General features: G+C 39.8%; 3 protein-coding genes, 1 long non-coding RNA gene and 2 other non-coding genes across 6 annotated transcripts; 2 read left to right on the top strand and 4 right to left on the bottom strand.

Moving 5' to 3' along the window:
- Nucleotides 1-8,405: 8,405 nt before the first annotated feature.
- LOC110912809 lies at nucleotides 8,406-11,325 on the top strand. Its single transcript, XM_022157624.2, has 2 exons — nucleotides 8,406-8,539; nucleotides 10,357-11,325. Exon 2 carries the CDS (start codon nucleotides 10,686-10,688, stop codon nucleotides 11,187-11,189), a length of 504 nt encoding a protein of 167 aa, XP_022013316.1. The 5' UTR covers nucleotides 8,406-8,539; nucleotides 10,357-10,685; the 3' UTR covers nucleotides 11,190-11,325.
- Nucleotides 11,326-12,852: 1,527 nt separating this feature from the next.
- Nucleotides 12,853-15,974, bottom strand: LOC110912806 (rRNA 2'-O-methyltransferase fibrillarin 1). Its single transcript, XM_022157622.2, has 6 exons — nucleotides 15,527-15,974; nucleotides 14,901-14,996; nucleotides 14,733-14,810; nucleotides 14,465-14,641; nucleotides 13,282-13,350; nucleotides 12,853-13,187 (listed from the first exon to the last, which is right to left on the bottom strand). The coding sequence occupies exons 1-6, from the start codon at nucleotides 15,899-15,901 to the stop codon at nucleotides 13,011-13,013; spliced, it is 972 nt and encodes a 323-aa protein (XP_022013314.1). The 5' UTR covers nucleotides 15,902-15,974; the 3' UTR covers nucleotides 12,853-13,010.
- Nucleotides 13,473-13,546, bottom strand: LOC118487894. Its single transcript, XR_004882831.1, has one exon. It is a non-coding gene; the product is annotated as a small nucleolar RNA snoR60 (small nucleolar RNA).
- LOC118487893 lies at nucleotides 13,699-13,769 on the bottom strand. The gene has a single exon (XR_004882830.1). It is a non-coding gene; the product is annotated as a small nucleolar RNA snoR60 (small nucleolar RNA).
- An 8,569-nt stretch (nucleotides 15,975-24,543) lies between the features above and the next one.
- LOC110914422 lies at nucleotides 24,544-27,138 on the bottom strand. The gene has a single exon (XM_022159215.1). The coding sequence runs from the start codon at nucleotides 27,136-27,138 to the stop codon at nucleotides 24,544-24,546; it is 2,595 nt and encodes an 864-aa protein (XP_022014907.1).
- A 6,356-nt stretch (nucleotides 27,139-33,494) lies between these two features.
- LOC110912805 lies at nucleotides 33,495-35,533 on the top strand. Its single transcript, XR_002578165.2, has 3 exons — nucleotides 33,495-34,353; nucleotides 34,446-34,972; nucleotides 35,072-35,533. It is a non-coding gene; the product is annotated as an uncharacterized LOC110912805 (long non-coding RNA).
- Nucleotides 35,534-64,102: the final 28,569 nt, after the last annotated feature.

The raw sequence follows: 64,102 nt of genomic DNA, 5'->3' as shown, positions 1-64,102 counted from the left end.
ACAAAACATCGCATCGACTTCTCCGGAACTTTCGAGAGGATTCACAGAAGCATTTCATCCGAAAGCAGAGAGGTGTAATCGTGAGATCCAATTTGGGGAAATCAGAAATTAGGGTTTATTTTTCTAGGGTTTCGTTGAGATTTTGTTGGATAGGTGGATAAGTGGAGAGAGAGGCGACGGTGGAGGTGAGGAGGACTACTAAAACCATCAGCATACAATCTTTTTCTACAACTTAACGACTCCAAAACAAACTTGTTATCTGATCCGGTTTACTGTAATTGCCTCCTTTTTAAGCTTGACCCTCACATGGTCCCATCTGAACGGTGCATATTCCCCTACCGCAAGTGGAGACCTGCTTGTGTGTCCATGGTGAATGACTTCTTCTTCGGGGCTTACAAGTGACTCTATTTCAACTGATTTCTTGATACCACATCTCGAGGTCAGGGAGGAGGTTGTTTAGGTCAGTCAGGTCAGGGTGGCAGGTGGATGGTGGTGTTGGTGGTTGTAGGTGGGGTGTGGTGGCAGGTGGGTGTTGGAGATGATTATTTATTTTAATATTTAAGGTAAAATGACTAAAGTACCCTAGGTGGGGTCCACTTGGTCATATTTAACCATAAAAACTAACTGGGTTAGGGCTAAAGGACATTATGTGCAAGAGTTTGCAAACATCGAGTACGGTTTTGTACTTATTAAAGACAAAGGACACAGTTTGCAATAAGTAGCATACACAAAGGACGATTTTTGTAATTTACTCTAACAATAATAATTATTGTTATTCCGTTAAGAAAATATGCTAATGCACGTATCGATATGGCAACCATCAATTAGAAACACGTGACTGACAATATCTTTTAGACATGTCGTTTACTTATTTTTTACTTACACGAGATACCTTCTGTGTAATTAAAACTAATACGCATGTAAATACAATTTGTATACATGTTCCTCGTTGCAATGCGTAGAGCAACCTACCTAGTTTTGATAATTGCCTTCGTTATGTTTTACTTGGGTTAAAATATAGTACTTGTTTTAAAATAAATTCCAAATATATGGCATCAATATGAACTTAATTGAAACTATTACCCAATTTATGAGATTGACATGATACTTTCTAATCATGTTAAATACGGTTTACTTTTTATAGATACAATATAACAATAACAATCTATCAAGGTTTATTTTTTATGGATACAATATCATATACGACTATATTCATGGGCGAAGCTTTTAAGGGGCGGGAGGGGGCGGCCGACTCCCAATCTTTTCGCTTAGTAGTGGAGAGTAGGTAGTTTTTGTATAGAAATTTTTGGTATATACGTTTTCGACCTCCGGTTTTATATAAATATTTAAATCCGGTGACTTACACCCCCTGATCGGAAATCTCAAGCTTCGCCACTCTGAGATAAATTACAGTTTAATACGGACGTGTGACAATTACTAAGGATTATGTTGGGCGGCAGTCAAGTCTGGTCTTATTTTTATCATGATTGTTTTACAAATAATTGACTTATCTTTTTTTTCTTTAATCTTTTTTTACAAATGATTGACCTATCTTTTTTTCTTTAATCTTTACACATGTCATGTTTCTAAAAACACTTTGTGGTCTAGTTATCTAAAGTCACATGTTTATCATAATACAACTGATACTTTTAAAACCAAAAAGTTATCTTTATTGCTATTGCATTATAATATATTTATATAATATTTAAAAGCTCTTTTACTAAATATTTCACTTCAACTATTATCACACACATTGTGTGATGCATTTCTCCTTGAAGCTACAAACAAAATCACGTAGCTTAATCTATTTACAATGTCTTATGTCATGGTTATTAATGTGATTGTAATTGGGAAAACAATTCCCACCAACAACCAAGTTTAAGATTTACCAATGTCAATGCTATGTTGATAATTCATTGGTGATGATATCAACATCCTAGGTTATGGTAACCATAAATGATCTGTCATTGATTACTGAGGGGTATTTTATTTTTCAATTGTCTATTTTTTATTATTAGACTGTTAGTGGCACTGTTGGTAGTTGCTGACGGAATATGTTGAGCGATGATAAGTAGTTGAAGATACTAGTTTTTTTTTTTTTTTTTTTTTCTAATAGTGACTCTAATTTTATTGACTTCAAACATGTTTATTGTGATATTGATCTAATGAAAAAGAGGCGTAAGGGACAAGAAGAATTGTTTGTTTGTTGTGAGGTAGAGAGATATTTAAATTTCTGTCGTGTTCTTAATTTTTGAGATATTTTTTGTGTTTTTAAGGAAAATAAATTGAAGTGTCGTGTCAATTTTTTTTAATTGGCTCGGAAAATCCAATAAAAGAATAAGGGTAGTTTGGTAATTAAATAAAATCATTAAACTTTTATTTTATAAATCTTCCTAGAGTTGCTAGAAAAGTTTTAATAAAAAACAAGATTATAGTTTCATGACATCCTACCCTAACTTTATTGGATTCCTTATTTCCTTTAGTGCTTAACAAGGTTTTTTAATTTGAAGGTTTTAGATCAAAGAATGATAATGTAAAAAGAGTTTTTGTTTAACAAAATAACTTTTATAATTAAAAAAAACACCAACTAATGCGAGAACTTAATGTTTGTCAAAGAGAATGTAACGTTTGAAATGCTTCATAATTTGCGTGAAACAATCCATATGGATCATATGTTACGTTTTGTGTTCTTTTCTTAAACTATTACGATGATACGTTTAAAACCCTAATTTCTAACCAGCAAAGACAAGAGAGATGATTCCAACAATTGTTTAAGTATAAAATGAGATTATCTCGCAAGACAATTCCAACAATTGTTTCAGTATAAAATGAGATTATCTCGCAACAAAAGTCTTTTCAAAGGACCACATACACTTGCAATGTTTCATGTACTTTTGTAAGTTTCATGTACTGTAGACGTTGAAAGTTATCTAAAAGGTTTTGATATCGTTTTTAAATCCTCTTTTAAGGTACCAAGCAATATTATCCGTTTTATTTACGACTAGATCATATATCAGTTTCAATTATCAAGCTCAAAACTTTTGCTTTCACTCAAACACACTTAACCATGTATTTATTCTCCTATCTACAATCAACATGCTTACAACACGTTGTTGACATTTAAATCCGAGGTTGCTTATGAGTTTGTATCCTTCACATACCCCATACATGGGCAGGGGCGGACCCAATACTTTAGCATCCATAGCACAGGCTACGGCTCAAGTGTGTATTCATAGTGTTTTTTTCCGGTTTTATACCAAATATACCCTTAAAATAATATAAGGATACCCATAACCAACCTAAACTTGTAGAATAAGGGAGCCCAGTTGAAACATAGCCCAATTACCCAAATTATTAATAATATGATTGAAATTGTGGCCCAATTAGTTAGGTATTTGTTTTACTTGATTTATTTATTGTCGTTTTTTTTATATTGTAAGATTGCACGTTAAAAAAAGATTTAGAATACCCCTAATTTTGTGGGCTAGTTCCACCACTAAACATGGGTACGTCATGTTAGGCTTTTTTTTGGATAGAAGTTTAAGAGATATTTTTATTTAATCCACGAATATAAACAACAAAAAGTTTCATTGTTGACTCTTTTTTATATTCTATAGATAGATTATGAATTTATGATTCATTGAATAGAATGAAACGTGTAGCATATGTATACACTTATTTCATTCCCACAAATCATGCATTAGGGTTCTTACACGTAACAATTTCATCAATTATTGGATTATAAAAGTCACAAAAAAGAAAGCATAAATAAATAAATAATTCAAAGTAGATGTTTTTAACAGAAACCCCACCATTTCTTCACTAGCAAACGTCTCATTCATATACTTTTATAGTTTTATTCCAACAAAAACAAACACAACAAATCCCAATACGTTTGGTGCTACATTCACTTATTCACGATAAAACTATGTTGTTTGTTTGTTTCTATATATATACACGTTATCTTGGATTAATTATCATTTCATGTAGGGCAGGCAGGAAATTCATTTTTTAATTGCATTCATCCAGTTGGGGTTTGATTGTTCTTTCTTGGGTATAATTAGTTGGTAATGGAGAGATGGGTGAGGAAGATGTGGTGTGTAGATACACACATTAACATATGAGGGTAAAACGGTCAAAAAAGGTTAAAAAAAGATCAAAATACGTATATACGGGTGTATATGCATCAAATAACAGCTAGTTCAAATTCTCGATTTCTTAAAAAACCATCAAGACCATACTATAACTGATAGTTCGGTTCGGTCTCTAACCGGTTTGACACAGATAGGTTTATGAAGCGTTTTCGGTTCAGTTTTGAAACCGGTTTCATTCGTTAATCCGTTTTTTTTTTTCAATGTCTATCTAACATCAAGTGTAAAGATATTAACATTTGGTTGTATCTGTATTTAGGCCTAAGCTTTTTTATATTTTGCATAAACCCATTAAAAAACCCAACATGATATGTGTGAGAAAATATTTAAATTGCACATGTCTTTTAAAAGCCGAAATAGATGGTTTATTAAAAAAATGAACTTTACAATAATTTATTTAATTTATTTTAAGATTGGTAATAAATATATATTTAAATAAAATGATGTGGCCCAGGAATTGATAGACGATATTTCTTAATTATGTTGGCTCGTAGCAGGAGTAATATAGACATTTCACTGCCACTAAGACCACCCGTAGTGGTAAAGATTTTGGATGTTTTTTGCCCCAATAACGCCCCAAAACGGCGCTGCCACCGCCCCATTGGGCATTGTTTTCAGAAAAATTAGGGGGGGGGGGGGGAGGCGTTGTGTAAAGAACGCCGGTGAATGTTCTCCATTATTGTTTGACCAATCAGAAGCTTCCAAGTATTATTTTTTGTTTTATTTTTTTTAAAGATAATAATTGGGTAATCATTTATGGGCATTATCCCACTACACCCATATATGAAAACGCCCCATAATGCCCCTTTGCTGACCGAGCTATCACATGGCGCAAAATGCCCAAAATTGAAACATTACCACTACACATGGTCTAACGAAAGGTTTAAACGTTCATCCATGGTAAAGACTATCATAATTATAACTCCTATAAATTAAAATATGGACGAAAAATACTATCTAGTGGGATTATTGCGTGTTGCGACGACGGTTGTAGAACCGACGAAAACTATGTAACGATCGGCTTCGACAGTATATACATTAGTATTTAAAAAACACCATTTGAAACGACGGTAAAAAACTAAAAATAAAAGTTTAAAGTTATATTTTAGGTTCAATTGTAATAAGTTATATAAAAAAGAATTAGAAAAAAGCAATTAAACGTATAGATAAAGAAAGATAAAAAATTATTTGTTAAAAAAAATAAAAACAATGTTATTAAACTCAAATGACGTATGACAACTCTATTAAATTTCAGAAGCAGAAAGTAAATTAGATATAGAAAAAGAAATAATAAGTTTCAGGACCGTATAATAACTTCGTTAAAGTTTAGTGGTAGAAACGTAAGTTACTTAATCTAAAATGAAACAACATGAATAAGGTAGAGGAGGTAGAGTGTGAAAAACAATAAAAGGACAAACAAAACACTATTCACAGCTTATTAAAACACTTTTATTGTTTCAAATCCAACTCTCTATATTAATATATCCAACATACTCATCTCCAAAAATAACTTTAATGCAAACAAAGTGAAAGAGGAAAGTGTCATTTTAGTCACCAAAAGTGTCATATATTAGTCTAAATAGTTTTTTTTTTTTTTTTTTTGTTATTTCATTCAATATAATTTTGAAATTTAATCGATAAGAGACTTACTATGTATTTCAGATGTATTATATTATACCAGTGAATTAAACACAGTTAATGGTGATTGATTCAAATGATATTTTTAAAGGCTATCAAAGAGTCTCTTAGCATGAAATCCATTAAGAAAACCACAAAAGCCGAGATTATAGACGTGTAAAAAAAACATTTAAATTGCGTATGTCTTGTAAAAGCCGAGATAGAAAGTTTATTAAAAAAATGGTAACTTTACAATAATTTAATTTATTGTAAGATTGACAAAATCATAACCACCTTTTATTATGCATCACACTTCATATTTTAATAATTAGGGTCTGTTTGGTATAGGGTAATGGAATGGACGAAGGAATGGAATGAACGAGGTAATGGAATGGACGAGGGAATGGAATGGATCATTACCATTCCATGTCTTGTTTGGTTACCATGTGTGAATGGAATAAATTATTATTGTGTATTGTTCGGTAGGCAAGAAAAACGGAGTAATAAAATCAACGGTGAGTGGTGGTGGTGGTCGGTGGTAGTGATTGTGGGTGGTTGGTTATAGGTGTCGGTGGTGGCTGTCGGCAGCGATGGGTGGTGGTGGTGGTGGCGGCGAGTGGCGATGCGGCGGTGACGACGAGTGGTGGTGGTGGCAAGGTGGTCGTTGGTGGTGGGTAGCAGCAGAGGTGGAGGTTGGTGGTGGTGGTGGTGGTGTCGACGATGGTAGTGGGCGGCAGCGGCGAGTGGCGTTGGCGGTTGGTCGCAGCTGTGGGTGATAACGGTGACGAGTGGGTGGAGGCGGTGGCTGTCGGGGTAAGGTCGTGGCGGGTGGCGGCGGTGGCTGTGGCTGTCGGGGTGAGGTGGTGGCGGGTGGCGGCAATGGTGTCGGTGGTGGGTGGTGGTGGTGGGTTGTGGCGAAGGTGGTGGGTTGTGATGTTGTTGATGAATGGTGCAAAAGGAGATGGAATGGAAAAAAAACATGGGGTGTGGAAGGAATGATTTTGAGGGAATGGAATGCCTTTTGGAATGAGTGATTCCATTCCATTGACCAACCAAACACCGTTTTCTTCATTCCCCCGTAATCATCCATTCCATTCCACCTCTCATTCCTGCATACCAAACACTACCTTAGTTGTTACGTTTTTTAACGGAAAGGAATGACGTGTCAATCACCGTGACACCGGACGTTGTGGCTAAAGTCGACTACTCGACCGCCGCCAGCCCCTTCGCTCTCCCAAATGTGCGGAAACTCAACCTCTACCCGCCCACGCATCTCATCCAAGACGAACCGGTATAGTTATGAAATGCACGAATAATATTTGCGCATCTACTTTATTTTAAGCAAAATGAAAGATACCAACCGAGACTACAACATATATCACTATTTAGTACTTACTTTTGTTTATACGTGAACTTTTAGTCACGCAAGCAAAATATTTTTGAAGAATATAACTTTTTTTAAATACAAAGTGGGTAAGTTTGTACATGCACTTTTTACTATTCACAAATTAAGGGATACATGACATATATTTGTGTTTTTACGACTATAGAGGTAAAATATGGCATGGCGTTTACGGTGCTGTATAAATACCAAAAAAATGATATTTATAACCCTAGCCAAAACGACTATGATGTATAGTTGTTTTAGATTACATAACATTGTTAACATATTCAATCTTGGTTAAAAGTGCAAGGAGCTATGAGGCTTTTAGGTCTCAAATGCGGAGGTAAGTGAACATGCATGCGCCGTTACTTTATGCACAACCAAAAAGCTTTATTACAGTGAAAGTTGCATCTCTCTCAAAACATAACCTTTGTATCAAGCAAGGCCTCATAATTACCTCATCCATTTGGTTGTTTTTGCATACAAGTCTCCTACAAACCCTAATTTTGACAAATTGACCTAGAAGTACAAGAAGCGCCTCTTCAAGGCCCAAGGCACTCCTTGAACACCTTGCGTGCCTCGTGCATCAGCCTTTTAAAACCAAGTATGAAATATTATCATACTGTCGACATAGACTAGCATATTACAAGGAAAACATAAGCACAAGCAAATCCCAAACACTCCTACCACTAAACAAAGTCATAAAGTTGAAATGAAGCTACATAAAGGTTGCATTAAGGGATACTTGAAGACACTCTAATGACTCATTGTCACACCCTAGCCTAAGGCGGAAACGTCAGGGCACGACGAATTGCAAACACTTGGAATAAACAAAGGGTTAACTTTGTAGAATAGTAAACAAGTTTTAAAAGTGTTCTAATTAGGTCACTCAAGTTTCAAAGATGTTCTGATCAGGTCACTCAACTATTATTTTTCATTAAAATTAAGGGTTTTTCATCCATATCATAGGTAACCGTGCTAATGTAGATTTTTGTTTCTTTTTTCCCCTTTATTTGATGCTAACGTCGAGTGATGATTGTGATGAACGTAAAACACCGTCGTAAGCTGTTGGTGTAGGTTTATATGTGGTGGTGTGACTAGTGTTGCGCTTGCAAGTGTTTTTGTGAGGGTGTGATGAAATATGATAAAAATGAGATGTCAGATTATAATTGGATTTGTAGCGGTCACTTCCACGTGTCATTCAGCAAGACGTCTAATCAGAAACCATCTGTCTATCCAACTCCAACAACCAAAACTCGTCGCATCTTTCGCCACGTGTCCTTACTTTTCAAAAATGACCAGCATGCCCTTACTTCAGCACCCACTTATCATGTTTCTTCTTATTCAGATCCAACACAAACCCTAGTTTTGTTTCTTCTCACACAAGGTACCATCAATTCTTCATTTATTATGTTCAATTTCAATGCGACTGTAGATTCTGTGTTAGATTGAATAAGTTTAATTCGTTTGGTTGATTGATTTCTTTTAATCTAGGGTTTATATGTGTTCGTACGTCTTTAGTTCGAATTAATTGATAAGAATTGATTGAAAATTAGTTATATAAACCCTAATTCGTTGAAAAATCGGTTGATTGATAATTGTAACAGTTTACAATTATCAATTTGAATATTTGAAGCACTTCATTGAGCATTGGTGTTTTGAATTTGTATTTGTTTTGGATCTAATTGAGTTTGTTTTTTAACAGTTTACAGTTTAGGTTATGATTCTGTTTTATATATGGTGCTTTGTTGATGTAATATCTTTGGACTTTTGAAAACTGGATGCTTGAAATTATGCAACAAGAGTGTTTTTTTTTTTTTTTTTTTTTTGTGCCAAAGTTTTATTTCAAAAAACGAAAACCCGACTAGCAAGAAGCTATGCAGTTTATATCGGTGGGATACCTAGGGTCCCTCTACAAAATATCGGTCTGGACGGCTCCGATATTATCGGCGATATTGACTAATATTTGACCATTGGTAGTAATTTTGGATGCCTTGGTTGATGTAAACGGAGGAAGATTCCATGGCTTACGATTAGATCATGTTTCAAATATTGGTACTTTTGAGTTTTGACATTTGATATTACTATTAAGAGTTAATTACTGTTTCGTCCCTGTGGTTTGTCAAAAATCACTATTTCAGTCCATTAGTTTAAAAATTGTGATTTCAGTCCCTGTGGTTTCTCTTTCGTAACCATTTCAGTCCATCTCGTAACCATTTCAGTCCCTGTACCAACAGAATAAATGGATTGAAATGGTTACGAAAGTGAAACCACAGGGACTGAAATGGTTACGAAAGTGAAACCGCAGGACTGAAATCGCAATTTTTAAACTAATGGACTGAAATAGTGATTTTTGACAAACCACAGGGACGAAAACAGTAATTAACTCTACTATTAATATTATATATGTTTTACGTTTTATATATGTGTATATATAAATTATGCATGATATTGAAAGTACCGATATCCCACCGCGATAACCTGTATCTCAAATATCTGCCCTTGACCAATATATCATTTTAGACCGCTATAAGTGCATAGGCAAGAAGCGAGACAAAACAACACCACGACCCCGAACCACATACCTAAGAGAGTAAGAGCAACAGGAGTGTTAAGAAGATCTTGTTTGCTCTAAAATTCATCATCATCATACTCAGTAAATCCCACCAATAGCAAAGCTAAGGTAGGGTCTGAGGAGGGTAAGATGTAGACAGTGTTACCTCTACCCCGTAGGAATAGAGAGACTGCTTCCAGTGAGACCCACGGCTCGATAGTAGTTTTGCATCAAGCCTTGAACATAAGGCACATAACACTCAGCAATTAAGACAAAGGCCGATTAGTGCATGTACTCCCTTGTCTTTCGGCTATCAACGCCACCACATGATGCATGATTAACCATCCCCCTCTTTTAACATTATTTTCACGAAATTAGTAAAATAACGTTAAAATTAGTGCACTTTCACTTTTGCGGCTTTGCCCCACGAGCGCCCACACATTATGAATATACGCATTTGGATTGTGATTTATACTTTTTTGCAGCTTTCTTCTTCATTATCCTCTATACTTTGTTGGTGATGAATATTGAATTGTGAACTAAATATTTGAATGTGATTCTGTATGAGACACTTCAGCCATGTGATACACTTGATTGGTTTACTAGTTACTTTGTGTTCTTACTAAGGCGTTTGTTGACTTCGTCTTCAGGTGGGAATGCCATCTTGAGCAAGATTGTTACTTTTTGGCTACTTGATAAGTTATTCACTTATTCGGGCATTGTTACACGAGATGAGCAAATGCATGGGCTGTGGAAATTTACGAAGAATGCTGGTACCGAAAGATAGTTTCATGAGTATTTATCAATGTTCTCTTATGCTAGATCCTGCTATATCGGTTTGGGATTGTACTGTTCGTAAGATTCGATATTCTTTTACTTCCGAGTGGGTGTAGGAACAACCGAACAAGAAGCGACCTTTAGCTTTTGTTAGTATTAGTTTTTCGAGTTTTTAGTAGTAGAAACAATCAAGAACTTAGGCATGGATTGTGGTAAAACGCCATCCGGTGTTAAAAAGATGAAGAAAAAGCAAGTGAAAGATGAGTTAGATCGAATCAAACAAGCGGAGAAGAAAAAAAGGCGATTGGAGAAAGCGCTCGCCACGTCAGCAGCCATTATTTCGGAGCTGGAGAAGAAGAAACAGCGGGAGAAAGGAGAGCAACGGAGGCTGGATGAAGAGGGTGCTGCGATAGCTGAAGCGGTTGCGTTGCAAGTGTTGAACGGTGAGGACTCGAATGACGCGTGCGGTCAAGTCGTTAATGGTAAACGAATTTACAGGAATGCCCATGGAGGATCCATATGTCGATGGAATGCACACAGGTTCGGTGAAAACGGGTCTTTTGTAAGGGGTGTCGAAGGATCGGGATCGTTTGTTGATGAGATGTCTGCGGCGGGACTAGTTACTGCACGGGCTGTTTCGACGCTTCAGATTGCGGATGATGAAGATATTAATGCTTTTGTGTTTAAAAGAATGGTGAAAGGGTGAGGGATTGAAATCGAATTTTTAATAATGGTTGTGTATATAATTTAAGTCTGGATTGTATTTACCATTTTGGTGTTCTTTCGCTACAACAGCTAGTCTTATGTTATATTTCAGTATTTTCGACTTGGGTGAGAAAAAAGCAGATTAACTGAATCAGAACCAATATTGATCAAACCAAACCGATATAACCTACTCGGACTAATAACCAACGTTTTCCGTTTTGTTTTTCTTCGACCGAAAATTATGTTTTGGTTTTGGTTGTACCTTGTTCCAAGAACGATCCGCACTCTGTATTGGAACGAAACCGCACGGAACTTGTTTGAATATCTGTTAATGGATTTATGGTTCAAATTCATTTCTTTGTGCCAAAAATATTGGGCCAGAATGCACAAGTAGTCAGCAGAAAATTCAGACCAAAAGCTTAAATGTAAAATCGAAAAGGGACTCATAACCAAACCGAGCCAATACGTAAGATCTAAAATCGGAAAAACAAAGCCGATTGGTTTATAGAATCGGAAAACCGAAATTTCTGTTTTTGTTTGGTTTGAGCCCAAAACCGACTCATGCTGTGTCATGCACACCCTTATTACCTGCCTTCTTGCAATTTATGGTTTTTTTTTGTTCAACAAGGATTTTGATAAAATTGGCTTCCAAAGTTTGATAGGACTGGATACTAATAAAGAGTTAGCGTCGTTAACTCATATCGGTTTGCTTTGGGATCCTAGTCATTTGTTCGACTGTACCTGCATCTTGTGCAGAAGGTATCACCTCTTTTAACGCAACTAAACTACCTCTCTTACCCGCTTGACATATTCGTAATGCATTACCAGGTCCATTAATACCAGTCCATGCATTGTTAATTTGTTAGGAATACATCCGTATTTAACCATGAAAGCCCAGGGGAGACGATGGTCACTCGACAACGGCATCTAATTCTTGGTGGTCCTTGTCTTCTTCAGACGAAGAGGAGATCTTTTTCGCAAACGTTGTGGTAAAGGCGGCACAGATTCTTATGGAGAAGGAAGAGGAAGACGTCTCGTCTGTAAGCGTTATTACCAGACGAATACGGATTAACAGAGACCGCCAAGGTTTGTCATTAATAAATTTTATTATCCTTATTCCTTATTACCCCGTATTTATATATTTTTTACGACAGTAGCGCACGACAAATTGGTGAACAATTATTTTTCGGATGCACCCCTTTACAATGCCGACATTTTCATACTAAGGTTCCGAACGAGTCGCCGGTTATTCACACGGTAGAACATATATGGAACAACGCAAACGACGGGGACGGTGACGAAGACGAGTAGTGTAATTTTTATAAATTTTTAAATGTCGTCTTTTTTTATAAATTTTAGGTCGTCTTTTTAAATGACTTTTATTATCTTCTTTGTCTTATTTTTATAAAGTTAAACAAATAAAAAGTTAAACAATAAAAACTAAACATTAAACAATAAAAGTTAAACAAATAAATAAAATAAACAATAAAAAATTATGTGGGGTAGCCCCATCCTCCACCCTACATGGGGGATGAGCCTCCCCATACCCACTAGTCTGTGGTCTTGTGTATCAAAAAAGATACTAGGGGTCATCTGGGAAAGTTGCACCGACTTTGAATATTTAAACGAGAACATGTTAGCGGAATGTAAAAAAGTTATAGACAGATCACAAACTACCAACTTATATAGTAATAGCAAAAGCCCAGAAATCCAAGTTCACCCCAAAATTTTAACTTTATAGCCGGTATCCCGTTACATAAACAAATCCTAAAACAACATGAAAAACAAACTAAATAGGTTTACTTGTAACCAGAAGCGGCATCTATGATGCAGGTTTCTGTTTCTTTGGCACGCGGTAGGCACCAACAACACAAGCATGATCTCGCTCAAAGGGCTCGAGGGTCACCTGTTCCATTGGTTTGAACTGCTCCGCCTGAAGCTTTTTAACTTCAGAAGCAAATACAGCCTCAGCAGGAACAGTCGAGTCAATACAGTTTGCCTGCAAAGTTTCAACAAAAAGAAATATGATGAGTTCAACTTAAAATTATATACAATGATCAAAAACATTAACAATTATAAATAAACTAACGAACCTTGATAGATATAACAAAATAGCCTCCTGATTTCAAGAAATAAGATGCATTGAGCGCTAAAATTCTTGCCTGCATAACGACAGAAAACAAAGGATGTTGATTTTAGTGGTGATACATGAATAACCGAGAAAAGTTGATATATATGAATTTACCGACTCAGATTTAAACCCGAAAGAAAAACGACATCTAATAGCATCAGAAACTCGATTTGTGCATCATCCAATGACGTCTTGAAGGGGAATCCGAGTTAATTCATCATATGTACTTGAAGTTATGTCATACACAGCTGACTATAAAATACTAAAACTCGAAACAAATTGGAAAACAATACACTATAAAACTTAAAACAGAAAACAATACACTATAAAACTTAAAACAGAAAAAATAACCCGATAAAACAGAATTAAAGTATATAGATACATCAGAAACTCGGTTTTGCATCATCCAAGATGTCCTGAAGGGGAATCCGAGTAATTCATCATATGTAAGTGTTATTTAACCAAACAAAGGCAAAAAAACATCAAAAATCAAAAAAATACAAAAAAAAATAATTGTAAAAACTTTTGTCAACTAAAAAAATTAACAAAAAAAGATAAAAAATTTTGATTACCAATATCGACCAACCATTAAAAACTATAATGCAGACAAAGAGTAAAATGCACGGATAGTCCCTGTGGTTTAGTGAAATTTCACCTTTAGTCCCCAAGTTTTCAAAATTACACTCTTAGTCCTTGTGGTTTGATAAGTTGTTACTCGGATAGTCCTCAAAGAGGATGGAGGTTAGTTTTTTCTGGTTAAGTGGGTGTGAAATGACAAGGACTATCCGAGTAACAACTTGTCAAACCACAGGGACTATCCGAGTAACCTTCATCCGCTTTAGGGACTATCCGAGTAACAACTTGTCAAACCACAGGGACTAAGAGTGTAATTTTGAAAACTTGTCAAATTAGCAGAATCAAACAATCATAAAATACAAACAAAAATAAAAAAATTTGTGATTTCAAATATCAAACTATCATGAAAAACAACCGAAAGCCAAAAACAAAAATGCAAGTGCAAATAAAAACAATAGTCTTGCTACATTTTAAAAGAGAAATTTATAAATGTAAAGCTTAAGAAACTGAAAGGAAGTAAATTAGGATAAACACAGTTAACAAAAGGTAAAATAAATTACAAATCAAACCTGATCAGGTTGAGCAACATCAGAAAAGATAACATCAACCATGCCAACAAGCATCCTGTACTTAGCTGGATGTCTAGCATCCTCAATAATAGGGATAACATTTGTTCGCTTTTTCGCCATGTTAACCAAATCTCTACCACTTCTGTGAGAGAACTCAACAGCATACACAACTCCAGTCTAACATAAATATTAAGAGAAAAACTACAACTTAATAGCTGTCTCAAAATTCAATTAAATGAACTCAAAAGGTTTGTAGACTAATACTTACTGGGCCAACAAGATCAGAAACATGAGAGACAGTGGTTCCGGATGCAGCTCCTAAGTACAGTACCTTGGAACCAGGTTTCTAGAAAAACATCAATAAGCAAATATTAATGAATATCATAATAATTTATATTTAAGAAGATATTTGCTATGATGTGAATATAGTATTTACCATCCATATGTTGTCAACTCCACCAAGAACAGCAGCAGCAAGCTTTGATCTGAAAGGGTTCCATACTCTGTATTCAACCTTTGTTCCATCTTCATTCTAATCACAAGAAATTAACCAAAAATACATCTTCATTAATCATTAAAATTAAAAGTATACATGTATACAAATTTAAAAAAATGATAAAATCATCTAAAACTTACATATTAATATTTGACAAAAAAAATACCTTTTTTATATTACATTTTAAATGTACAAAATTTTTAGTTATTTAAAAATTACTAATGTATAGCAAATTGTGACAAAAATAGCTAAAAAATACAAATATAAAATATATACAGAAAATGTAAAGGACTAAATAAACGATATAAAAACCCATGCTATAACTCAAATCAAGATAAGCTTAAGCAAGCTCTAGACTTTCCTATTTATCACAAATATATTATAGTATAGCTTAATTAAAAAAAATATTCTATGTTATAATAACAATAATTTAAATAAATAATCAAATAATAAAACAAAGAAATGCTCAAACTTGTAATTAAACCTAATTAAAATTAAATATTAGCTTCAAATTTGTATGCACACCAAGTGTTCGACAAAATGTCAAAATGAAAAAACAACAATACCTGAACAGAGATTCTCTTCTCATTATAAACAGCTTCTCCAGGCACCATATTCTTAGTACACAGAGCATCTTCTTTCCCTTTAGCAATAAACACACCATCATGTCTATGTGGCTCAACAATCACCTTACTTCCACCCTTCATTCCACCGCCTCTGCCACCACGACCACCGCGGCCACCACGACCACCCCTGCCGCCGCTTCTTCCACCACCGCGGGTCATCTCGCCGCCACCACGGCCTCTACCGCCGCTGAAACCTCCTCTTCCCCTTCCTCCACCTCTGCCGCCACCGTCTCCGCGGCCGCCGCTGAAACCACCGCTACGGCCGCCACTGAAACCGCCGCCACGTCCTCCTCCGCCTCTCATTGGTGCCCTCATTTTAGGGTTTGTGTAGGTGAAAGGGTATTAGGGTTTATGGGGTGGAGTGGGAATATAGAACGGCGAATTGGGGGTTTTTATAAGGTTAGGGTTTAGGGTTTTTGTTTCTGGTTGATGAATATTTTAATTTGTTTTGGTTTTGCTTACTGGGCTTGGCCCGAACAAAAGAGTTGTGTGAGTGTGACCCAAATACTTTGGTTTAAGCCCAACTTAGTCTCAAAACTTTATATAAAACTTCTTTTTTTTAACTCAGGGGTTGAGATCCTATACAAACAGTGCTAACTGTAAGAACCGTAAGAACAGATCTGAACCATTGATAGTTTAAATCAAGGGTTATGGTTGATTATAAATAAAACCCTTATAATTAAAAATTAGTACTAACAAGTTATGGGTAATTATGTAAAATTGCTAGTCATTTGACATTTTCAATTAAATACAAATTTCACCAAGGTTTTTTAAACTAAAATAACTTTTATATACTTCATTATTTAAAAAAAAAAAACATACCATAAAATCAAGTATTTTTTTATCTTTAATATGAGTACCATATTGCTATACTTTTTTTTTATTTATAAAAGTAACTTTTAAAAAAGTTACCAAAAGTTGTTTTATAATTGTGCTGATAATGTGCTGATTATGTGTTAATTACAATATAATTGTCCATCGAGATATTTCATAAAATTTGTTAAATATTCTTCCCATAAGATTTTATCCTGCTTAAAGGTGATTTCAATCAGCACTTTGAAAACTAACCAACATGTGTATTAACAACACTTTAAAAACATACCAGCACATATGCTAACAACACTTTAAAAACATATCAGCACATGTGCTAACAGAACTTTAGAAACATACCAGCACATGTGTAAACAACACATTAAAAACATACTGAAAAAAATAAGTAGCACATGTTTTAGCAGCACTTGAAAAACAAGCACAACATGGAATTAAATTTGTTTTTTGCTGCACTTGAAAAACAAGCACAACAGAAAACTAAATTTATGTAAATACATATGCTAACTGCGTAATGGAAAATTAATTTCAAGTTTTTATTTTAATTTTTCTGTTTATTTCTTTATTTGAATTCTTGGTACTTATCTTTATTGACTTTTATCTTAGTTTAAAACAATCATATAGTTGTAATAATTTGTTACAATGTGCTGATTAACAAATTGCCTGTTGTTGGCGGAGATTGTGTTGATTAACAAAGTGCTGATTAACAAAGTGTCTATTGTTGCGATTTGTGAAGATTATGCTGATTTACAAAGTGCCTGTTGTTGGAAATTTTCAAATTTTGATTTGAAATAGTGCATGAATATAGGGGATAATTAAAATTTGGAATTAATTAAATTCAAAAAATAGAGTGATAAAGTCTAAAATACCCTTGTCTAGTTTTTTTTAATGAAGGACACATGTCTAATAGTGGTTGGTTCTTATAGTTCTTACACATATTGAGGTTTGTATTTGATCCCATCTCTTTAACTCAGTGTGAGTGTGACCCAAATACTTTGGTTTAAGCCCAATTTAGTCTCAAAACTTTATATAAAACTTCTTTTTGTTAACTCAATTATTGTTTTTAGGGAAATTGGATTGAAATAACCCTAAGTTTCATCATTTGACCGATAACACTTTCAATTTATGAATTGTATCATGTAACTCCCAACTTTCAACCTATTTTCCTCTTACACTCACTCCCAAACTAACTGAACCTTAACCCAGTTAGTTTTTTTTGTTGATGTGGCTTCTAACATGACATTTTTTTCCTGATGTGGTACTTTTGCTGACGTGATATCTGATGTGGTGAAGTGCCATCTGACGTCAGCTAACTTGGTTAGGGTTCAATTAGTTTGAGAGTGTCAGAAGAAAATAAGTTGAAAGTTGGGAGTGGTGTGGTATGATTCATAAGTTGGGAGTGTTATCGGCCAAATGATAAAAGTTGAGGTTATTTAAATTCAATGCCCCTTATTTTTATAATAACTAATTTATAATATATTATAATGCATGAGGGATGGGCATTTTAAGATACAAAAAAACTAAGAATTTTTTCCCTCTTAATTTATAAATATACCCCTAGAATAAGGTTACATTGGTCTTTTAAACAATATATATATTTTTAGCCCCCCATCTTATCACACTTAAATCCCTAAATTTTAACAAAATCATGTATAATTAAGGGGTTGTTTGGCTGAGCTTTTCAAAACAGCTTATTTGCTTATTTGCTTTTCTGAAAAGCAAATAAGTCAATAAGCTCTTTTGAAAAGCTTTAAAATGGAGCTTTTCAAAACAGCTTATTGACTTATTTGCTTTTCAGAAAGCAAATAAGCAAATAAGCTCTTTTAAAAAGCTCAGACAAACAGCCCCTAATTACACTTCCCCCATCCACAACAAACTTATAATTCTTTTATGTATTCTTGTCGTATCTTTTAAACTATAATGCTTTAAAAAAATCCAAAGGTACCATTACGACCTACTCATTTTTATCGACGTTTTGATAGTTGTTTTGGTCAGTATTGACGTGTGGATTAAAAGGTACAAGTAGATAATTATTTAGTGCACAAGTGATTAAAGTCCAACGTCCTTGGTCAGTATCACTGAATGTTTAATAGATATAGAACGTCAAGTGATTAAATATCGTCAATGCTATAGAATGTTTAATAGCTAATATGTATAATTTTGATTAAAATTACAAGTGGGTAGAAATTTAATAATACAAATGACATAAATAAAACTAAATAGAGTAACGTAAATTAAACCAAACCACAATAAATCATTAAAAGTTTAAACCATACGATAGATAATAAAACACAACCGCAACTAAAATAAATTTAATCACACATAAACATGTACATTTACTACACCCAGAACCGAACAAACATTAGAACGATTGTACTTTAAGATACACCCACACGATTCCCAATATTCACACCTTCGAACCTGAACCAGTCTGCATAAGTTAACTCGCCCAACTTTGAGCTTTTTGTGACCAACCTGAATGTGTACAAAATCAAAATGTCAACACATTACACAAGATTAAACAACCCATACCTAGGAGATTAAATTCATATCATTATAGAGAAGAATATAGGGAACGATGAATCTCTGAGCTAACATGATACCACCTATATGATTGTGCTTCTTTGTGCTAACAGGACACAAAAATGAGCACTAAATGTAAGCAAATGCAAGATTAAATTGTAACATGGCCTTGTCCATGTAGTTGGTTTGTGATGTTTACTGATGTGTGCTAAACAGACTATAAAATTAACTAAGTTAGACTCTCTAAACTAGACACTACAAAGCTTTAAATTTATAAAACAGACTCTCTAAACCTAAACCACACAACCGGCAAGTGTACCGGTCAATGTAGTACAGTCTAAGCAAGTCCGAGTATCGAACCACAGGACTCTATGTATCACGCAAACTAGACTCTGACAGACGCTGACAGACACGACTAAGACTTGTTTTAATTGTTTGGGGGGGGGGGGTTACGGAAAACTAGGAAATCTATTTTAAACTACTAAATTAAACTAAAATTAACTAATACGAAATAAGACCGAGGACTTTTCTTTATGCGAGAACGAGACCACCTAGACAAGAATCCTGGATTGTTTTTAAGAGATTACCGATTAAGTTAAGTGCACGAGTTATGGAACCGGGATCGTAAAGTACTAAACCTATTAAGAACCAACGAGGCCCCTCGACCCTTCTCAAGGAGAAACCTGTGGCACTACCTAGGCCGTTAATTCTACCGGTTATTAGACGCCTTTCCAGTTGTCTAATTATTGTGTAAGTACCCTAATGTTGACCTATTCTTTTCCAATCCTAGGTCTAAGGTAGTTTGAAGTAATTAATTTGACTTGATAGACTAATAAGACCGACAGGTAAACCAAGACATAACCTTTCCCAAGGCCTATCTAAAGCAATTCGCCGGGTAAGACCTACCAATAGCCCCTCACTTCCCAGGTATTAGGACTAGTAGAACACTAAGACTTAGCAAATTATTATCAGTTACTTCTAGGGGTTATTGGCCAATTCTCCCTAAAGAGTTAAGGTTTTCTTACGTGATATAGACACTCACCGAAATCCTAAACCCTAATATGACTCTATGTTGTGATACAGACCGTCACTAAGAATCATACGAAGCAAATAATAACAATAAACCAACTCAAAGCATGCATATACATCAAATCATTAAATCAAACCGCTTACAAAACACAATTAATCCATAACAATCATGCAAATAACATTAACGGTAAAAACTTTATATCAATCCATTCATCAAGTCTAGGCGGTTAATAAATCTAGCCGAGCATGTTCATAAACGAAAACAAATCAAAGATGTTCAACAAAGAATTCATCATAACAAGTTTCGTAAGAAAAGACAAGAACAAGGAACTAGAAAACCCGATTAGATCTTCAAGTCTTCTTCCCCGAACTCGTACCAATGATTCCTAGGCTTCAAGATCTCTGAAAACGCTCCAAAAAAACTTAACAATTGCCCAAGATGTCCCCAAAGTCGAATTAGGGTTTTTCCACACGTTTTGGATGTTTTTATATAACTTTCCAAAATAACCCTTTACTAAATTCGTAATAATTACCAATCAGAACGTTCTGGCTGGCCGCCAGAAACTCAGGGACTTGGTGGTGGGGTGCCACCTTGTTTTTCAGCTCATTTACTAACTCCAGACTCTCGCCAGTTGCCAGAAACTTGCTCAGTGGGTGATGGGGTGCCAGAAAGTGACTTTTCAGCTTTTAAACTCTATTTCAACTCTTCAACCTTTCCAACATGCTTCAAGCCTTGACACTTCTAACATTTTAACTCGTTTTACTCGGTTTCTCGCATATTTGAGCATCAAGACCTACAAAACACGATTTGATCAATAATATACATATTCTAACGAAAATCAAAACTAAATATAACGAAAACTATACAAACTTTACACGAATAAATGATGTATTTTGCAATACATCAAACATCCCCACACTTACTCTTTTTTCGTCCTCGAAAAAGAATTATGCAACGGAATCATAAACAAACAATTACCCGGGCCAAAAGTATAGGTATAATTAATTAAAACCAAGATTTGCGTTAGCTGCAATTGCGAATATACTTATCCCTTTAAACCCGAATCCAGTCCTAAACCCTTATCATGTAAATTTAGTTTAAGTGCGGTCAGTCTACCTAGGGTCTCACGCTAGAATCTACAGTCAACATACTCCCAACTCAAGCTTATAGGACTAAAAGAACGATCATTTGACCAATTCCTAACCGTTTTATACCAAGATAAAGAGAGTTTGAAATCAAATCTAATTTTATTTCTTTTCTCTTTTTTTTTCTAGCTTGCTTTGTTTTTTTTTTTTTCATTCGTGAGACTAGACGATGTTTTCCCTAACCCAGCGGTATTCCGACTGTAGAGTCGCTATCCCCAATCACAGATTACATAGGTTTCGGTACTTTTATTCGGCAAGTCGATTTCACACATCCTAGAGGCATTCCGGCTGTAGAGTCGCTATCCCCAACTCGGATTACATAGGCCTGTGTTACTTTCATTTAGTTTCTAGCTCACTTTTATTCTATTTTTTTTTCTTTTTCAGCGAGATATGATAAAAAACTCTAACTATCTTAGCTTATAACGGCATCCTTTATACTATTTTTGCCGGTTTTAGTTTCCCATATTTCCCAGGCGAGAACCCACTAGCAGACCGACAATTAAGGTATATTAACTCAAAGGGACTTAGAACCAAAACCCGGGCCTATCCACATATCCCAAACTAGAGCAAACTCAGTTTATTATAATCTCATATTATTATTATTTGAACCCGAGCAAAAATTTGTTTTTTCTATCATTTTCCGCTTAAAAATGCAAACTTCTTTTATTTCAAAGACATTTTCTATTTTTTCAATTTTTTTTGGATTTTTCAATTTTTAGTTTTTTTTTTAATAAGTTAGACTCGATATTTACATGTATCCCATCCCCACACTTAGAGATTGCATTGTCCCTAATGCAAGAACGAAAATACGACTCGACAACTACCTAAAAAAACAAAACTACAAACGAAATAAATAAAAAAAAATACAACAACAACAAAAAGGGAAACGACTTAGCTGAGTATGTGAGACTGTCAAAGTGCCAGTCGTTTCCACATAAGCCCTCCAATTCGATACGCGCTCAGCAAACAACTCTAATCTCGGACACGCGAACGAAAGCAGCTACAAATACCAACCTAATCACGCAAACACTAGCAAAAGATAATATCATATATCACGTTCAACAACCATCCACAAGTGTATTAACCAACCCCAAAATCCTAACCAACCTGTTTAACGTATTAATACAGACCAATAAACGAGGATTAAAAACAGCATAAAGATAAAAATAAACAAAAGTTATAAGCTGTCATCCTCGCTTCATCCTCGCATTCTACTCCGCATTATCCAACACCTCACCACCCGCCTGTATCCCACTCTTGGGCGAGTATCTGGGCCTCGTTTCCTGTTGGGCCGACTGCATGATCCTGCACCTGACATTCTGCAAAAACAATTCACGTATGACAAGACAACGAAAAGCAGAGTGTTAGTCACGAACTATTTTTTTTGTACTTTTGAATTTTTTTCATTTTTTTTCTTCTTTTAACCTTTTTAATTTAATTTTTTTTTAATATATACAAAAACAACGGCCGTATAGCATTACGTTCGCGACCGTAGTTTAAAACAAAGTGATGTTAAAGCGGCATTTTGCAAATCCCTTTTTAAGCATAAACCGAACCTCGCCCGAATGGAGATTGAGTACGGGCGAGTGGTATCAATAATAAGATTAGCAGAAGACGCAATAAGACACTACGATGACTCAAACACAAAAAAAAACGACACCAAAGACCCTAAACTAACCATTTGACTAGACTCGATCTAACTTAGACGCAAAGTACACCGAGTACAAACTATACCTTCTCCCAGCACGTTACTTGCCCTCAAGTAAACCCAAGTGCCTCCCCAAATCGACATCGACATCCAAACTTGCGTAAAATCAGCCATGTAGTAGTTGAAAACAAATTTTAGCATCGAAAATTTCCGCCTAGCTGAAGGAGGTTTCATCCTTTGCAAAAAGTTCGATTCAAAATGCAAGTTTCGCGCTTTAGACGCCAATGTACTACCAAACCAAACCAAATTCAGCAATTAAAGTCCCAATCCAACCCGACAATCACTAATATCCCGAAACCGAACCACAATCCGAAGCAACATTGAGTGTAAACCGGTGAAAGTTGAAAAACTTATATTATGCATTAGCGAAACGGGTCAAAACAGTGACTAAATCTGATTTTTTATGTCAACAATTCACCCAACTGAATCCCCACACTCAATGTTAGCGCACCCGAAATCAAGTTTTGATGAACATGGCAATCTAACTCCAAACCGAACCACCCGCACACAATATTCTGCCTAAACACCCCAAACCGAACTCAACCGCAACCGTATACATCTTTAAAAACCTTGCAAGACTCAACATTCAACCAAAAACGAACTCTAACTAGGACTAACTAAGCAAAAACGGACAAGATACGACTCATAATACAAGTAACAACAAGAAGCATACCTGAGATTCGAGAGATTTAAGAAAAATCAGAAGTATTTTCGGTTAGACTTGAACTCCACAGTGGAACTCGAATTGATGGTTTTAAATTGTGGAATGTGGGTTAAAACCTGAATTCATTAAGGGGTAGAAGGAATGGGGATGATGAAGGGGTTATCGGCAGTGAGTGCAGGGAAGTGAAGAGGGAAGAGTGGTGAGTCAGCGGTGGTGGGTGATAAGTTTGGGGGTGATTGAAGGGTAATGGGGAGGGGGTTTACGGTTGGGTGTGAGAGGAGAGTGAAGAAGATGGGGAAGTATCGGCGGTGACTGGTGGAATGGAGGGTGGCGGTGATGAACAGGTTAGGTGAATGGCGATAGGGAGGAGGTTGATCGGTGAATGATGGAGGAGAATTACCGGTGTGGGGGGAAATTGTTTGGCAGTTTGATGTAGAGGAGAAGGGGTTACGGCAGTGTTGGGGAAGAAGGAGGGCAAAAAGAGTGGAGGCTAGCAGGAGGATTTGTTTTAGGTTTTAATTTAACTCTATATTTTTTTTAAAACTTGTTCTCAGCTGCAGATAACATGTTTGGCGGCCCGCCAAAAATATGTGAAGTTGGTGGCGGCCGCCACCACGTTACTTCCGAGAAGAAAACAAAGTTACGTGTTTTTATTTTATTTAAGTTGTGGGCTGCAGATATGGTTTCTGGCGGCCGCCAAAAATATCATATGTGGGTGGCGGCCCGCCACCACGTTATATATATTCCCGATTTTTTTTTTTAAATCCTTCCTTTTCATGCCTTAGAAAAATTTTGCTTTATTTCCCAAACCATCCAATCAACCCCAACAAAAAATTTCTAACACTTAGAGCTTACTTGGAACGTTGTTTCTCTCCTAGATTCCTGCAAATCTTCGGTAATGCACTCCTGCAAACGACTCAACACACAAACAAGGACCCGACAAAACTAACAAAACACACGCTAGCTACTAAAAATTACGGAAAAAAAAATATAAAGAAATAAATAACTAGGATACAACCGGTACAAACTCTACACTTGGGGTTTCAACTTTTTACATACTTATGGAGGATCATAGAGATGCAGCTCACCTCCAAACACACACTCGCGGGCTGTAGCACCACTATATGTATCGCCCAAATCAACCCGAAAACCCTTATCTCTTTCAAGACCTCTCAATTCTTCATCTAGCGTTTTGAATCTACATTCCCCATATTGAAATCTATCCCCACACTGAGGTTTGCTCAGTGTCTTAATCTGAGATTCTAAACGCTCCACTCTCTCCTCCAATTCCTCTAACTTTCTATCCGGTGGGTCCCCACACTTAAATCCTGTCCCTTTCTCTAAACTCGCATCACTAACATCCCTCTTCTCATCTCTCTCATCTTTCTCACACTCCCCCACTAACGAAACCGAGCGCACTCTGTCAGTATGCCCTTTCGAACTCATAACCTCAAAAACTACTGATTCCTCGCCCGCTCTAAGTGTGATGGTGCCTAAAGAGACATCTATTAGAGCTTTAGCGGTGTTTAAGAATGGGCGACCTAAAATTAACGGTATGTTTTCATCGGCTTCCATGTCTAGAATAACGAAATCGGCCGGAAAAACAAACTTGTCCACCTTAACAAGCAGATTCTCCACTATTCCCCTCGGGTGTTTCACGGACCTATCAGCTAAGGACAATGTCATTCGAGTAGGTGAAAGCTCGCCTAAATCTAGCTTCTCGTAAAGCGAAAAGGGCATTAAATTAATGCTAGCACCTAGGTCAGCTAAGGCTCTAGTGTTCGTGTTACTACCGAATAGACAAGGAATAGTGAACACACCGGGATCGGTAAGCTTTTCGGGCAACTTATTTGAAACGACGGCCGAACACCCTCCATGCAATGGGACATTAGACAACTCACCTAATTTCTCCTTATTCCTAAGAAGGTCCTTCAAAAATTTTGCATATTTTGGCATGGACTGGAGTGTCTCTATAAACGGAAGATTAATCTTCAATTGCTTGAAGATATCTAAGAACTGCCCGTATTCCCTTGAGTATTTTTGATTCTTAAGACGCGAGGGATACGGAACATACGCATGATTCACATAGGGTGAAGGTCTCACGTCTATGGGCTTTTTCTCAACGTTCTTCTCACTTTGAGATTCATCGGGCTGTGCGGTACTTGCTGGGCTTAGCCTCTTTTGCACTTTGCCGGGAGCCTCCATCTCTATCACTTCATCTATAATGTCTCCATCCTCATCAACCTCTCTCTCTTCTACGCTCGGGTTCCCTACGGTTTTGCCACTACGAGTGGTAATGGCTTTTACATGAGCATTCGGGTTAGGTTGGGTGTTAGCTGCAAACTGACCGGGTAATCTTTCATCTAACTTCCTAGACATATCACTTACAACCCTAGAAAGATCTTGGACCGCAGCTTGGTGATTCTTAAGCATAAGATCATGTTCACTAAGTTTCTTTTGGGTATTTTGATCCCTAACAATTAGTTGACTCATCATGGACTCCATTCTTTCCATGCTACCCCCCAAATCGAAACTTGAGCCTTGACCTGTTTGAACCTGATTATTTGACCCCCCATCCTTGACTTGCCTATTTAGACCCCCACTGAAAAGCGAACCTAGACCTCTATTTGAATTTTGAGCTATTTGAAAACCAGGAGGTCCATTTGAGCGAAAATTGTTATTATTATTAAAATTATTATTATTATTTCGCCAACCTGACCCAAAATTATTATTATTATTATTATTAGACTGACCTCTACCAAACCCTCCTCCTAAATAATCACATTGCTCCTCAACAACTAGTAAAGGACATGCACTCGTGTCGTGACCACCTCGACAAAACTCACACTTATCAACCTTAGCTCTAATCTCCTTAAGCTCTCGAGTGATGTTTTCCAAAACAGAGGCTAAACTAGGGTCCATGGTGACATGGTTCACCCCTTGGGCGGGTGCACTAGTAGTGGTGTGGGAATTACCACTTTGATACCTCTGATCGGATCGTGATTGGGATTGAGACTGAGCAAATGCCTCAAAACGCTCTCGACACTCAGCTACTGTAAGAATACCCATCATGTGCCCCCCCCCCCCCGCATTAGTGTCGAACCTCTCACGAGTCTCTTGGGTGAGACCGTTATAAAATTTCTCGCACAAAGCCCAATCAGAAAGACCATGCTGGGAGCAACGAGCACAAAGGTTTTGGAAACGCTCCCAAGCAAGGTAGTAAGGCTCGTCGGGCTCCATGCGAAAAGAGTGGATTTGGTCCCTAAGACGTGCGGCTTTGGCGGGCGGGAAATACTTGTTCAAAAAGGCTTGACGAAGCCCCGCCCAAGTGGTAAAGGTACCGGTTGGTTGAGAGTCCAACCAAGTAGCCGCACGGCCGGCTAATGAAAACGGGAAAAGCTGTAAGTAGGTGGCATCGTTGGGTGCACCGCTAAGGCTAAAGGTAGCTAGCATCCTAGAGAAACGGTTAATGTGGGCCGGAGCGTCCTCATCATCTCGGCCATGGAATTGGATACTATTGGTGATGGCCTGCATGGCATAAGATGGAATTTGCCATGAATTTTCATTAACTATGGGTGGAACGGTTATGGGTGAGGCAAGGCCGGTGAAATTTTGGGTGGCTTGCTGATGGACGGTTTGCCTAGGGTTGGCCATTGGTTCTAAGTTTTCTGAATTACTAGAGGTACTAGAAGTAGGACTATTGGGTGGGGAAACCTTGGGTGAAGTTTTAGGTGAACGGTTTGGCGAAGGTGGTGGTGTGGGAGGCGGGGTGGGTAACGGGGTGGAATCGAAATTGGGAAAATGAGGCGGGGTGGGTAACGGGGTGGTTCGGTGTTTTTCAGCTCATTTACTAACTCCAGACTCTCGCCAGCTGCCAGAAACTTGCTCAGTGGGTGATGGGGTGCCAGAAAGTGACTTTTCAGCTTTTAAACTCTGTTTCAACTCTTCAACCTTTCCAACATGCTTCAAGCCTTGACACTTCAACATTTTAACTCGTTTTACTCGGTTTCTCGCATATTTGAGCATCAAGACCTACAAAACACGATTTGATCAATAATATACATATTCTAACGAAAATCAAAACTAAATATAACGAAAACTATACAAACTTTACACGAATAAATGATGTATTTTGCAATACATCATGTACCCTGTGGTTCGTTTATTATTTCCTCAATCGTTTTAATTATGTAGCCATCGAGCCCTTAAAGAGTTTACCGGTAACAAAATTAGGAGAATGAGAATGTGAAGAGCTTGTTGTTGACATACATATGATGTGTTAATTGTTTTTGCTTTCCTCAAAACGATGTTTGTTAACACACATCACATGTATGTTAACAACCAGCTTACCCGGTAACATTAAATCTTACGCTAACTCAAATATTAACCTAAAAGAACATAACAAACACCGAACTTTAATAAGAGTATACATACCTTAACATAGCTGACACCAAGGCCCTTTCAAATTGTGCATCACATATTTGTTGTAATCTTTGATGATTCTCATGATTAAATCGGATGTTCATTATGTTCGTTTTGTCTCCTTAAACCACCTAATAGATTTGACCTAATCAAATATTATTTAAAAATGTTAAGCTAACCCATGAACGCATCATTCATAATCTGCTTATAAACATCCATATTGGATAATGAGTGAATTTACAAATTCGTACACATCTTTTGTCGCTTCGCTTGCATCAGCATAAGCGTAACTAAACGTTCAAGAAATCAAAAGCAATTAACTGCTCACATGTATGTTTACAACCAGTTTGGGGGTTAGATACCGTATGCACATTTTTAACATACTATAAAATGTGCATGCGTATGTGACTGATGAAAAAATATAGAACATAATAAAACCTTTAAAAACAGAATATTAAACACATAAAAATATAAAACATAATATTAAGCACAATAAACAGAACATTAAACACCAAAGTTTTTAAATTTTAAAACTACTGCACTACTAATGTTTATCCTATAAATACATAGTACTGCACACCTGTTTCAATTGCTAAAAAAAGTTAGGCATGGATCTGATTCTGAGTTTTCAACCATTAAGTTTAAGACTTATCATTCCTTATTCGTGTACTACTTTCTTTAACTTTTATGTTTAAGACTTATTTTTTTGCTTTTTCATGTGTTACTTTATTGCATCAATGGTTTCTTTAAGTACTTGATAATTTAAGTGCTAATTTTATTACTTACTAGACATGTGTAACACTTATGAATAAAAAAACTATCGGAAATAAGTGTCGTAATGCAAAGTGTCGCCCCAGCCGCATTGCGCGAGCACCCTACTAGTACATGTAAAATGGGCAATTCCGACTGTGGCATTAACCGTTTACTTCAATACATTTGAACCCTTATATAAAAAAACTAAAACATTTATGTAAACTTCAAGAGCAATCTATCATTTCTCAAAACCTGATCCGATAAGGCCACCTCTTCAAATCACTTTGTTTTTTAAAACTCCAAACACCTATCATTTCTAGCTATTCGATCAAGCTTGTTTTCATCTAACATTATTATGATGTATGATACTTACTTTTTGATGCTAAAAAATCTAATATCATTTTTCCTTTTTTCCCCCAATTTCTTTCACCCGATGTTAACTTCTAAACAAATAATTCATGATCCTTTTTCTCAGTTAGTCAAGCCTTCTTTCGTATAATCCATCATTACATCCTATCCTGCCTGGTTCTTTTTCATCTTTAGTTAGAGTTTTATGTTTTTCTTCTTCGCACGCAAGGTGTTCGACGAAATGCCTAGGTGATTTTTTCGGGGTTTTTTAGCGTAGCGGATCAATTACCTTTTGACCCATCAGCTGCGTTTCCTTTTGGGTTGGGTTTTCTTTATTGGTGTTGGCGTACGCGACATTATCTAAGTGTCGACTCCGCCTACTTAGTTTTGTTATGGTTGGTTCTAATGGTAGCGGTTTCTGGCCTTGTCCTTTCCGACGGTTTCATTGTTGCCCCGATGGCTTGGTGGGGGCTAAGGGATTCCCAAGGTTAATGGCACATATCAAGAGTCACCATTTGGGCTCAGACGAGAGGAAAGATTCTTTGAGATGTGCAATTGCTGACGATCTTAACCTTTTTACCTCTGTTTGTGAAGCTTTGAGGGTGTCCGGACAATGGTTATGTGGTGAGTGTATGTGCCCTCATGCTTTCAGTCGGGCGTGCCACCATGAGGATAAGGTTATTCGGTTTGTGCCAGGTGAGAGAGATGAACAGGGTTTTATTATTGGCATCACTAGACCCGGTGTTGAAAATGTTGATACCTCGTCGGAAGACTTGGGTGTAGATATTGCTTTGCTTGACCGTGTTTTCTCTCTCCCCATCAAGACTGTTAAGAGTATCCCCCTTAGTTGTCGTATGGCTTTTGCCCAAGTCTTAACTGCAGCTTTGGACAAGGTGGTTGCTATGCCTGATTCTGTTGAGGCATGGGTTCGACTTTTGATATTACCACGTTGCACCTTGCGGGTGTTCAAGCCTGCTGGTCGTCAGGACAAGAGGTCGGGCAATAGGAAGACGGGCCAATGCCTTAGCATCCAGCGGTCTTTGGCTCAGTGGGGTGATCGGGAGGGTTTTGCCACTCTTGTCCAGTCGTTGTTTGATCAACCCATGAGGGGGGTTACGGATGGAATCAAAAAGGGCATTGAGATTGATAATGACTGTGGGGGGACCAATGTCAAGCAATGTTTACGTAAGGTTGCTGATGGTCATTTCACTGCAGCGGTTAAGGTTTTATGCTCCTCGGGGGTCGCCCCTCTCAATAAGAATACTCTGGAGGCTTTAGTGGCTAAGCACCCATGTATGCCCCCTCCTTCCATGCCTGCCTCCTTGCCTTCTGAGTCTCCTCTTGTGGTAGAGCCCGATTGTGTGCTCGGGTGTATTAAATCTTTCCCCAAAGGTACGTCGTGCGGGAGAGACGGTTTAAGGGCCCAACATCTTTTAGATGCTTTTTGTGGGGAGGGGTCTGTGATTGCTGATAGCCTGCTTAGGGCTACTTCAGCTATGGTTAATTTATGCTTGGGGGGGAGGTGCCCGAGGAGTCTTGCGGAGTTTGTCGCTTCTGCTCCTCTTACACCTCTTCTCAAACCGGATAATGGGATTAGGCCTATCGCTGTTGGGTCGATTTGGAGGAGGGTGATCTCCAAGGTGGCCATGAAAGGTGTTGGGAAGGAGATGGCCAAATACCTTGGTGATTTCCAGTTTGGGGTAGGTATTCCGTGTGGGGCAGAGGCCGTTCTTCATAGTGCGAATAGGTTCCTTAATGAGTACCACCAAGATGGGTCTCTTGCTATGCTTACTGTTGATTTTTCGAACGCTTTTAATTTGGTTGACAGGACAGCCCTACTGTACGAGGTAAGGAAAAGGTGTCCTTCTATTTCTACGTGGGTCGATTTTTTATATGGTCAACCAGCTAGATTATATGTGGGGGATGAGTTTATTTGGTCTACTACTGGTGTTCAGCAGGGGGACCCCTTGGGGCCCCTCCTTTTTGCCCTTGTTCTACACCCCCTTGTTCACCGAATAAGGGATCGCTGCAATCTTCTATTTCACGCCTGGTACCTAGATGACGGAACGCTTATTGGAGATGCCACCCAAGTGGCTAATGCTTTAGAGGTCATCAGAGTTGAGGGTCCTTCCTTAGGGCTTCAACTTAATATAAAGAAAACTGAAGTTTTCTGGCCAACCTGCAATGGTGTAAAGGTTCAGAAGGGCTTATTCCCTCGGGGGATTGGGAGGCCGGTGCTGGGTGTGAAACTCCTGGGGGGTGTCGTTAGTCGTGATGCAGAGTTTATTAGTAGTATGGCTCTTAAAAGAGCGAACTGTGCAGTCGAGCTGATGAGGTGCCTTAAACGCCTACGGGACCCTTAGAGCGAGCTCCTCTTGCTTCGTTCTTGTATGGGTGTTGCTAAATTACTGTTTGGTCTTCGAACGTGTCAACCTTCTTTGGTCGGGGGAGCTGTCTCTGTTTTTGATGAAGGCCTCCGGGGAGCATTAGAGGATATTGTTGTTTGTGGGGGTGCCTTTTTTGGAGATCTCCAGTGGAGGTTGGCTTCTCTCCCGACCCGGTTCGGAGGCTTAGGGATTTGTACGGCCGAGGATGCCTCTTCATATGCATTCGTGGCTTCAAGGGCCCAATCTTGGGGTTTACAAGACCACATACTCCGAGAATGTGGTGGGGATGTTTTAGACTCCGATTACAGGAGTGCGTTGGACCTTTTGCATAGTTCTCTTCCCGACCTTGATATTGGCGGTTTCTACATTAAAGACACCGCCCCTCCTAAATCCCAGAAAATTCTGGCGAATGCCTTATATGGCGAAATTGTCAAGAGGTTTGAAGAGAAGTTTGTTTTATCCCCTCGGCAAAGAGCTGTGTTTGAATGTCTACGTGCCCCACATGCTCAAGATTTTCTGTCTGTCGTACCTATTAAAGGCTTGGGGCAACACATGTCGGCTGTGGAATACCGTGCTATCCTTAGATACCGACTGATGATTCCTTTGTTCCCAGTTGACGAGCCATGTCCGGTATGCCGCAAAGCGTGTTTGGATTCTTTCGGCGAGCACGCGATCCACTGTAAAGAGCTACCAGGGTTTAAATATCGGCATGATTGGGTGAGAGATGTGTTATGTGATGTTCTTAAGCGGGCCGGAATCTCTGCCAAAAAGGAGGCCCCAGTAAATTTCCTGACTGACCCCCTAGAGGGGAGGTCCACTTTACGCCCGGCGGACATCCTTGTGTTTGGATGAGAAGGGGGGAAACACGCGTGTGTAGATCTAACTGGAGTCTCCCCCCTTGTTGGGCTCAAGGACAAGGGCTTTGTCGTAGGGCAAGCGGTGCTCAAGGCGGAGGCGAGCAAAGTGGCAAAACATGAGAAAGCCTGCTTGGAGAATCAACATGTGTTTGTCCCGTTTGCGTTTGATACCTTTGGTAGTCTCGCTCCTGACGCTGTGCGACTTTTGAATCGGGTTCAAAAAGTCGTTAATAGTAATTCTTCGTCGCTAAGGGTTCCAAACTTTGTATTTAGTAGAATTGGTTTTTCTATTCAAAAGGGGGTGGCGGCGCAACTTGTTGCCCGACTACCTGCCATTGCTTTGTAATTGCCCTTTTTCGTGTGGAATGATAACGGTGTTGATACTGGTAAAAAAAAAAAAAAAAATTATGTAAACTGATGAGTTACGACGGGGGCTTGGTAATTTTGGAACCTTTATGTCTCCATACATGGTGAGATTCAAATTAGAACTTATAAATTTCATGCATTGCACTACCATTCTATATATATGTTAAATTGCAAACTCTATCTCACACAAAATGATATATTTGTTTTTTGGGCTGCATTTATTCGGATTGTTCTCTTTGTCCATTATATACAACTTGGGTTTGGGATTCCTTCATCAATATATTCCAAGCAACATTGTTGTTGGGGGGGGGGGGGGGGGAGTAAACTTCTGATTTCAGTTTTTTTTTTTTTTTTTTAAATTACATTTATTCATGGTCCTCATTCCACTCTCAACTATTCCGTTTGTTGCTTAAAGTAAACGGTCAGTTGGTTTTTACGTTATTTTTTTTTTTTCTAATAAGCTACTATTTTCGAAGTTATTAGAACTCTACCCAATACTAACCATACAAGGTGTTCATAAATCGTTGAAATCAATCAAGCCATCTAAATCGAAGTGAACATGCTCTAAGGTTGGTTGAATGGATGTTAGGATCGATTAGAACCGTCAAGCAGCCAACCCGAGTCGTTTTGGTGCGTTTAGCCGCCACACCAACCAAGCTGGTTAGGGTTGTTTTTTAATACAACTAACAACTTTTTGGTCAAAAGTAGCTTTTAATTTAACCCTAAACACCCATACTTCTTCATTTATAGTGCAACAGCAGGCCCATTTTTATATTTGATCTAACTGTGCTGCAAACAACTGCGGCCCATGATCCAAACTTTCCACCGGCCCAGATAATTATTATATATATCAATTGATAACAGGAGTTTGCTACAGTAACCAAGGGTATTTCCGTAATTTCGATTTTCATACAATTCCATTAACCACGCATTTCTTATCAACACGTTCCTTCTCTCGCTACCCTCCACAGCAGGTTACGGCACCACCGACCAGGTTAGGGTATCGCTGTTCTGATCTATCTGTTTCGTAGTTGTTTCAACCTTAGGTGTATTTTATAGATATGCTTCGAATTTCTTCACAGAATCTAAATATAAGCCATCTTTGATTACGCTTTAGTAAAATTGTAGACCTAAAGATATTTTTCGATTCATTTGTTTTAAAATCCAGTGTTATTTTTATTTAATTTTTTCACAGTTTTTTTAAGTATTTGATAAGTTCGGTGTTGGGGAGAGGTTTGATCGGAACGAATTGGAGTTATGGGTGGGGCATCGTTGCCACAAGGGTTTCGATTTTTGGTAAGGCTGTTGGGGAGAGGTTTTTGATGAAAATTCTTGCAAAGTTGCAACCGTTTCGAAATTTTTGAAAGGAGATCGGTTTTTGGTAAGGCTGCATAAGTTTAATCATGAAATTAGGCTACACGGTAAGGTGATGGTCCTCCCTTGGAGGATGGTCCGTCATATAGGATGGACATGAGGATGGGGCAAAGAGGATGGATGTATGGAAATGGGAGGATGGACCTAAAATGCATATGTATATATTGTATGTATAGTTGTGTGAGAGAGGGGGAGGAGTCATTTTTGTCATCTAGTGGATCATCCTCAACGTCCTAAACTCGACGCCAAGGACGACGACCGGGGGGGGGGGGGGTAGGCACGGTGTTTGGTTCGTCGCCGGTGCTTCCCCATACCGTCTAGCCTTAGGGCCCATAAAACAAATACTTGGACGCGATGCGAAGGTAATTCCATCATTTTCTTTATTTCCACATATGATTGATCATTGATCATTTAAAATACCAATCTTTATTTATCTTTTGATTACTACATATAGATTTCAGGAAGCAATGGGTTTGAACCGATGATCTGTCAAAAAAAAGAAGATTGCTTGCTTACCTGTGCAAGAGATCTTCCCCATTTGGCTCATCTCTTCTCGGAGCAAATTGTGGCGGTCAAAGTCAAAGGTGTGTTTTAGGCCATTGACTTGAAAAGGTAACAAATACATGCAACCATCCTTTAACAACTGTTGGAGAAAAGAAACAGGATAAAGGATATCCTTGAATCACACTTGAAGTTCGCGCTCACAGATCTTTGAAACCACACATGCACTCATAGTCTCATAGTCAGTTTACATTTACTTAGCATTAATTCACCTCTATTCCTAACTCAAAAACAGATAAAACATATATAAAATATATAACTGTTTGTTTGTAAAAAATGGGTGATGTCCACAAAATGTCTCATATTTCGATAAACAGTACAATTGGAAAGCGTCAGCTGAAAGTAGCTCGTGTGTAATTAAAGAAGAAACTGACCCATAAAAGCAGCTTCGTCGTGCGACATATTACACTTTATTTGAAGGTAGTTACTATGTAAATATTTCTATCTTTTAATTTAGTAATACTGCTTTAATTATCTATCAAACAGTTAATAAAAACTTTGCTTTTTACTATTGTCAAGGCCACCAGTTGTTGGGCGCAGCCACGTGCCAGCTCAGTGAGGGAGGGGCACAGAGGTGCGAGGGTGGGCTGCGGCTTGGATCTTTTAGTGATTAACTAAGTTATGGTATTATTCTGGATCTTTAATGTTTGTTAATTGCATATACATGTAATTGTTACAAATCAGTGGTAGGTGTTTTCAGATTTGTGGTTTTGTTTTTGTTATTTGAGTCATCAGTTTAGAGCAAAGTGGAGGTTATGAACAAGGAGGTGCAATTGGCAATGTACTATCCTCTCTTTCTGGCAAGATATGTAAACAACCAAGTCTTTTTCCTTTTGTGTTAAACAGGGTCAACCCCTTAACCTCACTTTTGTCTCGAGTGAGTTATTCGACAAAAAAAACAATATAAATATGTAGAAACAAATTGATTTTAATTTTCATTAAGAACATTCGCCCGCCGCAACGCGGCGGGATACATCCTAGTTATATTCAAAACAAATGAACTACTTATGAAATGTTGTTTTATACATCTAATCAATATTTTTACCATATAAGTTATCATTTCTATTTATTATATATAATAAAATTAAATTATGAATAATAATGTTTTGGCTAAAATAACTTGTATATAATCTAAATTTTAAAACTCATAATTTATGTTTTGTTAGATTATTCTTCATTATATTTATGGAGGATGATAAATTTAGATTTTTTAGTCAACATCTTGACAAATATTATATATGTAGTTTAAATACTCATTAAAACTTTAATAAATATTTATAAGTACCAATTTGTAAAATACTATAGTATGTGAGTTAGTTGAAAAATTATAAAACTTACCAATTTGAAAATTTGTTAAACTTGCCAATTTGTAAACCTCTAGTGTTTCAGGGAGTGTGTTCTCGTTAAAAGTAAAGAAAAAAAAATAGTTCTAAATGGCATTCAACTTTGTTAAAAGTAACTACAAGTTAAGAAAAAAAATAGTTCTAAATCGCATTTAACTTTTATATTACATGTAATAAATTACATAAGTTTTATAATGTAGCATGTTATTTTCTGTTATCTAAATGTCATAAATTCAACATATGGTAGTTTGTGGAACCTACCATAAGGTTAGACGGTATGGGGACCGTCCCCGTCCTATCTTGGCCCGGCGTCGCGCTGTACACTGTTTCGGGAGGCCCGTCGTCGTCTCAAACGACATGGATGATGGGTGGGACGATGGTGACGGTAGCATAAGGACAAAAGTTGTTCCATCTTCTTCTCACACACACATATACATACAACATATACATATATATTTTAGGCTCATTCCCCATTTCCTTACCTCCATCCTCTTTGTCCCATTCTTACACCCAATCTACGTGACGCTTACATGACGGATCATCCTCCAAAGATGAGTCTCAACCATACCGTCTAGCCTAATAAAATACACAATAATCGTTAAATTGGTTTGATTGTTTAATAATTAAAAGTTTATAAAAATTATTATCGTAATTACAAAATGAAAGCACCAACCACTTTAGGCATGTGGTATGCCGGTGTAGGCTTTTGTGATATAGGGCCACAACCCATACCCATAATCCAATCCCACCCCACCCCACCCATGGTTGGCTTGTGAAATATCCACAATGGTCCTTCAATTCTTTGCCCTCCCCCCCCCCCCCCCCCCCCCCACACACACACACACACACACACACACACACATTAATTAAATATATATTAAAACCACCGTATTTATTTTTATTTATTTATTTGTAAACTAAGTGTGTTTAATAAAGAAAAAAACTTTAATACAAAACTTGAAACTCTAGTGTGTTTAATAAAGAAAAAAACTTTAATAGAAAACTTGAAATCTAGATAGACATGTAGCAATGACAAATAATGGATGAGAAAAAAATTTAACTAGACGAGAACATATTTAGTTAACTGCTATATCGGAGTTTCATTCATTTTTTAAAAGTATAAATTTTCTCTTCAAAAGCACAAATTATTTACATTGACTAGTTGATGTGCAATATCGCAATTCACGTATGTTACATGTGCGCGTTTGTCTTGGTGAGAGACTCTTTCTACCCATCTCATCACATCTTTGTGTAAAATATACATAATGTTTGGACATACCTTCGATAGCTTGGTTGAAGGGCACATGATCTAAAAAAAAGTAGTCATTCCAAAGACAATTGTCTCTTCTTCACCACCCCTCTTTATTTATTTGCGTTTCTATGTCAAGCGTTTAGAACTTGAATCCCCTCGAATATGGAGCTCCATTAACTGCTTGTATAGGTTTTCAAAATCATCATATATCCGTTATTGAAACAACAATTCGGCTAAATCAATGAATGGCGTGTTTTAGGGATCAAAAGTCGAAAGTGAAGTATGTGGGATTGCATTATCGATGGAGTTCATGTTTGTGTGATCATTGAAGGAGACAATAGAAGAATGAGAATGAAAGTTGGAAAAAGTTGAATGTGATACGGAAAAAGAAATAGAAGGGTTATGTTTTGGTCATGTTGGACTAAATATGTACGTGGTGTTCATTATTCTCCAAACACTCATATAAGAACTATATATTGAAGGAAACAATAGAAGAATGAGAATGAAAGTTGGAAAAACTTCTTTTTGAACCGAAAAATTACTCCTAAAATTCATCTAATGCCCACTTTGTGAGACTTTAACTCACACTACTTTCGTAAGATATAAATACTGATGCCACTAGACCAAAAGACCATTGATACTTGATAATTAAACTAACTTATTGAATAGTCACAATATCATATCATTAAATAAACTCGACACACCAACCTTATTGATGGCAGTCGGTGGAGGCATAATTGACTGTCCATGTTTATCCCTAGAGCAATCCCAAGCTTAAAAAAAAATTCGACTCGTTTAAATGTTATAACACAGATTAAACACGACCATGATAAATGTGTTGACGAAGAACAAGTTAAAGGATTAAAGATGAACCACCACCACCACATTTAGCTAGTGAAAGTGAGTGACACAAATCAATAAATCCAGAAAATATGTGACTCCTTGAAGAGTTCAAAACCCATATTAAATTGTTCCCACTTGCAACTATCCCATTTTTTTTGGGTAAAACTTGCAACTATCCCATTTGGAGACGAATAGAAAAACAACCAGTTTAATGATCAATACATTGGTACAATTTGTCATGTACTAGATTTTATAATGTAGTATACTTTTCATTTAATCACACACTTATTGATCCAATATTTTTATTGTTGTGCAAAACGTGTATGTCCAGACACGCTAACTGTCGCCCAGGCCTAACACGTAAGAGGTAAATCAGCCTAACTCAGTGGCAAGGCGATTGGCGCTTAAGATCAGAATCGAACCCGCGACCTTGTGCTTATTGTGCAAATCTCACGCCCCTAATCAACTGAGCTACACGGCGGAGGTGATCCATATTTTTACCCTAACTTTTTGTTTAGGAAGTTTTTTTACACTACAATCTAATATTTATTTCAAACATTTTAAAATGCTTTGTCTGTAAGATACAATGTCTTTGGATGATCATGATGTATTTGTTGTTATAGCTTTCAATATAAATATGTAGTCTAAATTAATAACTATTAAATTGTTATAATTTCCGGATACAATGTGTAGATTAAAGTTATAAGTATTGTATCTCATGGACGTTAGAGATTATTAATATTATTATGGTTATTATTATTCTCATTATTACACATAAGGATCAAATATAAATAAATTTTTTTATATTAAATGTGAGAAGCGAACGAAAAAAAATTAAACTTTTTCTCCATTACTCAAGCATGTTTTTTAGTTGGAAAAAAAGTTTAAGTTAACTGTCGTTTATGTCTCTATGGTTGGTCCACATTTGTTGTTATTGTTGGTGTTGCTATTGTTGTTGCAGCAACATATACACAGTCTCTTTCACTTCTTCCCCCTCTCAATATTACCGCCACCACATGCACGTACTTTTTGGATTTATCAATGAGGTTTGTGACTCATTAGCAAAGACAATTTTTTTATATGGCTATATGGTGCGGAATAAAGCCTTTAGGGGTTTTATCACACCAATTCAACACCACGTAGGCGAAAAGTAAGCGGAAGACTTTACTGTTAACTTGCACGTCAATGTTTCTGCTGGGTATTAGGCCCGTTAATGTTTCTGCTGGGTCTGAGCCCATTGCTGAGGATTTAAGACCAAAAAAAGATCCAGATCTTTCATGGAGAACAGGGGTCTTGCTGATACGAATTCAGAGGGCAATAGGGGAGATAAGACTTCGACAGGCTTTGAACAGTTTAACTCCGATTTAAACTATGCAGCTCCGGCCGAGATTCCGGACGTTCATCAGTCGGTGGATAAACAAGTGGAGGATACCCAGAAGGTAGGTGGGGAAGAAGGTGACATTGACAAAGGATATGAAGGATCATCTTCAACAGAGATTGAGAAGGAAGTTGATAAGACAATCGAAGTTGGAGCGAAGATTGGAATCGATGGAAACAGCCTGCCGGAACTAGTCAGGAACTCGATTATTTCAGGTATAGGTATTAATGGGGTTAAGATATGAATTTGTTGTCTTTAAATATAAGAGGAATTGGGGGGTTCTAATAAGTCTAGCTGGGTTAAAAATCTGATTTCTGAGCACGGTGTATCGTTCCTTTCTCTGCAAGAGTCGAAGTCGTCCAGTGTGTCTCGTTCTGATATCGCTAAGTTCTGGGGTAATAATGATTTTGGGTTGGATTTTGTGGAGTCTGTCTGGCAATCGGGAGGTTTGATTTGCGTTTGGGATGAAAAATTATTTCGCCAGACAGGTGGTTCGAGGAACATGAATTATCTTCATATTAGAGGCTCGTTGGTGGGTTGCTTGTCTACTGTCAATGTCCTCAACGTGTATGCCCCCCCAAGGAGTTTCGGCCAAAAAGATTTTATGGGAGGAACTAAAACAGGTCATTGATTCTTTTGAGGGATTTTGGGTTATCTCGGGCGATTTTAACGCGGTTCGATTTAGAGAGGAGAAAAGGAATTGTTCTTTCAAACAAAACTGTGCCAATAATTTCAATGAGTTTATATTCGAGTCGGGCTTGATTGAGTATAATATGAGAGGTCAGGCGTACACGTTTTGCTCGGACAACGGTAATAAGCTTAGTAAGCTTGACTGCTTCTTAGTCAACTCGGAGTTTTTCAATGCTTGGCCGACGGCATGCTGTCGTGTTCTTCCTAGATTATGGTCGGACCATAACCCCATTATTTTGGTTTGTCAATGCAAGAACTTTGGGCCCCGTCCGTTTAGAAATTTTAATTCCTAGTTTGGAAAAGATGGTTTTGATGAGGTTGTGGCGAGTGAGTGAGTTCAATTCGGTTGAGATCAGCCCAGGCTTGTCTTTTATTAAAAAGCTGAGTTTCATTAGAGACCGCTTGAGAGAATGGAAAGAAATTATGAACAGAAAAGAAGGAGAGGAGGTGGCGACTGCGAAAGAAGGCAACGAAAAATTAGAAGAGATCCTTGAGTCTAGAGATTTTTCGGAGGAGGAGTGGATTTTCGACGAAAATAAAAAGATTATTTGTAAGGCGGAAGAAGCTATAACCATGGATCTGAGGCAAAGATCTCGTATCAGATGGGCGAAGGAAGGAGACGAAAACTCTAAGTTTTTTCACGCTATGATTAATTGCTGGAAAGCGAGTAATTCTATTCATGGCCTCGAGGTGAATGGGGTTTGGATTTCCAAACCGTCTCTGGTGAAAAAGGAGGTTTTCCGATTCTCTAGAGACAAATTTGTGGAGGATTGTGTTAGTCGGCCTCGTTTGGTCTGTTACCAGCTGAGTCAGGTTCCGTCGGATATGGCTTCCAAGTTAGAGTCCCGTTTTTCGAAGGAGGAGATAAAAACGGCGGTTTTTGAATGTGGCAAAGATCGGGCTCCCGGTCCCGACGGTTTCAATTTCCGATTTTTTACACACTGCTGGGATCTACTTGAGAATGATTTTTACTCTATTTTGGACGCGTTTTTCGAGTCCGGCAAGCTGAGTAAAGGGTGCGGTTCCGCGTTTATTGCTCTAGTCCCTAAGGTTAGAGAGCCTTTGGGTTTGGGAGATTATCGCCCGATTAGCCTCGGTTGGAGTAGTTAACAAAGTGGTCTCCAAAGTGCTTGCTAATAGGATTAAACCGGTTCTTAACGAGGTGATCTCTAACTCTCAATCGGCTTTTCTCAGGGGTAGATTCATTTTAGACGGGCCTTTAATCATCAATGAGCTGCTTTCGTGGTCCAGAAAATATAAAAAACAGGTTTTCTTCCTTAAAGTTGATTTTGAAAAGGCTTATGATAACGTGGATTAGGGTTTTGTCATTGATATTCTTCAGCATATGGGCTTTGGGGAGAAATGGTGTGGGTGGATCTCGGGTATTTTAGCTTCCGCCAGAGCGTCTGTTCTTGTGACTGGATCCCCTACTTTTGAATTCGGATGTAGTAAAGGAATGAGACAGGGGGATCCTATTTCTCCTTTTCTGTTTGTGGTGGTGATAGAGGCGCTTTCTTGTTTGTTCAATAAAGCATGCGATGCTGATGTCTTTCATGGTGTTACCCTTCCTGATAATGATTTACGTGTTTCTCACTTATTTTTCGCAGACGACGCTATGATAATGGGGGAGTGGAACAAAGATAATATTGTCAGTGTTATTAGAATTTTGAGGTGCTTTCATGCTTGCTCAGGTCCCAAAATTAATCTAAGTAAGTCGAGCATCTTTGGTATTGGTGTTAGTAACGAGGAGGTCGAAGAGATGGCTAACTGGATTGGTTGTAAGATCGGATCGATTCCTTTTAATTATTTGGGTCTGTCTGTTGGTGCCAATATGAATCGCATCAGTAACTGGAGGCCGATTTATGATATTTTTGAAAAAAGACTATCTCTTTGGAAGGCGGTGTCACACCCCAACCGATGGCGGAATCATCGGGGCATGGCACTGAGCGAAACAGATTGTCCAGAAGTTTCCACAACAACTATCATTACTATTCAGTTTAAATAATACGTCCCATACCGTATCCCAAATAGTAAAATAAATTATTACACATAACAACTAGTCAAATGTCTTATTCCGACAACTCAGATTCAAATATAAATATATTAATTGTTCAAATGCCTCTAGAGACTCGATCTGCAAGATCTACAGACAACTATGCTCTAGACGCTTATTCTAAGCTCACCTTCATAGCAGATAAGCGTCCTAATTTCCTATCACATACGTTAAAATAAAGTCAATACATAAAATGTAAAGGTGAGCATACAAGTTTGATAATAGCATATAGAGTTCGAAATAGTTTACGCATAACCAGCACGTACACAGATGAAAACGAAGCATGTTAATTATCGACATAGAACTATCGATACCAATGACTGCGGGTTGATTGCCCGAGGCAGTTCGCAATACATGATTACCACCGTAATCCATGCAAGTAATTGTCCTTAACAACCCCCGTGTGACGGGTGCTGAGTCCAAACTATAGTACTATCGTCGTTAAGGCAGGTAGACAGCATTCCACGTGTAAACATAACAACAAGCATTCATTTAGTCACGTAATACATGCAGAACGATGAGTAACGTATGTAATTGAGTAGTCTGTTCGGTTGTGATTTTAGATAAGCAACGTATGTAACACCCAAAAGTGCTAAAAGCAAAAAGGGATCGAGTATACTCACAGCGATTGATGGATTAAAGGGAGCGCTTGAGAGTAGGGTTAGCCTAAATAGTTCGATAGTATAACGATGAGTAACGCGTAAACGAATACAAGTGTTGATGGGTCGAATAGCCTGGTCGATCGAACGGTAGGTTCGATCGGACGGGTTGTTCGTTCGGTTTGACAGTCCGTTCGGACAGCCTGTTCGGTCGGCCGGTAGGTTCGATCGGTTGGGCTGTTCGAGTGGATTGTTTCTTCCTTTGAGTAGGATGTGTTTGTGTATGATGGCTTGTCCTTTTGAGGTTTTCGTTGTAGTATTTGAGAACATTGAAGTGTTCTTACCTTTCAGGTCGATCGATCGAACGGGCCGTTCGATCGTCCGGCTTAACCGATCGGTTAGATACTTCAGTAGTAAGTCCTCAGCAAGATGTCACCTGATCGGACCTCATGTTCGATCGGGTGGCACTCCAATACATCAAACGAGTTGAAAAATCGATTAAGTGTTGAAGCATAGTATCTCATGATCCGAAGAGTAATTCAACCCAAACCGTAGTTCGATCGAACAGCTCTTCGTTCAATACTAGACTTCATGAAATTGTCAAAGTGTGGGGCCATGTGCTAACCGACCGGCTGGCCTGGTCGATCGGCTGACTTGTCCGATTGGCTGGGCTGTTCGTTCAATCCTTTACACCGTGTGTAAAAGAGTTGAAAGAAAGTTGGAGGATCCTTCTTTCAATCCTTTACACCGTGTAATGTTTAGATCTATAACAGATCTTTGTTTATTTATGTGGAAATCTGCTGGATCCAAGTGATTCTTGGTGGATTGAAGCCAAAACATGAAGTTCTTCAAGAACCCATGATGACATCATCCTAGAACACGTAGATCTTGATGATTTCACAGTTAAAAGTTAAGATTTGAAAGATAGAAAGGTGTAGGAGTGTGTATTGATCAAGAAAGTACAAGGTTTAGGATGGAATCTTACCAGAATCGAGAGAAATCTGAGAAAAGAAGAGGAGCACGAGCTGTTCAGTCAGAGAGTTTCCAAAAGTGGAAAGAATGACAATGACAGGGCTATTTATAGGCTTCCCAAAGTGGAAAGGGGTGGCCTATCGGCCAGGCATCCCGATCGGACAGCCTGCGCGATCGGACAGTCCGTCCGATCGGCTGGGCCGTTCGATCGGCTAGGAGCCTGATCGATCAACTGCCTATTTCGAGCGTTCGGTGCGACGATTTCTGATATTTCGATTTCGATTGAAGACGAATACGATAGAGTTTCCTATTCAAATTACTTTTAATCCCAACCACTATATCTACATACAAGCATCTATATTTCACACTATCTTTTCCACCATTTACCATACTTCGATTTTTCGATTGAGTTTCGAGTTTCGATTTGATTCGATTGATTGCCATACACATAACATAAGTAAACAAGCACAAGTAACACATAAGGCACACACACGTAAAATAACACCAAGTTCGCATAATTCGAGTTTCGAGTTCGATTGATGATTCGATTAGCGTGATTGTTGATTGATTGACTTTATCGCATTGTTACTTCCTACTATTCACAGTCGTAAAGCGTTTCGCGTCGATTAAATCATTCGATTACTTCGATTCCTTTGATTAATAACACTTACTCCACATAATACAATTTAAAACGAACATAAAATAGACTAATCACAGTCAAAGAAGTCAAACTTGACTTTGACTTTGACATTCGAAAACACGGGGTGTTACAGCCTCCCCTTGTTTAGGGAATTTCGTCCCGAAATTAGGCTGAAAGCTGTATAGCACCGTGAATCATCTTGGAGCATTTTCTCTCTCTAGACTTTCACTTGAACAACTGCGGGTACTTCGCCTTCATGTCGCTTTCGAGTTCCCAAGTGAACTCTGCGCCTCGTTTGCCTTCCCATCGGACTTTCACGATAGGGATGCGCGAGCGTCTGAGTTGCTTGGTTTGGCGATCCATGATTTTGACAGGCTTTTCCACGAAGTGCAGCGTTTCGTTGACTTAAAGGTCGTCGAGAGGTACAATCAGGTCATGGTCCGCTAGGCATTTTCGGAGGTTTGACACATGGAAAGTCGGATGGACGTTACTAAGTTCCTCCGGTAGTTCGAGTCTGTAGGCGACTTTTCCGATTCTCTCCAGAATCTTAAAAGGTCCAACATATCGAGGCGCTAGTTTCCCTTTCTTGCCGAATCTGACCACACCCTTCCAAGGTGATACCTTTAGGAGTACGTAGTCGCCAACGTCAATTCAAGGGGTTTGCGTCTTCTATCGGCGTAACTTTTCTGTCTATCCCGGGCTTTCGACAAGTTAACTCGAATTTGGAGGATTTTGTCAGTCGTTTCTTGTAGTAACTCGGGACCGGTTAACTGCGAGTGACCGATCTCGTGCCACACAATAGGCGATCGACATCTTCTTCCATATAAAGCCTCGAATGGTGCCATTTGGATGCTGACATGATAACTGTTGTTGTACGAGAATTCGACTAACGGCAGGTATTTGTTCCAATTACCACCGAAGTCTATGACACACGTGCAGAGCATGTCTTCAAGAGTACGGATCGTTCTTTCAGTCTGTCCGTCGATTTGAGGATGGAATGCAGTACTTAGGTTAAGCGACGTACCGAGAGCTGCTTGAAATGTTTCCCACAATCGCGAAGTAAACCGAGCGTCACGGTCTGAAATGATGTCACCAGGCGTACCATGATTACAAATGATCTCGTCGGTGTAGATTCGGGCTTGTCGTTCTACCTTGTAGTCTTCTCGTATGGGCAAAAATTGGGCTGATTTGGTCAGACGATCAACTATAACCCAAATGCTGTCGTGACCTGATGGCGTGGGCGGAAGTTTGGTTATGAAATCCATAGCTATACTCTCCCACTTCCATATAGGGATTGGAGGTTGTTCGAGTAAGCCAGAAGGTCGTTGATGTTCGGCCTTAACTCTTGCACAAGTTAGGCAAATTCCAACATAGAGAGCAATATCCCGTTTCATGCCCGGCCACCAGTACTTGTAACGAAGGTCCTGGTACATTTTGTCGGCACCGGGATGAATAGAATATCGGGATTTGTGGGCTTCATCCATTAGGATCTTTCGCAAATCGGTCCGCTTAGGGATCCAAATTCGATCTAGATAATAGAAGATCCCATTTGCTTTGCTTACAAGCTGAGCTCCATCGTGATAGATCCACTCTTTCTTCAAAGTGCGTTCCTTTAAACAAGCATGCTGGGCTTCGCGGATGAGGGTTTCAAGATCATGCTGGGCTTGGGTATTGCGAATACTGAGCAAATGACTTCGTCTGCTGAGCACGTCGGCAACAACATTTGCTTTGCCTGGGTGATAACGAATCTCACAGTCGTAATCGTTAAGAAGTTCTACCCATCGGCGTTGACGCATGTTAAGTTCTTTTTGACTAAAGATGTGTTGTAAACTCCTGTGATCGGTGAAGATCGTACACTTGGTACCATACAGGTAGTGTCGCCAAATCTTTAATGCAAAAACAACTGCGCCTAGCTCGAGATCATGGGTTGTATAATTCTTCTCGTGGATTTTGAGCTGACGAGATGCGTAAGCTACAACCTTGTCCCGTTGCATGAGAACACAGCCAAGACCAAGGTTGGAAGCATCACAATAGACAATGAAATCGTTGTTTCCGTCGGGCAACGTGAGAACAGGAGCATTGCAAAGCATATGCTTGAGGGTTTGAAAAGCAGACTCTTGTTCAGTTCCCCAAACAAAAGGCTTGTCTTTATGGGTAAGGGCGGTAAGCGGCACAGTGATCTTCGAGAATCCTTCGATAAATCGTCGATAATAGCCCGCTAGTCCGAGAAAAGAACGAACTTCGGACGGGTTCTTAGGCGTAATCCAGCTCTTAATTGCTTCAATCTTCGCAGGATCGACATGAATACCTTGACTATTAACGATGTGACCCAGAAACTGAACCTCCTATAACCAGAATTCGCACTTGGAGAACTTGGCATAGAGTTGATTCCCCTGGAGTAGTTCGAGAACCAAACGTAGATGTTGCGCGTGTTCGGCTTTCGATTTAGAATAGATCAAGACATCGTCGATGAACACGATGACGAAACGGTCTAGAAATGGCTTACACACGCGATTCATCAGATCTATGAAAACAGTGGGTGCGTTAGTTAAACTAAAAGGCATAACAACGAATTCATAATGGCCATAACGAGTACAAAAAGGGGTTTTAGGTATGTCTTCCTCTTGAATGCGCAATTGATGATAGCCTGAACGTAGATCGATCTTCGAGAAACACTTAGCACCTTGCAGCTGATCAAACAAGTCATCGATTCGAGGTAGAGGGTAACGGTTCTTGATGGTTAACTTATTCAATTCCCGTTAGTCGATGCACATCCTAAACGACCCATCCTTCTTTTTAACGAAAAGGACTGGTACGCCCCAAGGAGAGGTGCTCGGGCGAATAAAGCCTTTTTCAAGTAACTCCTGGAGTTGGTTTGAGAGTTCCCGCATTTCAGATGGAGCGAGTCGATAAGGGGCTTTGGCAACGGGGTTAGCTCCAGGAATGAGGTCGATACGAAAGTCGATATCACGACTTGGCGGTAGTCCTGGAAGATCATCAGGGAACACCTGAGGAAATTCACGGACCACTGGAACGTTTTTAACTTCGGCCTTCTTTTTCTTTTCCTTCTCCGCTACTACAATGTTGGCCAAGAAAGCTCTGTATTCCTTGCGGAGATACTTGCTAGCTTGGACACATGACATGAGCTTGAGACCTTTCGAAGCAGTTTCACCGTACACACATAATAAATCACCATTCGCGAGCGAGAATCGAATCATTTTGTCGAAGCACACAACTTCAGCATGGTTTTCGCGTAGAAAGTCCATGCCTATTATGATGTCGAAGCTTCCGAGCTGCATCGGAATAAGGTCGATTGGGAAGATGTGATTGTTGAGCTCGAGAGTACAATCACGGAGAACAGAGTTAACGGCGACAGTTCTTCCAGTAGAGACTTCGACTTCGAATGACGAGGGGAGATAAGAGCGCTTACGACTAAAAAGCTTCTCGAATTCAAATGACACAAAGCTGTTATCGGCTCCAATATCAAACAAACATGATGCATAAATACCATTCACAAGGAACGTATCATTAACCACGTTGTTGTCAGCCTGCGCTTGACGAGCGTTGATATTGAAGGTTCTGGCACGGGCTGCTTGTTGCTGCTGCTGAGGGTGCTGCTGCTGCTGGGGTTCTTGTTTCACAACCCTGTTCGGGCACATGTTTGCAAAATGGTTAGGATCACCACATGCAAAGCAGACTCGAGCATTTACCGCGGGTGCTTGAGCTGCGTGTTGGCCTTGAGGGCTGGGAGTAGAGCTTGATGAGCAGTGGCTTGAACTGGGGCTTGACGAGGACCATAGCGACAATTGGCAGTGAAATGACCGTAGAGGTTGCAATGAGCACAGAAACAACAAGCAAGTCCCACTGGATGGTGATATGAGCATGTCGTGCAGAGCGGGTGGGGACCTGTGTAAGTGCGCTTTGCTGGCGGTGCATTGATCACTGGTGCTGGTCGATGATGAGACTGCTGCTGAGCCGATACGGCTTGCAGAGGAGCAGCAGTTGTAGTGACAGCACAGTTCTTGTTGCCGGAGCTACTGTTGTTGTGCTTCTTCTTGCGGCGTGATAACTTGGATGGTTGAGCAGTGGTGGTGTCGGCGGTTGGTGCAGTAGTAGCTTGATGCAGAGATTTGGATGGCTTATCCCAGAAACCAGCTTTTACTTGCTTGTCATTGATCTTGATGGCGAGCAAGTAAGTTTCCTCAATCGATGAGGTTTTCGCGGCGTGAACAAAAACGGCAACACAATCGGGTAGAGCTCGAATGTATTTCTTGATGGCCATGTCTGACGTCTTGACTTAATCGGGACAGATAATGCTAAGCTGCTTGAAGCAAGCAGTCAAGGCAGCGTTGTCTCCGTCCTTCTGCTTGATGTTCCAAAACTCGTCCTCCAGCTTTTGGCGTTCATGGGGAGGGCAGAATTCGTCCATCATGATGGCTTTCAGCTCTTCCCAAGTCAGCTCATAAGCTGCTTCTATTGCCCACCACGGGGCCGTGCCCAGCGGACACGGGGGCATTGTCAGAGTACTGCAGGCGCATTTATTGTAATTGCGAATTATAATTAATGAAGAAAGAGAGTGTCAGACGGCCACGGGGCCGTGCCCAGCGGGCACGGGGCTGTGCCCATGCTTCTGTTCAGCCTATAAATAGGAGTGCTTGGAGCCATTTCAACTCATCCCTTGGCACACCACCTCTCTCACACTTCACCCACCACCCACCACCACCATAACACCATCATCTACCACCATCATCCATTGTCCATCATAGAGTGTGTGAGTCGTCTCGGGATCCAAGATTGATCGTAAGAGTTCTTGACAATCAAAGGCCATGTTTGCCTAAGTCTCTTACATCACTTGGTGAAGACAAGTGTTTAGTGTAATACTTTTTATTTCTAATCTTTTGCACTTTTTAATTAGTTTTGTATTAATGACTTTAATTACTCGTTTCTTATGTTGAAGGTGATTCTTCCTTATCGTTTGTCCGTGGTGTCTTATTATTTTACTGTCTATATAAAATAAAAGATTTTCACCATTCATATCTCCACGGTCTATATGGAGGTATGTTGGCTACCTGGTCGGGGGTTAAGGGAACGGTTTGGTAAGAGTCTTGCCATTGTTCAGTGTATAGATCCTGCAAAGGACCTGGGTCAAATTTAGTAGGACCTCCTTCAATACCCAAAGGTATTGGATGGCGGGGGTCCAAACTCTTTGATCCCCTCATAAGTTATACTACTATTAAAACTTTAACCCAGCTACTTAGGACTGTATCCCTGCTGACTCAGACTACTTAACTGAGGGTAACGTCACCTTCAAAAGAGGGGCCTACCACATTATGCATTAATAACTTAATTAATTATCTTTCAATAATCCGACCCTTTAGGATTGTATCCTTGCTGACTCAAACTACTGGGTTGAGGGTAACATCACCTTCAAAAGAGGGGCCTACTACAATAACTAAGATAATCTCTTAAATAAGTGCAAAAGTGCGAAAATAATCAAAGGTTACACTAACACACGAGTCGGATCCAAGTGATTCATCTTGTCTATCTGTTTTTATTTTTATTTTATTTTCAGCATTTTAGATAGTTTTATTTTCTTAGTTTAAAAATCTTTTCTAACATTTTGATTTGATTAGACGTTAAGGATAAACCGGTACTAAAAGCTCTTGTGTCCTTGGACGACCTCGGTATCTTACCAACACTATACTACGTCCACGATGGGTGCACTTGCCCATATGTGTGTTTAGTGTTAGTAAATATCGTGTTTTATAAATTTAAAACTTTGTTAAAAAGTGTAAAAGGGCTAAAAATACATACCTAAAACATATACACACTTCACGCACATCAAGTTTTTGGCGCCGTTGCCGGGGACACAAGGATTTTAAGAAAGTTAGGAATTGATACGCACAAAATGCAACATATAAATTATATCAAATATGGCATAAAACTAACCCTTTTTTAGTACTAATGTTGGAAAAAGTGTGTCTTTGTCTTCCTTTTGTATTTTCAGGATTAAATGAGCTCAAATTAACAAAAGAAGCAAAAAGACAGCAAAATCTAACATAAATACAAGAAAAGGGACAAAAGTGGATTGCCCGACCCCTCGACAGCATCCTCCCAAGCAAAACAAAGAAAGCAGAAGACTGAACACGCCCTGTGCTCAGCGAGCACGGGGCCGTGCCCAAGAAGCAGCAGAAAAGACAAACTAATAGAAGCTTCTATTGCCCACCACGGGGCCGTGCCCAACGGACACGGGGGCATTTTCAGAGTACTGCAGGCGCATTTATTGTAATTGCGAATTATAATTAATGAAGAAAGAGAGTGTCAGACGGCCACGGGGCCGTGCCCAGCGGGCACGGGGCTGTGCCCAGGCTTCTGTTCAGCCTATAAATAGGAGTGCTTGTAGCCATTTCAACTCATCCCTTGGCACACCACCTCTCTCACACTTCACCCACCACCCACCACCACCACCATAACACCATCATCCACCACCATCATCCATTGTCCATCATAGAGTGTGTGAGTCGTCTTGGGATCCAAGATTGATCGTAAGAGTTCTTGACAATAAAAGGCCATGTTTGCCTATGTCTCTTACATCACTTGGTGAAGACAAGTGTCTAGTGTAATACTTTTAATTTTTAATCTTTTGCACTTTTTATTTGGTTTTGTAATAATGACTTTAATAACTAGTTTCTTATGTTGAAGGTGATTCTTCCTTATCGTTTGTCCGTGGTGTCTTGACATTATTTTACTGTCTATATAAAATAAAAGATTTTCACCATCCATATCTCCACGGTCTATATGGAGGTATGTTGGCTACCTGGTCGGGGGTTAAAGGAACGGCTTGGTAAGAGTCTTGCCCTTGTTCAGCGTTTAGAGGTCCTGCAAGGGACCTGGGTCAAATTTAGTAGGATCTCCTTCAATACCCAAAGGTATTGGATGGCAGGGATCCAAACTCTTTGACCCCCTCATAAGTAAACTACTATTAATAGTATAACCGGGCTATTTAGGATTGTATCCCTGCTGACTCAGACTACTTAGTCGAGGGTAACATCACCTTCAAAAGAGGGGCCTACCATAATTTGCATTAATAACTTAATTAATTATCTTTCAATAATCCGACCCCTTTAGGATTGTATCCTTGCTGACTCAAACTACTGGGTTGAGGGTAACGTCACCTTCAAAAGAGGGGCCTACTACAATAACTAAGACAATCTCTTAAACAAGTGCAAAAGTGCGAAAATAATCAAAGGTTACACCATACACGAGTCGGATCCAAGTGATTCATCTTGTCTATCTGTTTTTATTTTTATTTTTATTTTTATTTTTCAGCATTTAGTTAGTTTTATTTTCTTAGTTTTAAAAATCTTTTCTAACATTTTGATTTGATTAGACGTTGAGGATAAACCGGTACTAAAAGCTCTTGTGTCCTTGGACGACCTCGGTATCTTACCAACACTATACTACGTCCACGATGGGTGCACTTGCCCATATGTGTGTGTAGTGTTAGTAAATATCGTGTTTTATAAATTTAAAACTTGGCTAAAAAGTGTAAAAAGGGCTTAAAATATACACCTAAAGCATATACACACTTGCACGCATCAAGTTTTTGGCGCCGTTGCCGGGGACACAAGGATTTTAAGAATGTTAGGAATCAACGGCCTAATCATTTTTTTTATTTTCTTTTTATTTTTTAGGATTTTCTTAGTTTGTCAGCCTCTGCAGAGCTCAGCACGGGCCGTGCCCGCTGAACACGCCCCCTGCCCAATCTTTGGAACTGGCAATCCTGTTTTAAGTCAGACAGTAAGCTGAACACGGGGCCGTGTCCATTCAACACGCCCCCGTGCCCAAGATTCAGTTGCTGAAAACAGAACCGTAAGATCCCGACGGTTGGTAAATTCTGACACAAACATGAGTGATGATGATTTTTTTTACTTTCGGCACTCTTATGGTACATGGTGTCAATTATGTGGAGGCGGACATAAAGAGTTAGAATGTTATTTTCTAAATTATAAGCCCCACTATATAGACCCATCGTTTCCCTGTATCCTTAAGAGGGGCGAAAGTAAAAATAATCATTATCTCTCCCTCGAAAGCGCCGAACCAGATATTTTTGGAGAAATGCTTCTTGATGAACTATTTCAACTAGAAGATCTGATTCTTAGTTGGTTAAAAGAACTTAGGATGGATTTTCTAAATTCATCTCAAGAGAGTAACCAAGAAGAAGTGTTGGGATCGCATTCAAACAACCTCGTTGTTCCCGATAATACCTTCGACTCTAGCAAAGACTTAGACGATGGTCGTCCCTGTGTCGATTGTGCCGTGAAGGACTCTCCATCGACTTCGTTCGGTGCATACATAGACCTGAGCGATTCGGCATATACCTTCTTTAACGAGAGCCCGGAAAAGGGTTGGACTTGTCCACCTAAAATAAACATAGGAACTACCCTCACCGACAACCTCTTGCGTTCTCATCTTAGTCTAGAGCAATTAAGGTATCTTAGGCACTTTGGGGTTGTTCCAACCAGTAAGGAACCACCCGATCCGGATAGGTTCCTTAGAAATAGACAAACTTCATAAACAGCCCTTCGACACGGGGCCATGTCCAGCCAACACGCCCCCGTGTCCACCAAAAGATTCCTTTCTGACTTTTACGTCAGAATATGGACAAACTGTGTCAGGATCCTACCTGCACACGGGGCCGTGTCCAGCCGACACGGGGCCGTGTCTAGCACGCTGTCGTTTTCTATAAACGCAGCCAAGAATTCTGCACATTTGGACCATCTAAGGACAGAGATTTGAATGAATCTTCTCTCAACTATCATAGGTATGTTCTAAAAGAAGGTTCCAACAAACCATCTTGTCCTTTCCTCTTTTATCCTTTTCCTTCTTCTTCATCTTTCTCCAGAAACCTCCATTAAAGTTTGAAATTTCAAGCTTTGAGGAAAGGATTATTGAGTTTTATTTAAAGAATCTTGTTAAAAATAAGTTGTATAACATTGTTTTAAGTTAATAATGTTCAAAAAGGCCTCACAAGTTCAGAAAATAACTTAGAACTTCAAGATTCTTTGTTTCAAAACCCTGCAGAAAGATGAACACGGGCCCGTGCTCATTGAGCACGGGGCCGTGTCCAGACCACTGTTTCAGCAAAATAAGCTAATTCAGTTTGTTTTCGTAGAATGTCGAGTGAAAACAACGAGACATCTTTCGTGCATTCATCAAACAGTCGAAGAGGGAGAAGGCCTTCCATTGAGGCTACACTTGTACACTATGTCATAGTATTAAGGGAGGCTCTCGATGAAATAACTTCAGTAGAGGAGGTCCTAATTGACCGTATCAACTATCTTACGGTAGGGCTGGAGAATAGCTTTCAAGAAATTAACCTCTTGCAACAGAGGTTAAATATTCTTGTAACACCTCTGATGGAACCCGTCCTCCCTCAAGAGGATTGGAACCTAGCGCTTGAAGTTAACAACCCTACCGGGTGTGACGACATTCCGGCGGAACCTCCCCTTGAGCATCTACAAGAAATCCCGGTGGAAGTCGCAACTCCTCAAACTAACGCTAACGAGCCCTCTTTTCTCCTCCCAAGGGAGATAGAGGAGTGGCTCGCCGACATATGAGGAGACCATGCCCGGAAGAAGGAGTTCTATAAAGCCACAACCAACCAAGACTATTTGCTTCTTGGAAACTTTGCTAATTAAAATAACTTGTAGGCTAGAACTCCATGGTTTATGCTTCTTGTGTTTTCTTATCTAACTTAGTAATAGTTAGGACTATGTAATTCTCTCCATGAATGAATGGATGGTTTTAAGGTTTGAATGGTGTTATAAGAAATAAAACACACTCTGGATGGTGAAGGATAACAAGGGAAACGAGAAACATGGCCCATGCACGAAAACAGGGCCATCCGACAACAATTTCTTCATTACAGTAAGCTCAGCACGGGCCGTGTCCAGCCAACACGGCCCCGTGCTGAACATCCTGCAGAAAATCGCCCAGTTCAGGTAACTGGACATGGGCCGTGTTCACTGAACACGCCCCCGTGTCCAGGCTTCTGTTTCTTTTCTTTAATTTTTGTTACTGGCACTTGAACACGGGGCTTTGCCCGGTCACCACGGGGCCGTGTCCAGACTGTCAGTAACATAAAATTATGTTTTTAACACCATTTTACACATTCAATCAACCTAAAAACTTATTTTTGGGACACACTGAGGACAATGTGTAATTTTAGTGTGGGGGGATGCTAAAACCTTGAATTTTGCAAGTCCTAATAACAAGTCTTACACAAAACTCTATTTGGAATCGCTAATCACCCCAAATTTTTCTCAAAAATTTGCATTTTTTTTACTTGTCTAAGTTTAAGTTGGGAATTCTAATTCTAACAAGGTTATATTTTTACGAATTTACAACCGATAGCGTCGTGATAAAAAGAACCAACATAAGAAAATTATGAAACGGCATGACAAACTTAGTTAAAATTTGATTATATATACTTGATCACGTAAAAACCCATTCCCACAAAAGTGAGTTTTGAGCCTTTATAGAGCATACAAATACATATCTTTACACTAAATGCTCATTTTTCGTTTCTTGTGTGAATAGCTGCTTGGTTCTTACTGTCACACCCCCAAAATCCACACGCGGAGTACCACCGCTTGGAGGCGTGACATGACCAGGATCAAGCCATCAATCATATTGAACATAGCATAATATAAATAAGATAGTTCGCAAAACCTAATTCAATACAATTGATGTTCTAAGCCAAACATAATTAAGTAGCGGAAGCATAAGTATGTAAACCCAAAATAAATCATAAGTTCAATTATTCGAAACGTTAAACATAGTAGTCATGATCTGTGCTCCACAACGACCTGCTCCTTCCTAGTGCAAGCTCCATAAGTACCTAAGGTCCTGCAAGGCATGCAGCAGAGAGTCAACAACTAGTTGAGCGAGTTCACAGTTAATAGTTCAGTAATAGTATAGTGTGAGTAGTAGTATGTTCGTTCGTTATGTCATGTATCGTATTAGTTTCCATCGCGGCCTCCCAGGCAGGTATGCGAAGATATTAGGGGATGTTTTTCCCACGTATTCTAGACTAGGTTTATTCGTATCGCGGCCCCCAGGCAGGTGTGCGAAGATTAGTAAATTTAGTTCGCGGCCTTCCTAAGGCAGGTATGCGAAGTCAGTCATAATATCGCGGCCAACCCTTGGCAGGTGTGCGATGATCAGTTCAATAAGTGTTACTAGTCTAGCCGTATCTTGTCGTTAGGTTCTATCATCCGAGTATATACAATAAGTCATCCAATCCCATTCCCACCCGGGAACCCATGCCTTGGCTGTGTGAACTCACCTTGGGTTTGCTCGGCAGATACACAAAGTTCGGTTAAGCTATATAGTGATCAACCACGTCCTAGCATGGTTATTATACAAGTCAGGTTCGCATTCAAGTCTAGCACGTATGTTCTACACGTATTGTACACAAGTATAATCATGGCATGCACAAGTATGTCATAGCAGTCCAATAGCAGACACGTAAATAAGTCCAAGTATCCGGCCCAATCAGTTGGGCTCGTAACAGTGAAAGTCCAATAGTGTGCAAGTGTTCACGGTCTCGAGTCGAGACTAACGATCCCGAGTCGAGACTAAGCGGTCTCGAGTTGTACTGGTTTCGAGGTCTCGAGTCGCAACAAGGAGGTCTCGAGTGGTCATGGTCAAGTCGAGACTACACGGTCTCGAGTCGCAACGGGACTCGCAAACGCTGGTCTCGAGTTGTGCTGTTTGTGTGCGAGTGTTGTGGTCTCGAGTCGAGACTAACAGATTGTAACAGTTTCCTATTTTGCAGCTCATTGATTCCGTAACAATAGCTAACAACTTTGGCAGTTTCATAATCAGATCAATCAACAGTTTCAAACGAATCAAAACAGCAAATCATAATCATTTATCATCCCTAATCATGATCTAAGCAAGAACAATCAACCAATTCATCATACGAAACATACAATCGGATCCTTAAATCAACCGATTCTAAACTAGCATGCACCCTAGTTTATGTGTACATCAATTCTGTAATCATGTTTATCTATCCATTCAAGTTATACAAACCCTAACCAATTTAAACATACCTGAGCCGATTTCAAGCACATTAACAATTTATAACATCATTAACCATAATCACCACATAAAGCATGCATATCACAACATCCATAAACATGAAATCGGTAAACACACACTAACCGGTTCGAGAAGGAATGATCCGAAACAAAACTTCGAGAGAGATGGGGTGTTCGGCTGCCTCAGTTCCGAGTCGAGAGAGAGAGAGAGTGTGTTCTAGGGTTTGTGTGTGTGCTAGGATGTTTTGCAAGTTGTGAGAATGTTACTAACATTCTAGGTATAATTCGGTTAAGGGAGGGATGGGCCGAACCCAACTTGGGCTGCCCATTCGGTTCAAGCTTAAGGAATGCCGCCCAACCGGGCTTGTGTGCATTGTGCGGTCGAGTGAGTTTTGTGCGGTTCGGTTCATGTAAACACATAAAGCAAAACATTCACGTAACATGTAACATTATCACGAAATCACCAATAGTTCATACAGTTAACACGTAATAAAAGAAACGGTTAAATGCGAGTTGTCACATTATCCTCAACTAAAAAGAAATTTCGTCCCGAAATTTGGTACGCACTCACTGAGGAAGCTAGGTAGGTTATATCGTTCACTGGTTTTCTGGGGTGTCACATCCTCCCCCCGTTGATCTGGAATTTCGTCCCGAAATTCCGCAGTAGTAGCTTCAGCCTCAGTAGTGGTTGCATTGGTTCCGAATAACTGGGGATACTTTTCTGTCATCTGGTCTTCGCGTTCCCAGGTGTACTCTGGGCCACGTTTGGAGTTCCAACAAACTCGGACAAGAGGGATTCTCTTGTGCTTGAGGACCTTAACATCCCGGTCCGTGATTTCCACTGGTTCCTCGACAAAGTGCAACTGTTCGTCGATAGTGAGCTCTTTCAAATGAATTACGAGGGTCTCATCTGACAAGCACTTCTTCAGATTTGACACGTGAAATACATTGTGAACTGCACCGAGTTCAGCTGGTAGGTTTAGCTTGTAGGCCACTTTGCCTATCCTTTCAGTGATTTCAAACGGCCCAACATACCGTGGATTGAGCTTGCCTCGTTTGCCAAAACGAACCACACCCTTCCAGGGTGAGACTTTAAGCAAAACCCGGTCCCCGACCTGAAATTCCAAAGGCTTCCTACGCTTGTCCGCGTAGGCTTTCTGACGGTCGCGTGCTGCCGCCATGCGTTGTCGTATCTGTGCAATCTTTTCCGTGGCGTCCACTACAATCTCTGGACCCGTGATCTGACTATCCCCCACCTCTGCCCAACAGAGAGGTAACCGGCATTTACGCCCGTACAATGCCTCGAATGGAGCGGCTTGGATGCTGGTGTGATAACTGTTATTGTATGAGAACTCCACCAAAGGGAGATGCTTTTCCCAGCCGTTGCCGAAATCAATAACACATGCCCGAAGCATGTCTTCAAGAGTTTGGATCGTTCGCTCAGACTGCCCATCCGTCTAAGGATGATATGCTGTGCTCATGTCTAGCCGTGAGCCAAAAGATTTATGCATCGCTTGCCATAACTCTGACGTGAATCGTGCATCCCGATCCGAAATGATGGAGGTGGGCACCCCGTGCCTCGAAACAACTTCCTTAAGATAAACGTCTGTGAGAGTGGAGAACTTATCCGTTTCCTTTATAGCCGGGAAGTATGCAGACTTAGTGAGTCGATCCACGATCACCCATATGGTATCATTCCCCCGCTGGGATCTAGGTAGGCCTGTAACAAAATCCATGGAAATTTCTTCCCATTTCCATTGCGGTATCTTAGGTTGCTGAAGTAGGCCCGCTGGTTTCTGATACTCCACTTTGACTTTTGCACATGTTAAACACTTGCCAACGTAAGTCGCTATGTGAGCTTTCATGCTAGGCCACCAGTATGTTGTTCTGATGTCATGGTACATTTTATCCGAACCTGGATGTACCGAGTAGCGAGACTTGTGTGCTTCATCCATCACAAGTTCTCGTAAGCCGCCATAAAGTGGGACCCAAATACGCCCTGTTACATAGTAGGTGCCGTCTTCCTTTTGTTCCATTCGTTGCCTTGAGCCGCGTAAGGCTTCAGCCTTGACGTTTTCGGGTTTCAATGCTTTGATCTGAGCAGTTCGTATCTGTGCAGGAAGACTGGACTGAATAGTGAGCTGCAAAGCTCGTACGCGCCTAGGTAGAGTGTCTTTCCGACTGAGAGCGTCAGCCACAACATTGGCTTTGCCTGGATGATACTTGATGGCGCATTCATAATCGTTCAGTAGTTCGACCCATCTTCGTTGATGCATGTTCAAATCCTTTTGCTTAAGAATATGCTCGAGACTCCTGTGATCGGTGTAAATCGTGCACCTGGTACCGTACAGGTAGTGTCGCCATATCTTAAGCGCGAAAACAACAACTCCCAGCTCTAAATTGTGCGTCGTGTAGTTCCGTTCGTGAACCTTGAGTTGACGTGATGCGTAAGCAATAACTTTATCTCGTTGCATCAATACACACCCAAGTCTCTGTATCGATGCGTCACAATAAACCACAAAATCTTCCGTGCCCTCTGGCAGTGAGAGAATAGGTGCGCTGCAAAGCCTATCCTTTAAGTACTGAAAAGTGGTTTCCTGGGACTCTCCCCAGCGGTAGGTGACACCCTTCTGTGTCAGTAGTGTGAGTGGTTGCGTGATCTTGGAGAAGTCTTTGATGAATCGCCTGTAGTAACCCGCCAAGCCCAAGAATTGGCGTATTTCCGTTGGTGTACGTGGTGCAGGCCAGTTCCTGATCGAATCTACCTTGGATGGATCAACATGAATCCCATCCTTGTTCACCACATGGCCTAGAAAGTGGACTTCACGAAGCCAGAAGTCGCATTTGGAAAACTTGGCGTACAATTGCTCCTTTCTAAGAAGTTCTAAGATCAATCGTAGGTGCTGCTCGTGCTCCTCTTGACTCTTGGAGTAAATCAGAATGTCGTCGATAAAAACAATGACGAACTTGTCAAGATAGGGTTTACACACCCTGTTCATAAGATCCATGAATACGGCAGGCGCGTTCGTTAACCCGAATGGCATGACAAGAAACTCGTAGTGACCGTAGCGAGTTCTGAAAGCGGTTTTAGAGACGTCCTCATCCCGGACTCTCAGCTGATGATACCCTGACCTCAAGTCTATCTTGGAATAGTAACTCGACCCCTGCAACTGGTCGAATAAGTCGTCTATACGCGGAAGAGGATAACGGTTCTTCACCGTAACTGCTTCGACAGCTCTTCCAGTTCGGTTGGAGCTAAACGATACGGTGTGCGGGCTATCGGTGCTGCTCCTGGAGCGAGCTCGATTTGAAATTCGACCTGACGATGAGGCGGTAGACCTGGTAGATCTTCAGGAAACACATGAGGAAAGTCGCGTACAACTGGAATGTCCTCTAATCTCTTTTCCCTCGCTGATGCATCAGTAACGGGTGCCAAAATAGCGGTGTGACCCTTGCGCAAACATTTCTGCGCCTTCAAGAAAGAGATGATGCCAACCACAGCACCACTCTTGTCGCCTTGAACTTCGAGAGGTTCTTGACTAAAACGAGGAATACGAATGATCTTTTCCTTGCATAAAATCTCCGCGTGATGTTGGGATAACCAGTCCATGCCAATAACGATGTGGAAACTACCCAAAACTATGGGTATAAGATCAATGGAGAAAGCTTGACCGGCTAAGACAATATTACAACCCCTGACTACATGCGTGGCTTCTAGGCTCTTACCATTAGCTAGTTCTACTACATGCTTGGTGTTTAGGGGTGTTGGTGCACGTTTTAACAATTTACTGGCTTTCACAGATATATAACTTGTATCCGCACCTGAATAAAAAAAACAGTAACATAAATATCGTCGAGGAGAAACTTACCCATAACCACATTGGGATCGTTCATTGCGTCTCCTCGCCCCAGCACGAAAGCTCGACCCCTTGCCTCGTTGCCATTGTTGTTGTTGTTTTCCCCGTTGTTGTTGTTCCCGTTACCCTGATTATTGTTGTTGTCGCGATTCTGGTTCTGGTTCAATTGAGGGCAATCACGTTTGTAGTGGCCTTCAGCACCACACTGGAAACATCCCCGGTTTCCACGTTGTGGCTGCTGCTGCTGGTTCTGTGGAGCTGGCGGTGGGAGTTGCTGATTCTGGTTTGCTGGCCGTGAGCTTCTACAATCCTTAGCCTCATGACCCATCTTGAGGCATCTTTGACAACGTTCCCTGCGACATCTTCCACTGTGGTGTTTGTTGCACCTACTACACCATGGGTGAGTTCCTCGATATCCACTCTGCCCCTGACTGCCTGATGATTGCTGATTCGGACTCTGGTAGTCATTTGTCTTGCGCTGCTGTGCTTGAGACTGAACAGAAACTGATCCCTTGCTGGAATCCCCCTCCCATTTTCTCTTGTTGTCACTGGGAGTAGCAGAAGTGGTGACAGCAGTAGTGGTAGCACTGATGCGTTTTGGCAGCTTGTTCTGTTCCACTGCCTGATCGGTGAGTCGATGAGCAAGACGCTGAATGTCTTGGATGTTGTTAAGGTTAGCCGATGTCACATGGCTCTGGATCTCTGGTGCTAGTCCCTTGAGATACAACTCAATGCGCTTCACTGGAGGGTCCACCATAGTTGGACACAAGATGGCCAATTCGTTCGACCGCTTCGTATAAGCCTCAATCTCTGACCCCGTCATCTTCAAGTGGTATAACTCATCCTCCAACTTGTGGATGTCGTCTCGCGTGCAGTATTCTCGTTTGATCAGTTCCTTAAAATCGTTCCAGGGTGTGGCGTTAGCAGCTGCCAACCCTAGGATCTGTACTTGCGTGTTCCACCAGGTTAGCGCGATTCCTTCCAACGTGCCAGTGGCGTACTTGACCCTGCGAGCCTCAGGGCATTCACACATCTCGAATACCGATTCGAGCTTCTCAAACCAATGGAGTAGTCCCACTGCTCCTTCCGTGCCACTGAATATACTTGGACGACAGTCCATGAAGTTCTTGAAAGTGCAAACAGGTTGCTGTGCGTGTTGACCTCCTGCTTGTGCGGCTGCAAATGCCGCAGCAACTTGTTCGTTAATGAGAGCCGTCAACTGGGCTTGAGTCATGTTAATTCGTCCAGACATGATCTTCATAGCAAAGATAACATCGGTAAGAGAGAGGTTCGCGAGTAGTGCGATGACAGAAGAGTGTAAGCACATAGGTATTCTCATGCAATAGGGTCATGTGTATCTAGGCATACTACGAGCAAAGTTCTATATAGTTCTAGCATGTAGGCAATAAACATAAACCATATTACCTAGGATGTCGAGTCTTGCACGTGGAGCGAAGCGTCGTTGTGGATCGTTGAGAGCACTGTTCTGGTTATAGTCTGGTTTTAATAAAAACGTTTTCCCCATATTAAAACCAAGTTCTCTATAACCAATGGCTCTGATACCAATCTGTCACACCCCCAAAATCCACACGCGGAGTACCACCGCTTGGAGGCGTGACATGACCAGGATCAAGCCATCAATCATATTGAACATAGCATAATATAAATAAGATAGTTCGCAAAACCCAATTCAATACAATTGATGTTCTAAGCCAAACATAATTAAGTAGCGGAAGCATAAGTATGTAAACCCAAAATAAATCATAAGTTCAATTATTCGAAACGTTAAACATAGTAGTCATGATCTGTGCTCCACAACGACCTGCTCCTTCCTAGTGCAAGCTCCATAAGTACCTAAGGTCCTGCAAGGCATGCAGCAGAGAGTCAACAACTAGTTGAGCGAGTTCACAGTTAATAGTTCAGTAATAGTATAGTGTGAGTAGTAGTATGTTCGTTCGTTATGTCATGTATCGTATTAGTTTCCATCGCGGCCTCCCAGGCAGGTATGCGAAGATATTAGGGGATGTTTTTCCCACGTATTCTAGACTAGGTTTATTCGTATCGCGGCCCCCAGGCAGGTGTGCGAAGATTAGTAAATTTAGTTCGCGGCCTTCCTAAGGCAGGTATGCGAAGTCAGTCATAATATCGCGGCCAACCCTTGGCAGGTGTGCGATGATCAGTTCAATAAGTGTTACTAGTCTAGCCGTATCTTGTCGTTAGGTTCTATCATCCGAGTATATACAATAAGTCATCCAATCCCATTCCCACCCGGGAACCCATGCCTTGGCTGTGTGAACTCACCTTGGGTTTGCTCGGCAGATACACAAAGTTCGGTTAAGCTATATAGTGATCAACCACGTCCTAGCATGGTTATTATACAAGTCAGGTTCGCATTCAAGTCTAGCACGTATGTTCTACACGTATTGTACACAAGTATAATCATGGCATGCACAAGTATGTCATAGCAGTCCAATAGCAGACACGTAAATAAGTCCAAGTATCCGGCCCAATCAGTTGGGCTCGTAACAGTGAAAGTCCAATAGTGTGCAAGTGTTCACGGTCTCGAGTCGAGACTAACGATCCCGAGTCGAGACTAAGCGGTCTCGAGTTGTACTGGTTTCGAGGTCTCGAGTCGCAACAAGGAGGTCTCGAGTGGTCATGGTCAAGTCGAGACTACACGGTCTCGAGTCGCAACGGGACTCGCAAACGCTGGTCTCGAGTTGTGCTGTTTGTGTGCGAGTGTTGTGGTCTCGAGTCGAGACTAACAGATTGTAACAGTTTCCTATTTTGCAGCTCATTGATTCCGTAACAATAGCTAACAACTTTGGCAGTTTCATAATCAAATCAATCAACAGTTTCAAACGAATCAAAACAGCAAATCATAATCATTTATCATCCCTAATCATGATCTAAGCAAGAACAATCAACCAATTCATCATACGAAACATACAATCGGATCCTTAAATCAACCGATTCTAAACTAGCATGCACCCTAGTTTATGTGTACATCAATTCTGTAATCATGTTTATCTATCCATTCAAGTTATACAAACCCTAACCAATTTAAACATACCTGAGCCGATTTCAAGCACATTAACAATTTATAACATCATTAACCATAATCACCACATAAAGCATGCATATCACAACATCCATAAACATGAAATCGGTAAACACACACTAACCGGTTCGAGAAGGAATGATCCGAAACAAAACTTCGAGAGAGATGGGGTGTTCGGCTGCCTCAGTTCCGAGTCGAGAGAGAGAGAGAGTGTGTTCTAGGGTTTGTGTGTGTGCTAGGATGTTTTGCAAGTTGTGAGAATGTTACTAACATTCTAGGTATAATTCGGTTAAGGGAGGGATGGGCCGAACCCAACTTGGGCTGCCCATTCGGTTCAAGCTTAAGGAATGCCGCCCAACCGGGCTTGTGTGCATTGTGCGGTCGAGTGAGTTTTGTGCGGTTCGGTTCATGTAAACACATAAAGCAAAACATTCACGTAACATGTAACATTATCACGAAATCACCAATAGTTCATACAGTTAACACGTAATAAAAGAAACGGTTAAATGCGAGTTGTCACATTATCCTCAACTAAAAAGAAATTTCGTCCCGAAATTTGGTACGCACTCACTGAGGAAGCTAGGTAGGTTATATCGTTCACTGGTTTTTTGGGGTGTCACATCCTCCCCCCGTTGATCTGGAATTTCGTCCCGAAATTCCGCAGTAGTAGCTTCAGCCTCAGTAGTGGTTGCATTGGTTCCGAATAACTGGGGATACTTTTCTGTCATCTGGTCTTCGCGTTCCCAGGTGTA

The sequence above is a fragment of the Helianthus annuus genome, chromosome 15 (assembly GCF_002127325.2).
Source record: "Helianthus annuus cultivar XRQ/B chromosome 15, HanXRQr2.0-SUNRISE, whole genome shotgun sequence".
Taxonomy (NCBI): domain Eukaryota; kingdom Viridiplantae; phylum Streptophyta; class Magnoliopsida; order Asterales; family Asteraceae; genus Helianthus; species Helianthus annuus.
This window is presented reverse-complemented; position numbering and strand designations above follow the sequence as displayed.

What these genes read in the sequence shown, in the direction of transcription:
- LOC110912809 (XM_022157624.2), top strand. Translation starts at nt 10,686, where the DNA reads ATGGATTGTGGTAAAACGCCATCCGGTGTTAAAAAGATGAAGAAAAAG.
- LOC110912806 (XM_022157622.2), bottom strand. Translation starts at nt 15,901, where the DNA reads ATGAGGGCACCAATGAGAGGCGGAGGAGGACGTGGCGGCGGTTTCAGT. An exon ending in GAGTTGACAACATATGGATG is followed by an intron (nt 14,811 to 14,900) that starts GTAAATACTATA and finishes ATGTTTTTCTAG; the next exon opens with AAACCTGGTTCCAAGGTACT. An exon ending in TTTCTGATCTTGTTGGCCCA is followed by an intron (nt 14,642 to 14,732) that starts GTAAGTATTAGT and finishes TATTTATGTTAG; the next exon opens with ACTGGAGTTGTGTATGCTGT.
- LOC110914422 (XM_022159215.1), bottom strand. Translation starts at nt 27,138, where the DNA reads ATGGCCAACCCTAGGCAAACCGTCCATCAGCAAGCCACCCAAAATTTC.